At 40.7% G+C, this 72,089-nt stretch overlaps 1 pseudogene; it reads left to right on the plus strand.

The window, feature by feature from the left end:
- The first annotated feature begins 17,887 nt into the window (after positions 1-17,887).
- On the plus strand, positions 17,888-37,137 carry LOC114208099 (ribosome biogenesis protein NSA2 homolog pseudogene; annotated as a pseudogene).
- The last annotated feature ends 34,952 nt before the right edge of the window (positions 37,138-72,089 follow it).

Raw genomic sequence — 72,089 nt, forward strand, 5'->3', positions numbered from 1 at the left:
CCAGTGATGAATAATTATTTCTTTTGATGGTGTTCCATAGACTTTCTTCATTCTTTTTCATTATTTTCAGTTGATCTGTCTGCTAGTTTATGGATACTTTTTTTCTGCTTCATGCAGTCTGTCATTGAAGCTCTCTATTGAATTTTTCAGTTAGGTCATTGTATTCTTCAGCTCGGAAATTTCTGTTTGGTTCTTTTTTATGTTTTCTGTCTCTGTTGAACTTCTAATTTTGTTCTTGAAATTTTTTTCTGATATTATTAAATTATTCATTTTATTATTAATTACTATTTAAAATAATTATTAATTATTAAATTATATATCTGTGCTCTTTTATAGCTCTCTGCCCACATTTAGAACAATTATCTTGAATTTTTTGTAGGGTAATTTCTGGATCTTCGTTTCTTTGGGGATCTGGAGATATACTGTAATTCCATTGATGGAGTCATGTTTCCCTGATTCTTCATGATTCTTATAATCTTGCACATATTTGCACATTTGAAAAAGCAACCACCTCTTTCAAACTTTAATGGAATTCCAAACTTTAAAGGGAACCTGTCACCCATGTGTGGGGGCATGCTGAATCATAGGCCTAGTGGTACAGGATGCCAAGTGTGTGGTTATGTGGTGGTACTAGGTTCTGGGGGACATGATGTCTCTTTGGCTCAGGCCAGTGGACTTCACAGCATTGACAACTGTGTGGTCCTTCACTAGCACTGCAGGGGGTTGGCAGGAGCTGTAAGGGCTGTTGGGGTCCTCAGTAACACCTCCAGGTCTGGTAGCTAGGGACCAGGGTAAGCAGCAGTGGTGGCCAGGGCCAGGGGTGTGCACACACTTGGCTGGAGGGGCCAGCTGCAGGAATCTATGTAGTGGCAGGGGCCAGTTGCAGACACACATAGTGATGGAAACCAAAGCAGGTGGCAAGGGCCAAGCTCAACTATGGTTGACCAAGACTTATTGGTAGCTGCAGAGGCCCTGGTGCTCCCATGCTCTCTTGTGGCTATATACTCTCCCCCTGGGTGTGCATACTGTAGCAGAGGTTGATGATGGGGGAGCTGGTCTGGGGGCATGCAAATGCACAATGGGAGGGACCAGTGACAGGTGGGCACAGTGATACTGGCTAGTGACAAAAGGCAAAACTGATCTGGGCCCACAGGCAGCTGTGAGGGCCCTAGATGTTGGTGTGCTCACCTGTGGCTGTATGTACACTTTCCTCTGGGGCATGTGTGCTGTCATGGAGGTGGGTGACAGGCCAGTGGGCAGAGGTGCACAGCTGGAGGGGCTGTGAGCATGAGCATAAGCATAAGCATGGCAGTGAGGGTCTGTGGGGGGAAATCTCAGGTGGCATCTTCCACTCATACAGCTATAGAGGACTTAGATGACTGCTGGTGTGGTTCCTGGGGTCTGGTGAGGAAGGGGGGCGGAGCAAGGAGGGACTCAGGTGGCTGGTTTTAACAAACATGAATACCTATGGGGCAGAAAGCTGGCAAAATCTGCAGGGGGTCTGTGGTGGTTGTGCTGGCCATTGGCTTTGTTGGTGGCAAAATGTGCTGAGTTTATCTGCAGAGCAAGTCTCTCTGAACGGCAATTATTCTCACTGTGCATTTGTTAATAATAGCCTCTGATTTTCTTCCTTCTTCCTAACCAGCTCTCTTTGTCTCAGCTTTACCAGTCTGGCTGGGATGAAAACAAAGTGGAGCCTTTGCACAGTGCCCTGAGAGACTGGAGAAGCTGGTTCCTCACTTCGGTATTGCTTTCCTGGTGAGAAGAAGTCCTTCTAGCTGGGAAGTTAGTTCTTGATGCTGAACAATGGTAGCTTGTGGGATGGGATGATGAAGACAGAATGAAGCTGTCTTCTTTCTCTTTTAAAGATTTTTTTGTTTCACTGTGTTGCTTAAACTTCTTAAGTGGCCTCTGGAGGTCTCCCAGAGATGTTAATATTTTTTTAATGGATAGGTAGCTGTCCAGTTGTTGATCCTTATGGGAGAGCAGGGAAGCTGGGTTCTTCAACACTGACATTTTTCTACCACCATATTCTTTGTCTTAATGCAAGTGTGTGTGTGTGTGTGTGTGTGTGTGTTTCTGTGTTTCCTCTCTTCTTCTATGAGTTTATTTCTTTATGTATTAGCCAATATCAGTACCTTATTGGTAGTAGTTTTTATACCTTATTGGCATATGTTCAATAGAGCAAATCTTCCACCTTGTCTCTTTTTAAAAGTAGAGTCTTGAGTCCTAGCTATTCTTGACCATTTCATTTTTGTAAAAATATTAGAATCAAATTGTTTTAGTCCACATATATGTGTGTGCATACACACACACACAAGGAGTTAAGATTTTTAACTGAGTTTTATGAACGATGACTATGATCTCTTGCCATTTATTTAGATCTTTATTAATTATTAATTTATCTCACTAATGTCTTATAGTTTTCTAGAATCTAAATTCTCCCAGTAAATATTTTAAAAAAACTATAATGGCCTACAGACACATCTCCCCAAGCCTTGTTGCGATGAGAGCAACCTTATGCTAAGTTTAGTGGATTGAAGAGATACAAACAAGCCTGGGTTCTTGTGCTGTCTATAATCCATGGTATTGTCTCTGGATTGCTTACTTCTGAATATTTCAGTATTAGAACAAACCTAGAACTTACATTTTTAGAGATATGTTCCTAGATGCTATATGTTTAAGCTATTTCAAGTATAACATATTATTATTTTCTTTGCTGCTGATATACAGATATACAGTTGATTTGATGTATTTACGGTATCCAGAAATTTTTTCTGAGCTCATTTTTTAGTTCTAGTAATTTAACTATAGGTTCTTTTGAAATTCCTACATAGAAAATGATATCATCTATGAAAAATTACAGACTTGTTTTTTTCTAAATATACACTCCAAAATAAATTTAATCTCTTTTTAAAATAGTTATGGCTAGAGTTTTATCTTAAGAGCATTAAGAGTTTTATTTTGTTTTAAATAGAACTCAATACTGTATTCATAACTAGGACAGGCACAAAGACAGAAGATTCTGCTTTACTGAATCAAAGAGAATTAAAAGTGGAGGAAGTTCAGTACCTGGGACAGCTCACTGGAACTGCAGCTTGTTTGGCAGTGTGGAAAACCCCTTTTATCCTAAGAATGTGAGATTTATGTAGCTATATCTAATTATAACACTATTATTGGAGAACTCTTGCCATTTTTTTGCCATCTTTTTCCTATGGAAAAAAGCTATGGAATCAACTTCATAATTTCAGATTTTTCTTTGAAACAGGGGTCAATTTTGTAGACTGAAGGTCAGAGGCAAGGAAGTTAAACAAAAGGAAGATGTTGGTAAATATCAACGAGCATCTTGGAGAGTAGAGAAACTGCAGAATTTTATCCACTTGACTTTGTCCAAACACAGCATTCAGATTGGCATTTTTAATCAGAGACTATTCTAGATGTTACTAGCTGTTTTGTTTAACCCCTGAGTATATGTGATCTTAGCATGTCATTCAGACTTCAATAGCAACCTTGTTAAAAAGTTGTTTTCTTTCTTCCTCCCTTCCTTTCATTCCTTTCTTTTTTCTTCTATAGTTACTTTCCATTCTCTGAGGGCATGTGAGAAAAATACTGATGAAGCAGAGGAAGATGAACTTTTCATGGATTTGGACAAGAACTGCCCTAATGATGACGTTATGTTTCAATCACACTAAAGGAAACCAAAGTAAGCAAGAATAGAGTTTTACATTAACTAGTGTTTTAAAAGATTAAATATCTTTTGGGAACTATTTAAATAGTTTCTTCTTGTAAAATAAGTTGGCTAATCATAATTATCATAATTAACAAGAGAGAAATCTAAGTTCTCCCAGGAAATATTTAAAAAAAACTATAATGGCCTACATACACATCTCCCCAAGCCATGTTGCAATGAGAACAACCTTATGCTAAGTTTAGTGGATTGAAGAGATACAAACAAGCCTGGGTCCTTGTGCTGTCTATAATCCATTGTATTGTCTCTGGATTGCTTACTTCTGAATATTTCAGTATTAGGAGAAATAAACCTAGAACTTTTTTTAAGGCACTTTAGAAGGTTTCTTAAACTCACAACTGAATATTTTCCTCTAAGAACTTAGGGTAGTGTTCAAGAAAATGGCAGCAGAGTAGGAGTATCCTATGCTCATCTCACCCCACGAACACAACTAGCTATCAAATCATCCTAAATACCCCCCAGAAATTGACCTGAAGACTGACAGAACAAACTCCACAACTAAAGGGAGAGAAGAGGCTACATCAAAGAAAGCAGGAAGTGTGAAGATGTATTTTAGGGGAGAAATGGACTGTGGGTGCTGTGGAGGGGAGGAACCATGGTCACAGAGAAGGGCAAGAGTGAGAGGAACACCCAGGGGAATGCACAAAGGAGAATGTTTCCCCAAAGCTATTGGCTTGGTTATGAGAGGGGCTGCATTTTGTGAGTTCTTGCAACCAACTAGGCTTAAAGCCTAGAGTTTTAAAGGTCAGTGAGCTTGGCTGGTATAGAGCCTAGAGACTTCTCTTCTCTTAAAAAGAAGGCAGGCAAACAACCCAAGGGTAGACAGACTGGAAACCCATGATCTGAAGACCACTTGGGGCACATAGTGGGAGATTATTCTCTGTCTTGAAGCTGGTCCCTGAGAGACAGCATTCACAGAGAGCTTCTCTGGGAACAAAGGAACTAGCTGGCACCATTTCCCTCTCCCACCCCTCAGCATAAACAGAGCCACCTGAGGGAAGCAACACAGCACTGACACTGGCTGCCTAACTTGCTTACGCTAAGCTCTATCCCCATGCACTCTGATGGGACTGCCCTTCTCAGTCAAGCTTGCCTCAGTCCTGGAGTGGTGGTCTCCTCCCTAAGAAGACCAGCACAAACCCCTGCCCACACCACATCTCCCAACCAGAGAGTTCTTGCAGGGCCTTGGTTCTGGTGGAAGGGGTATCAGGTCTCATTTCACAAGCAGACCAAAGCACACCTAGTTAAAACTCACCACATTCAGGCCAGGGACCAAACACAGATGACGAAAGGACAGAGCAAATAAAATACAGAGTGCATGCAGCACACACTGGAGACAGTCCCTGAGGCACCAGGCCCTCAACACTACATGATCTGTTTGTCAAAAAGCCATTGCTTTCAGGACCAGGAAACATAATGTTTCTAACCCAGAGAAGAAGACAGAAACTTAGGCAAAATGCAAAGATGGAGGAATTTATCCCAAATGAAAAAACAAGACAAGGCCATAGCCAGAGATCTAAGTGAAACAGATATAAGTAACATTCCTGATGGAAAATTTAAAACAACAATCATAAGGATACTTACTGGGCTTGAGAAAAAAAATGGAAGGCTTTAGTGAGACCCTTACCACAGAGATAAGAGTTGAAAAAGAATCAATCAGAGATGAAGAATGCAATAAACAAGATTGGAAACACATTTAATGCAATGAAAAAAACAGTCTGGAAGAAGCAAAGGAATGAATTAGTGATATAGAAGACAAAACAATGGAAAATAATAAATCTGAACAAAAGAGAGAAAGCAGATTATGCAACATGAGCATAGATTTAGGGAACTCAGTGCCTCATTCAAATGTAAAAACCTTCATATTATAGGAGTCTCAGAAGAAGAAGAGAGAGAAAGGGCGGAAGAAAATTTATATGAAGAAATAATAGCTGAAAACTTCCCTAAACTGGGGAGGGAAACAGACATCCAGACAAGGAAGCACAGAGAACTCCCATCAAAATCAATAAAAGCAGGCCAACACCAAGACATATCATAGTAGAATTTGGAAAATACAGTCATAGAGAAAAAAATCTTAAAAGCAGCAAGACAAAAGAAGCCCTTAACTTACAATGGAAGACCTATAAGGCTAGCTGCAGTTCTCTCAACAGAAACTTGTCAGGCAAGAAGGGAGTGGCAAGATGTGTTCAAAGTGCTGAATGGGAAAAATCTGTAGCCAAGAATACTCTCTCCAGAAAGGCTACCATTCAGAATAGAAGGGGAGACAAAGAGTTTCCCTACAAACAAAAACTAAAGCAGCTTATGACCGCTAAGCCAGCCCTGCAAGAAATATTAAAGGGGACTCTGTGAGTGGAAAGGAAAGACCAAAAGTGACAAAGACAAGAAAGGATCAGAGAAAATCTCCATGAACAATAAAAACATGTAATAAAGTGACAATGAATACATATCTATCGATCATTACTTTGAATGTAAATGGAATAAAATGCTCCAATCAAAAGACATAGGACATTAGACTGGATAAAAAAAACAAGACCCATCTATACGCTGCCTACAAGAGACTCATGAAAGTGAGGAGATGGAGAAACATTAGTATGCAAATGGATGTCAAAAGAAAGCCAGAGTAGCAATACTTCTATCAGACAAATTATATTTTAAACCAAAGAGTGTAACAAGAGATGAAGAAAGGAATTATATCATAATAAGAAGGGACCATTTAACAAGAATGCCTAACAATTATAAATATTTATGCACCCAATATGGGAGCATCCAAATATATAAAACAATTAATAACAAATATATAGTAACTCTTGGTAATAATACAATGATAGTAAAGGACTTTAACACCCCACTCACACGGATGGGCAAATCATCTGAACAGAAAAACAACAAGGAAACAATGGCTTTGGATGACCCTGTGGACCAGATGGACTAACAGATATATTCAGAACATTCTATCATAAAGCAGCAAAATACACATTCTTTTTAAGTGCACATGAGACATTCTCCAGAATAGATCACATACTAGATCAGGGATCAACAAATACAAAAAGACTGAGATCACACCATGCATATTTTCTAACCACAGCACTATGAAACTTGAAGTGAACCACAAGGAAACATTTGGAAAGACCACAAATACCTGGAGGTTACACAGCATTCTACTAAACAATGAATGGGTCAACCAGGAAATTAAAAATTACATGAAAACGAATGAAAATGAAAACACAACAGTCCAAAGCCTTTGGGATTCAGCAAAAGTGATCCTACCAAGAGCATTTTTCACAGAGCTAGAACAAACAATTCTAAAATTTGCATGGAACCACAAACGATCTTGAATAGCCAAAGTAACCTTGAAAAAGAAAAGCAAAGCTGGAGGCATCAGAATTCCAGACTTCAAGTTACATTACAAAGTTGTAGTGATCAAGACAGTATGGTACTGGCACAAAAACAAACATAGATCAGTAGAACAGAATAGAAAACTCAGAAATGAACCCACCACTGTATGGCCAATTAACCTTTGACAAAGCAGGTAATGGGAAAACGACAGTCTCTTCAACAAATGGTGTTGGGAAACTGGACAGCAACATGCAAAAGAATGAAACCGGACCACTTTCTTACACCATACACAAAAATTCAAAATGGATGGAAGACCTCAGTGTGAGACAGGAAACCATCAAAATCCTAAAGGAAAAGACAGGCAGTAACCTCTTTGATATGGGCTATAGCAGCTTCTTTCTAGATATGTTTCCTGAAGCAAGGGAAACAATAACAAAATAAACTACTGAGACTTCATCAAAATAAAAAAGCTCTGCACAGTGAAGGAAATAATCAACAAAACTAAAAGGCATCCTATAGAATGGGAGAATATATTTGCAAATGGCATAGCTGATAAAGGGTTAGTATCCAAAATCTATAAAGAACTTATACAACTCAATACCCAAAAAACAAATAATCCAGTTAAGAAATGGGCAGAAGGAATGAATAGACATTTTTCCAAAGAAGACATCCAGATGGCCAGCAGACACATGAAAAGATGCTCAACACCATTCGTCACGAGGGAAATATAAATAAAAACTATAATGAAATAACACTTCACACCTGTCAGAATGGCTAAAATCAACAACACAAGAAACAAGTGTTGGTGAGGATGTGGAGAAAGGAGAACCTTCTTACGCTGTTGTTGGGAATGCAAACTGGTGCAGCCACTGTGGAAAACAGGATGGAGTTTCCTCAAAAAGTTAAAAATAGAACTACCCTATGACCCAGCAATTGCACTAGGTATTTACACAAAGAATAAAAAATACTTAATCAAAGGGATACATGCACCCCGATGTTTATAGCAGCATTATCTACAATGGTCAAATTATGGAAACAGCCCAAGTGTCTCTTGCCTGATGAATGAATAAGGAAGATGTAGTGTGTATATATAGATAGATATACACACACAAAAGAATATTATTCAGCCAACAAAAAGAGTGAAATCTTGCCATTTGCAATGATATGGATGGAGCTAGAGAGTATTATGCTAAGCAAAATAAGTCAGAGAAAGACAAATACCATATGATTTCACTCATGTGAAATTTAAGAGACAAAACAACTGTGCAAAGGGCAAAAAGAGAGAGAGAAAAATGAAGAAGCTGACTATTCAGTCAAAAGAACAAACTGATGGTTACCAGAGGGGAAGTGTGCATGGGGATGCATTAAATAGGTGATGGGGATTAAGGAGGGCACTTGTTGTGATGAGCACCGGGTGATGTATGGAAGTGTTGAATCACTGTATTGTACACCTGAAATTAATATTACACTGTATGTTAACTAAGTGGAATTTAAATAAAAAGTTTTTTTAAAAGGATTGTAGTCAGTATTGCATAACTGTGTTCATTAAGTATTTATTTATTTATGTACTTTCTATATGCTGGGCACTGTGTAACACCTGTGGATACAAAGAAGGTTGTTCTGAGTTTCTGAAGTGCACCTGCCTTATCTCTTTAACCTTTCAGAGGCTGTGATGGAAGAGATATTCCTTTGTCTTATCAGTCTTTGTGTGGTTGCAGAGAAAAACAGTACGATGAGTTTGGGGACTTTAAGAGATGTTACTTATTCTGGTCACAGGTATTCTTTAGTGTAATAACCAGGAATTGACATAACATAGTGGTGAGGGGTATGGACTCTGGACCCATAGTAGGAGGTGCAAATTCTGGCTTTACCACATATGAATTGAAAGACCTTGAGTTAGTAAGTTGACCTGCTAAACCTCAGTTTATTCATCTATAAAATGAGAGTAACTATAGTACCTACCTCATGGATCTATTGTGTGGATTAAATGATCTAATATATACAAAGCACTCAACAGTGTCTCCCTGCGAGCTAAGTGCTCAAAATATGAGGCATTACTACTATTATTATTGTTACTTAGAAACATAAATAAAAATGTAGTTGTTGTCTACATGCATTAGAGAAGGGATGGATCATGGATTGTTCTAGAAAATGGAACAGTTGGGGTGGGTCAGGGAAAACTTCATGGAACACCTGTACTTCAGCAGCACCAATCTAATATTGGGCCAATTTGACCAAGAGCATCAGGGATCTAAACAAAAACCTGTTTACCCCCATTGCATGCTAGCCATCAACTAAGCTATTGGCTGTAGTGAGGGGTGCACATCCCAGACAGCTGGAGACCAACCCTGAGACTCATGATGTAGTGTCCTCATTGCCATCCAGCATCAGTATCAGAGGGATCAGTCAGCAGGCTTTCTGCCACGTGTCTACGTTTTGTACTTCCTGAGGGTGTCCATTCAAAATGTGAGTAACACACTGTCTCTTCAAAGAAGGAAAGCCTTAACTGGAACTGCTCCATCATTCACAGTCCCTCGGGAACCCATAGTTCTATGATTTTAAGAATCTGCCCATAAAAGATTACATTTAATAACTCCAGTAGTGTGTTGGAGAGGAGTTGATTCCTAAATCTTAATTACATATACATAATCATTGGGCCACATTTTCTCATTAAAAGCAGATTAAGTCAAAACAAAGCTACATTCCCTTGGTGTTTAACACTCTTGACTTTTAATGAAGTCCCTCAGGCTTTCAGGTCAATTTAAACAAAGAGAAAAACATGAAACTTTTGAACAATGATTCATGGAACTCATTGTAATTAATTATCTAATTCCAACCCCATCCAGTTTACCAGTGTGTTCTGAGATAATCAGTTGTTAAAAGCTGTCAATCCTGCTCTCTTCTTAGATTAAGGTATTCCAGGTTGTGGGGTAGAAATGTCTGAAAAGATCCCCCCCACAATCTGTGCTCTTTGTACCGATCTTCCCTCGCTGTTCCATAAGCGTGGCATAGGAAGGTTCTGGATGATTACGGACGTTATCTCCTTAGGGTAGAGGTAGGTAGTTGTGGAGTTTCTTTGGCAGCTCAGCCTGTCAGAGCTCTGAGATGCCTTCTCAGCAAGTCTTTAGATCTTTCTCATTGGTTGCAAGACAGCTGCAGTAACTCCACACATTAAAAAAAAAAAAAAAAAATCCCTTGAGCAACTATATACAAAAGGAGGAATGGAGAGGGAAGGTCTGGCCACATCACTTATCAGGGAGGAAAATCTTCCTAGAATTCTTCCAGGAACCCCCTCCTCCCACTGTCCCAGCCACAAGTAAGTCTATCCCACATACACAACTTTGGCACATGACTCATCTATGTAATTTTAACTTTTATCATTTTATGAAAACTTCCTAAGTTCTTGACCTCCTTTTTCCTTTGGCCACTGCATTCCTGACCACATCTTATTCTTCATCATGCTCCATCTCTGAAATGATGAATGATAATTAAGGTCTAATGAATGCCTAGTGCTCTCCCTCTTACTATCGTCACACCTACAGGCTGATCACTACATCCGATCACTGTGCCTTTGTCCTCAAGGTTTAACAGAGCCTTGCAATTTTTACTTTTGCTCCTTTCCAGCTGAGACACCTGCTGTGTCACTATGAACACTCTCTCTGGAGCATCTTCAACCGTCTTGTCTCATAGTCTTCCTGTGACATCTTCCCAACGTGGATTAGTCTGACCATCTGGCCCTTCTACTCCCATTTGGACTGATGGAGAACATAACACAAACATGCAGATTGGTGCCACTTCAAAAATATGGTGTCAGTTCTTCACTGCACTGCTTGGCAATTCTCTTAACCACCAGAAGTCAGCTTTTACTCATATTTCAGTGGCTATTCAAAATATTTACTTCTCTCCTTAGCCCCCAAACATCATAACTATTTCCTATCTCTTGGCAGATAAGTTTGCTTCCATTTTACAGAAAAATTGGGAACATCTTGTGTACTGAATAACAGTAATTATTCAAACACAAAATTAATAAGATAATGTATCCAAGAGAGTCTTCAGTTGGTTATAGGGAAATTTTTGACACTTTTCTAAAAGAAGGTAATATATATTATATTTCTATCTGATCTCTATAGTTGTTGGCAATTTACCATGAAATGCATGAAGAATGAGAAAGATTGCTAAATAAATAGATGAATAGACATGTGATAAAGCAAATATTATTACTGATAGAATCTAGGTGGTAGGGGTGCCTGGGTGGCTTAGTCAGTTAAGCGTCTGCCTTCGGCTCAGGTCATGATCCCAGGATCCTGGGATTGAGCCCCGAGTCAGGCTCCCTGCTCAGCGGGAAACCTGCTTCTTCCTCTCCCTCTGCTGCTCCCCCTGCTTGTGCTCTCTCTCTCTCTTTGTCAAATAATAAATAAATAGAATTTTTAAAAAAGAATCTATGTGGTAGATACACAGATGTTCACTGTAGAAATTATTTCAACTTTTCTGTACATTTGAAAATTTTCCTTATAAAATGTTGGAACCAATTTGTATCTTCAGAAATCAGAAATACCCATTTGAATATTATCCAGGGGCTACCGATTATTGAACAGCATGCAAAAGCAGATTTTAGGTTACATTTTATAGGGCATATAGCACTCATTTCTGAAGTAGGCTGTCACAAAAATATCTCCTTTGGCACATGCACAATGGAAGACCCACTTTTATTTGTTGGTTAGTTACTAGTTAGTTTTCTAACAAGAAAGGGAACAGAATGGTTGCAAATTTAAAATGTTAACACAAGTCCCCATACTGGACAAAGTAGTGGGTTCAATATTATTTTTAAGGTTTTTGGCCCTCAACTTCTATTTAAAAATTTTTTCCTAGGGCGCCTGGGTGGCTCAGTCGGTTGAGCGTCCAAATCTTGATTTTGGCTCAGGTCATGATCTCAGGGTGGTGAGATCGAGCCCTACATTGGGCTCCACGCTGGGCACAGAGAGTCTGCTTCAGATTCTCTCTCTTTCCCTCTGCCCTTCCCTCCACTCACATGCTCTCTTTCTCTCTCTCTTTCCATAAAATAAAATAATAAATACATAAATAAATAATAAATTTTTCCTAAATGGCTTTACTGTTTGGAATTCCACTTTATTTTATATCTTCATCAATAGTTCTTCCCTTCCTCTTATCTTTTCGTAATTTCCTTCATGAGGAGTGCTAATTAGATAGCTTATTTTCTCAAAGTTATGCCCAGGAGTTCAATTTGTTAGCCCTGGATGAAAGAGATCAGGTTTAAGGAAAACCAACTGAGAAATAAAAGGAAGAAAATGGGATTTTAACAAATGGGCAGGGGGGCAAATACTATTCTATCTTCACCAGTAGGGTCAGGTATGGAAACAATGAGAGAGCAAAGAGGTTTCTGGGAGAGGGTGGAAGAAGGGACAAGTTTGGAGAAGGTGAAGACAGACAAATAACACTTTACCAGATGGGTCTAGAACGGTAGCTAAGCCACCCTAAATTATTTGGGGAATAAGAGCACATATAAATAGTTGAACTTCATGTCTGGTTTTGCTCTTGAGAATCTGATTCTATGAGACATTGTGCTCCAGCTGTGAGATGGGCCCGGCATTAGGAGTTGTGGGTCATGCTTAGACAAAAAGGGACCAAGAATAGTCAGGAGGCTGCCCAGGCAACAGCAACCTGTCATTTCTCTCCCACAGGTGAACTTTTTGTGGAATGGAATAATTAGCCATTAGATCAAACTCCTTAATCTGTATCCTTGAGTTTTCTCCTCTCTCATCAAGCTGTGTACTTAAGAAAACCTAAGTTTTAATATGGTGAGAAAAGCAGAAATGGCTTAACTTTTCTTGAACAACAGGTCTAGGTATTTGCAGGATATTCGGGCCCCCTTTTGACTCTAACAAAGGCTCCAGGCAGTACAGCGCAGTGGTTAGGAGCCCAGGGCTGAGAGCCAGACCAGCTGGATTCAAATTCTGGCTCTACCACCTATTGGCTGGGTGACTGTAGCAAGTTACTTAACCTCTCTATGCCTCAGTTTGCTCTGCAAAATGGCAATGATAGTAGGACTGACCACATTAAGGAGCTCTGAGATTTAAAAGCACTCAGTTCAACAGCTGGCCGGCATATAAAAGTTATCTGCTGTTGTCTTTCTCCCCAGAAAATGTACTTTGCATCCCTGAATCCCATCACTGTTCCTCTAGGGAAGAACTGGTCCAGAGTGAGCAGCCTGAGGAACTTTTTATTCCTATTATCTGAATTCTTCTCTTCCTTCTAACCCAGAAAGACAGCAAGCATGGTGGTTAGGGGACCAGACACTGGAGACCCATTACCTGGGTTAAAAGCCTCACTTCATCCTCTGGGTGACCAACCGTAGGAAAATTACTTAACCTTCAATGCTTCAGTTTCCTTACCTGTGAAATGAGAATGGCAATGATAATGAGGATATTGCATAAGGATGTAGCAAATGTTACAGGAGATCATCCCTGTAAAGCCCTTAAAAGGCTACTGGGCATATTGTAAGTGTTTATTTTTTATTTATTTATTTTTTAAGATTTTGTTTATTTGTTTGACAGAGAGATCAGGAGGAAGGGCAGAAGGAGAGGGAGAGAGAATCTCAAGCAGACACCCCGCTGAGCAGGGCCCGATCCCATGACCCATGAGATCATGACCTGAGCAAAAATCAAGAGTTGGACGCTCAACTGACTGAGCCACCCAGGCACTCCTATTGTAATTATTCATTAAATATTAGTCCTGAGAACATGAACGATGTATCTGCCAAGTGCAAAGCACTGCTAGACACTGGTCATTATTAAAAGATTCCTATACCCAAGGAGCTTAACAGTTTCTTTTTTTTTTTTTTTTTGAAAGATTTTATTTATTTTAGAGAGAGAGAGCACAAGTGGGGAGGAGAAGGAGAAGCAGGCTCCCCTCCGAGCAGGGAGCCTAACGCGGGGCTGGATCCCAGGACCCTGGGATCATGACCTGGGCCAAAGGCAGACACTTAACCAACCGAGCCACCCAGGCACCCCAGGAGCTTAACAGTTTCTAAGTTAATATTTGTCAACCCTTGATTCATCTTGTGGAAGCCACTGATTTCAGTCTCATTTGGAGACGACCCTCAGGGACGTCCAGCTCAGATAACACTTTGTTGCAATGTCTGCTTCAGAGAGATAACCCAGCCTTGACTTTTTCCCTTGGTGGGATCCAGGAATCCTGCTGTTGCCTCAGGCGTTCCCAGCCTCTAGCTCTAATTACTTCTGTGCATCCAGGCTCTCGGCCTCCACTGATCTCCTAGTTTGAGTTATGATGAGTAATGAAAGCAGGATAGCAGGAGAATTAAGAGATGGTCTAGGTTTGAACTCCAGCTCTGCTGCTTCTACCTGACAATTTATTTAACCTCTCTGAGCCTGTGTCCTCATCTGTAACATGGGAGTAAAACCCCACCTACCTTATAAGGTGTTGTGAGTATTAAATGTGTAAACACAGGACAGTAGCCTAAAAAAATTGCCTGGACAGAGCAAGTAAGCACTATGGAAGACTTTGCTCTTAATGGTTTTTATTCACTATAAAGAGGGTCAACATAGCATGGAATCTACCTGATCAACCTGGAGTGGAATTCCTCCCGCAAGTGTGGCTAATGATCATGTTCTTCCAATCCACCAATAGCTTTCTTCGACACTGTCTTGGCAAACAGGAGAAACCTAAGGGCCAAGAGAAATAAGGGGAGGTAGAAAAAAAAACATATTAACACCATTAGTTAGGGACATTTCACTGTCCCACTGTGGCACCACAGGGATTAGGGAGACTACTTCTTTATAGAAAGCCCGCCATTGTTTATAGAACAGTAGAGCTGTGTGACCAGGTGCCCACTTTTTCCTCGCTATCCCCCTGCGTGCTTCTTCTGTCTTGCCTGTCTGCAGGAAGCCAGTGGAAAGAGGGCCCTTTTCTGAAGGCTTTCAAGAGAAGCCAGCTCAGTTTTGGGGCTCAAGTCACCGATGCTCTGGGAATGAGGCTGCCAACGAGACATGATCATTTCCACAGATTCACCACTAGAGGGCAGAGCGCCACCACAGGATATCTAAGGTCAGCAACCAATAAGCCCCCGCCAAGCGGGAGTGGGAGAATCCTCCAGAATGCCTGGTTGCAGCTCTTCCCAATTTGGTTTTCCTGCAGCTGGCCCAGGATCTTGGAGATCACTCTATGATTACAGACATTGCACCTGCACAGGCCTCTTGGGCCAGGGACTCACTCCTGGGCCCTCTGGGTAATGAGGATGAAGGGAATGGAAGGCAAATCAAAATGAGGGGCTGGTTGGCTCCTCTCTGTTGCTGCTGCAGTCTCACAACATACACTTCTGAGTCTTGGCTCTAGTTGGCAGATTTCGTTGCAGTACATGTGAGCAGTCCCTGATTAGCCGGGATAAAGTGGCATAATTCCTAAAACAACAGCCCCCATGTCCCTGATCCTCCCCACTTGACATTTTAGGTCACGTTGATCATGAAAACAAAGGTCGGGATGGGGTTTGGGGTGGAAGGCGACAGAAGTCTTTGTACCCCAGCCCCTCTGTAGGGATTTAATAGATGGGGTTACCCATGGCCGCACAGAAAAGTCCAGGGTGGTCCCACACGGGATATAACTTTCTGTTTCCCCATCACCTCTGGCATAGCGGTGTAAAACAAACATCACCCCGGGCAGGCGCAGGGCAGCGTGTCTTGGGACAAGACGCAGGGAGCGGGGTTCCAGCCTCAGCTTCCCCTTGCCTCGCTGCTTTCTTCTGGGGGGAATTACTAAGCTGCTCTGGGTTTTCCTTTCTCACATTTGACAATGACAATTCCTCCTGCAGGGCAGTATTGCTGGGGAGAGGAGTGTTTTTTGTTTTGTTTTGTTTTGTTTTGTTTTGTTTTGTTTAATCTGGCATTTTCCTGTCCCATTTCTAAATAATGGGCTCAAGCCCAAGGAAGTATGAGTGAAGAATGAAGAATCTTAATTGGCTGAATAAAGGTTATCTGCCAAGGTCACGGCAAGAGTGTGAAATGTCAGATTAGACTGATTTTGTGCTTTTGTCTCCCAGGCCTGTGCACGCAGACGCGCGCGCGCACGCGCGCACACACACACACACACACACACATTTCCTGTCTCTGGAGTATAGTTCCTTCTGACACAGGAAATGTGGCACATCTGGAATATTGTTGACTGTTCTGCAAATGCCTCATATTCAATATATTATTCACCTGCTAAGCAGCTCCTCTTGTGATAATCACCTTTCGCAATGTCTCATGGCAAAATCTCCAGCAGATAGTCTGGGGAGCAGTGTTTTAGCCATTTTAGCAGTGTTTGCGTGCCCACTTCGCCTCCAACATGCTTCTGGGTCATTTTTTTCCAACACAGTCTTGGACAAATCACTCACCCTCACTGATTGCCATGGAATTTACAGTATTTTATATTGGAAGTCAGAAGAAAGTTCTGTTCTGCTCCCTTGCTTCTCTTGGTGCTCCCTTCTCTCTCCTTCCCGCACACCCCCCCCATGGTAGGATTCTACACTCCAGCCATTCCCAACTACTTGCCTTCCTTGATGCAGCTTTTTTTTTTTTTTTTTTTTAAGAGAGAAAGGGAGAGAGAATCTTAAGCAGACTCCACGCCCAGCCTGGAGCATTTCAATCTCACGACCCTGAGATCGTGACCTGAGCCAAAATCAAGAAGCTTAAGCAACTGAACCACCAAGCACCCCTGAGACCGCCATTCTTTTGTGTCCTAGATACATGCAATGGCAACTACTTTGAATTCCTTTTCTTAAAACATCTACTTTCCCTCTTACCCCTATTGACCCTTCAAGTGTCACCTTGGACATCATCTTCTCCAGGAAGAACCCCTGCTTTCTGCACACCACCACCTCACCTGGGTCAGACGTCCTTGTTCTATGCACCCATGGCACCTGCACGGCCTCCACCATACACCGCCCTTGTGCAACCAATTTGCCTTCCCTCTGGACCATCAGCTTATCTTTGCCCAGCCAACACCAAGCACAGTGCTCTGGTCTTCATCACACTGTCTCTCCTGCTGGGTTCAGTCTTTAGTATAGATTTACATGCTCCTCACCCAGACCCCGCTTTGGATGTTAAGTAGAAAGTCATGGCTATGCTCTTAGATACTCTTGCCACCATGGCAGAACTATATTCCCGAGAAACCGATGCTTTTAGTCTTCATTCCAAAGGCTGGAGGGATTTGTAAATGGTTTCTGTCCAGCACTGGGAACTTCCCATGGAAAGGAAGACCACACCCACCTCCTGAAGTTGACAATGTGCAAGGAGCTTCCATGTACCTTCTAATACTCTAAGCTAGTCACAGATAGGATTGTCTTCTTTGATAGATTAGGAAGCTGAGGTCCTGAGAGGGACTGACTTGGGGTTCCAGAGGCCAGAGAAAACAGTGCTTTCTAATTCTTCCGTCCACATTGCCCCCCCACCCCAAACCCCATCGGCCCTCTGGACAACGGTGACAGCACTGTGCTGTAGATGCCCCGGGGAGAGTCACAAAGGCAGGCTACTGAGGCAGACGGCTCTGCAAGGGCCTGCCCTCTGTGGTTTCAGGAAAGAACACCATGTACTCTTCCTCTCTCCATCTCAGCAATGCATCAATCCCACATTTGGAAAAATCAATGTTGGCAAGGACAGGAGAAATTTGCCCAGACACATTTGTCATTTGAGGTGCCTTCAAACATACCCACACAGCAGTAGCCCTCAGCCTCTTGCACCCCCAACATAACCACCTCCTGGACCAGAGTACCTGCTATGGGCAGGGCTGCTTATGGGGAGTCTGGACGCTGGAACGTCAGGGTCAGAGGATTGTGAAGTGGGGGCAACTTCCCACTGCACAGGTGACGAGATTGAGGCCAGGAGGTGAGCGATCTGCTCGAGGTTACACAGCTGGGAGGTGACAGGGCCTGGATAAGAATTCAGGTCTCCAGATGGCATTCATATGCCCTCAAACCTGAATCGCATAATGTGCGATGATAAGTGCCAGGAGGCCTTGCTCCCTTCCCCACAGACAGAGGGTCAACCTGCCCCTGCCTCCTGCTGCCCAGCATGCCTCTATCAGGAATCATGCCTCATAGAGGAAGCAGAGAGTAGTGGTTAAGAACACAGGATTGGGGTCAGATGGACTTGAGATTGTGACCTATTCCTACAAGAAGATTATTTAACTTTACCTGTCTCATAGTTTCCATAGCTGTAAAAATCATGTCATATGCCAGGACTGTTTTAATTACATGTATTAACCTCCAAAATCATTACAAGAGTCCCATGAGATTGGTTCTGTTGCCTATGGTATTTTACACACAGAGAGATTCAGAAACTTGCCCAAAGTCAGACACCTGGGAAGCAGAGGCTTCAGCAAGGGCTTTGAACTGGGGAGTGCCTGCTGTAACTGCTGTATTCATGCGTCTTCTCCTGCACACCCACCCCAATAAACTGGCAAGTGCAGCACCTGCCTGCAGATGACCACGGAACTCGGTCACGGTCACGTCTACTCAGCTGCAAGCCAGATGGTTGATCAGTATGTCCCATCATTGGCCAATAGGCACAGAAAGGGAAAACCATTAGTCAACTTGGCTTCTTTGGGGTGGCACAGACTATGTTGCTGGGTTCCTCTATAAATGCACATTGCTGAGACATTCTTTTCTCACCAGAGCCTGGTTTGCTTTGGGCTGGCTCATTTCTGAGGCCAAGGGATACGGTAGCATTTGGGCATATCCAGGAAAGGCCTGACAAGCAGATGGCTTTGGACCCCATGGTGACTTGGTTCCACAGTGAGGATACTCTAGATACTCTCAAACAACTCTCCACTCAGCATATTAATTATTCATTTTGTCCTTAAATACTCTTCTGTGACAAAATGCTAAGTGACACATTAAATATTCATCATGATGCACCTAGCGCAGGGCCAAGGGTAGAATTAAGCGGAACAAATGTGATTTCTGATTACATCTCTTTAATTCTAGACACTGAACACCCCCAGGCAGCTAGGACTCCATCCCATTCTGAAAGCAAGCCAGGAAAGTAGATTCCACAACATCCCTTTATGTGCTGCCAAACTGTCTTTAGAATCTTGGCAAGAAGTTCTTTCCTTTTTATTTCTTTTTTTTAAAACTTTTAAAAACTGAGGTATAACATATGCACGTATGTGTGCACCCACATAACCACCACCCAGATCAAGATATAGAACATTTCTAGCAGCCCAGAAGCTTCCCTCATACTTCTTCCCAGTCAATACCACCCCCCCAACACACACAAGAATTCACTATTTCGGTAAGAAATTATTTTTATATTTAAGTCTACTTTAGACCCTTCCTTCTGTCCTTTCTGTTCGCTTCCTCCCATTTTTAATTTGAAGGCAAAAACCAAGTGGCTATCTGTTGCCCACTGATTTGACGTCTTCTGGAGAGGAAGCATAGACAACAGGAAGTTCTTGGGGCAGTCCAGGGAGATGACGCTGGCCTGGTTTAGAGCACAAGGAGGGAATCTGGGAGAGAGGACACACTTGTGGGATGTATTTTGGAAATAGAGGTGATGGGATTGGATGTGACAGGGAAAGGGTAGACTCAGTTGACTTGAGTTTCTTGTTGGAGGGTGCTACCATTTGTTGAAGTAGGGAAAATGACAAAGGAGCAGATTTGGGGCCAGGACGAGATCAAGAGCTCTGTTTTGACTTGTTAACTTGAGATACCTGCTATGTAGTGCCAAACCATCTAGAGCTTGGGGAAGATGTCAGGACTGGAGAGAGAGATGTATTTGGGAGCCATCAGCCCATAGATAGAATTCAAATCCTGAGGATGTCATGGAATTAGGGTAAACAGAGCAGAGGACGGGACCCAAGACAGAGCCCTGTAATTGTTCTTGCTGATGCCAATACTTGCCTTCAGTGAGCTCTAATTAACATTAGAGAGCATTGTCTAATATATAATTCAGTCCAAAGACTTAACAGATTTGCTTTCAAACTGGAAAAAATATTTTTAAGGGTTTTGCAGCCTTTCATGTTGATACAAGGGGATTCTGATGATGAATTTTGGTCAGATCAGTCATCCTTTTAGGGTCCCAGTGGTCCTTGGCCCAGCGAACACAAACTTCTAGATGGTCTCACAGGGGCTTTTCATTATTTCAAAAAGCTTGATTGAAATTGTATGTTTACCTACCATAAAGATTTATAAGCTAACCGCAACTTCAGATGTTTCTGCTTTGACTAGAATTGTATCAACTGGCAACACTGGGTATTTTGAGACAATCAGAAGTTTTGTTAGACAGTAACACATCTCCAGTTTTGTTCTCTTTTTTAACTGAGCAAATGCACAAGTGTCTAATCAATGCACTTTTGAAGGAAGACCATGATTTCAAAGACTTGGTTTATTAATCTGTAAAAATGTGAATAATGATAGTTTCTATCTCTTTGGGTTATTCTATAAAATTAAATGAGATTATGTACTTGAAGGGCACATTGTAAGTGCTCAGTACAAAGAAGTGGTGGTTGTTGTTATTGTGAATATCCTTGATATAACACAGACTCCAAAGGCGACAAATAATAAAAGCTGTCCTCTGCGTGAAAAATGTGGGGGCCACACTAACATTCTGTTCTCTGACACATCCTTTCATGCCCGTCAGAATAATCCATTGCATAGAGTTACGGGCACTTGTCACTAGTGTACATATTTCTGTTCATGTCTGATGGCATGGCCGCATCTCTACTCAAAGAATCTTCCTTCAGGAAAACTGGCCAATTAGCACGACCACATCTCAGCTTGGCCCCCAACTGTAGGAACAAATCGGTAGCCATAATAAGGAAAAGGATAATCCAATCTCTCCCCAGCTGGCTCAGATGGTTAGTCAGAGACAGTGCTAAGCTAAAGTCATCTGGCCTTTGGAAGTAATTTCAGCTGATTGGTTATTTTGTTTGCCGACACTGTCGCTTTCGATACTCAGAAATAACAACACTAATAATAATACAAGATGGGGCTTTTCTACTTCTGTTGTCAGGGCCATGCATCAAACCCTGCACAGATGGAAACATCACCCACAAAGTCTGAGAAATGGTGTGGTAGGATTTAATTATGCAGCAGCAAGAAGGGAGGTGGGTGTGTCCAGCCCCAAGGTGACAGGAATGGCATTTTAACAAGGATATCTGCTTAATGCTTTAAAGTGTTTGAGGCACTTTCACATAGATCATCCCATTTGATCTTCAGAATGGCCTTGCCAGGTTGGTAGTATTACACTCATTTCAGAGATAAGGATTCTGATTCTCAGAGAAATTAAGAAACTTGTCCAGATGCTGGAGGCATGTCTCAAACTTCTGTTCCTGTCCTCTACAGAAGTTCTCCCCAAAGACCCAGTGGCCTATGGATCTGCCTGGCTCCATCAGAAATGGGTCTGCATAGTCTGTTTCTATCCTGATCAGAACAGTGCTTCCATAATCAAAACAGGGGCATGGCCTTCAACAGCCCCTTGTAATCATTGAAGCCATGCTTTCAATGTTTTTAAGGACTTGTATGAATGAAAACGTTTAGTCAGACACCTGGTTATGTTACTCTAACTGAAGTTAGCTACCTGGATACCTTTAAAAAATATACTTATATAGCCATCTCTATTTTTGTTCTGTTCCAAATATTTTGGTGTTTAGAACTAGAATAATTCTGTCTCATTTTTATTTTGGCAAAAATGTAAGTGGAAAATTATGTCTGTTCGCAGAGTTGGATTTGAACTATTGAATGGCTGTGTGAGCTGCAGCAATTCACCCAACTCCTTAGACCACCATGGCCCAACAAAATCCTTGGAAATGTTCTAGATCTGCACTGTCCACTATGGTAGTCAATAGTCATGAGTCTATTGACAAATTGAAATGTGACTCATACAACTCAGAAGCTGACTTTTTAGTCTTAATTTAAATCGAAATAGCCACATGTGTCTAGTAGCTATCATATAAGATATCAGATAAAGCATATCAGATAAAGCAAATTCTAGGCTTATAGCCTCTCCTCTAAAATGGCAGTATCTGTGCTAAAATCAATGCCATGAAGATTCCTACCACAACCCTAGCATAGTGTCACATATGAGGCACTTAATTTTTATACTTCTGGAATAGATATTTGTAGAATGAAAGAATAGCCAAATGAGCAAATACATGACTGAATCTTCAGGGAACATCATAAATGGAATTACTTTAGGATGCATTCCTGGAAAATCTGGAGTTCTGAGGGATGAGGAGAAACACTGGCATTGGCCGCAGCTGGGTGGGAATTCTTGGCAGCTGTTCATACGGGAGCAGAAGCAGGTACAATCCAGGTCACATTTGCCTTTCAACTTCCTCCATACCTGGAAAAGCAGCTTCCTCCTTGGGAGTATTTTCATAGCCTAAGTCGCCCGGTGAGACAGAGTCTCTGTGCTGGAACTACGGGCTTGGAAGAATGTCAGGAAAGAGGGGACGATTGTCAGGAAACCCCAGGGACAGCTGCCAAGACTTCCCTTCCAACCCATAGGAAAGACTTCCTTCAGACACAGCTTAAAATAGCCCCTGCCCCCAAAAGTGCTGGTGAAAATAAGTGGGTGAGTCCCAAGGATCCATCTTGGCTTTGATGCTCCCCTCCCCATTTCTGTTCTGAGGAGTTTCTCCTTGCTCTCAGGCTCACTTCCTCTTCTCAACGTGGATTATAGTGACTGCCCTCGAAGTTTCCAGCGGGTTGCATGTTCCGTGTTGCTGGAAGACCCAGACTCATGTCTGGAACATGACTGTGACGTGGGGTGAGAGCAAGGGTATTGCGTGGCACCCCACCTCCTCTGTGAAAGGCGCTGCACCTGCTGCTCTCACCAAGCTCCGCTCTGAGGCAGCGCTTGCCCCCTTGGCCAGGATCTCTCTCTCTCTCTCTTCCTTTTGGCTAACTACAAGTTTCTCTGATTTATAAACTTTTTGCTTTAATTTGGGGGGAGACTTTTTTATTGTGGCAAAATATACACAAGACTTCCCATTTTAATAATTTTTAAGTATATAATTCAGTGGTGTTAAGTACAACATTCACATTATTGTGCAACCATCATCACTGTCCATCTCAAAAACTTTCTTTTACCATTCCAAACCAAAACCCTATCATTAGACAGCTCCCCATGCCTTCTCCCTCCAGCCCCTGTAATGACCATTCGGCTTTCTGTCTCTGTGAATTTAACTACCCTGGGTACCTCCTGTAACCAGAGTCATACAGTATGTCCTTTGGTGACTGTACACACATACCACATTCTGTTTATCCACAGTTGTGTTGTTTCCACTGGGGGGCTACTGTGAATACTGCTCTTGCAAACTTGGGTGTACAAAGTATCTGTTTGCGACCCTGCTTTCAGTTCTTTGGGGTCTATGCTTGGGAGTGGAATTGCTGGACCATATGGTACTACTATGTTTAACCTTTTGAGGAGGTGCTTTTATTTTTAAACCATCTTAAATTCTCTTTCTTTCTTTTACCTTTTAGCTCTTGAATATTATTCCTAATCAGCAAGTCTCATCTGTGTGTGTTTTGAGCTTTTCATATCCTGAGTTTTTAGCTTCTCATTTGAAATCTTAATCTCTCATTTCTTTTTACTTTTGAAGAATCTCAGCCTCTAGGCTTTTATCTTTTATTTTGAACCTTGTCTATCTCATCCAGTCTAACATGTGTTTCTTTAATCTCTAAGCTTCTTCTTTAGTTTAGTTGAGTTTAAAACCATCTCCATGTAGTCCTTTTTATTTCTATCATTTAATCGGTTTTACCTAGGGATTCATATGGCTGACTTCATAGATCTGTGCTGTATCTGTCACAACTTGATCTTATTTCTTATAGCTGTACATGCTCTCTTCTAGGATGCAGCCCAAGGGGTGTTGGGAAGGGCACGGGGGAGGCAAGTGCAATTGAGGTCTGTCATGGGTCAGTTTCCCCAGGAAATAGACTTTGAGGCAGAGATTTGCAGTCAGGAGGTTTATGGGGGAGGACAGTTAGGAACAGTATTTGTTAAGAAGTGAAGGAAGCAGGACAGGGGGGAGAGAGAGAGAAGTTGAACTGGGAGGCAGTTGAGTCTGGAGACTGGACCTTCATTCACTAGAAACCTGCATGCACCCAGAGGGGTAATCTTGGATGGGAAGTTTCTTCTGTCGAGGGAAACACTGGGGGGCGGGGTGAGGGGAGGGGGGGCTTGGTATGTGCTGTCAACAGGTGACAGTCCCAGGGGTGGAGGGCGGATCTGAGTGTACACTACAGCATCCATGCAGGTTCTCAAGAGAAAACAAATCATATCCTAGGAGGTAGGACCCCTATAATCCAGTCTAGAGCTGGTCAGCCAATTTGTCAGTGTATTAAAATTATCTGGAGAGAAAACTTGAGAAGCCTCTTCCCACCAAGTGTGGGTCACTTGAGAAAGCAAACCTGATCACTCTAACAGGTTTACAGCACCCCTCCAAAGTGGAGAACCATAGGCTTAGGCCAAAATGACAATACACCAACTCCTTATAAATGGCTTTTATAAGGGTTGTGTTGAATCCATTTATAGGACCTCTAAAAAATGTGTTTTCTTCCCTTAACTAGTCCTATGTAGGAATGGATTCAGTTCAGTAGGACATAAAGATTATATAATTTGGGGGATCTCTTTCAGAAAAATAATTTTAAAAAATGATTATTATAAAATTAACAGGCCTTTCCCAGGGTCTTGGAAGGGTCTCATGTAGGTGAGGGGCCCCAGAGCTAAGTTTCGTAGCTTCATTGTAAATCTCCTCTGGTCTTAGGTGATTACTGCACAGGCTGACTGAGGGGCCACCGCATAGTTTCAGGGAGTGACACTTCCCAGCTGTGGAATTACCATCTCACTTTAGGGGGCTCCTGAGGATTTTTTTCCTTGGCTGAGTCCCCAGTAAGTCTTACCTCAGGGCAGGTGACCTCATCTGGACACCCTGAAGATACCCCATTTCCAGGAACTGGTTGGACCCACTCTACCTTAGACCAAAGGAATGGGGCCAGGCAGAGGTAGGCCATGATAACTTACTGGAAGGAAGTGGTAAATCATATAATAATAAAATTCATAATGATCATAACAGATAACAGTTATTAAACATTTAGCATGTACCACCAGCCCTGGTTCTAAGCACTTTATATGAATAATCACATTTAATCCTCATAAGCACATTAGTTGACATAGGATATTTCTATTGCCATTTTACAGATGACAGAATTGAAGTTTAGAGAGTTTCAGTAACATGCCCAAAGACACAGCTAGGAGGCAGTGCAGTCAGGATGCCAACCCCAGCTCTGACTCCTGAGTATTAGTCCTGTAGATCCCCCATCCCCTGTACTATGCTATTCTATGAGAAAGCTAGGGGTAGTGGTGGTAGCCTGTGTGTGCGTGTCTGTCTGTCTGTCTGTCTGCCTGTCTGTCTGTGTCTGTCTTGTTCCTTATTAACTAAAGTCCTTATTTGCAACATGGCCAGTTGAGGTCCTATGGGAAGCACTCTGGTATAATAGGTTTTCTGAGGGTTTTAAAGTCCTTTTCTGGAGGATTTTAAATGCGCAAGCAGAGTAAAGCAATCAGAACCACTCAAAGGATACTTAAGAGGGCAGATGCTATATTTTTATATACTTTATATACTTAAAAGGGCAGATGCTATATGCTATTTTTAGTGTATGGACCCCTCTGTGGATCCAGAATATAGTCTAAATCATGTTTTTTTTATTAATATATCATGTATTATTTGTTTCAGGGGTACAGGTCTGTGATTCATCAGTCTTACCCAATTCACAGCGCTCACCATAGCACATACCCTCCCCAATGTCCATCACCCAGCCACCCCATCCCTCCCACTCCCCTCCACTCCAGCAACCCTCAGGTTGTTTCCTGACATTGAGTCTCTTATGGTTTGTCTCCCTCTCTGGTTTTGTCTTATTTCATTTTTCCCTCCTTTCCCCTATCATCCTCTGTCTTATTTCTCAAATTCCTCATATCAGTGAGATCATATGATACTTGTTTTTCTCTGATTGACTTATTTTGCTTAGCATAATACCCTCTTGTTCCATGTACATCATTGCAAATGGCAAGATTTCATTTTTTGATGGCTGCATAATATTCCATTGTATATATATACCACATCTTCTTTATCCATTCATCTGTTGATGGGCATCTAGGCTCTTTCCATAGTTTGGCTATTTGTGGACATTGCTATAAAGCATACTTTAAAAGGTCAGCCCTTTGGGGGCACCTAGATGCCTCAGTCAGTTGATTTTGGCTCAGGTCATGATCTCAGGGTCATGATCTCAGGGTTGTAGGATCGAGCCCCATGTCAGGCTCCATGCTCAGCAGGATGTCTGATCAAGATTCTCTCTCTCTCCCTCTGCCTCTGCTCCTCTTCAATCCCCCCCTCTAAAATAAATAAATAAATCTTTAAAAAAAATAAAAGGTCAACCCTTTGTTCCCCACAAACTAACATGCCTATAGGCACTTTTCATTTAGAATACCCTTTTTCTATGGGTGTGGGCCATTTATTTTTGTGACTGTCAAGAAAAAGTGTGTGGGGGTGATTTTGATAGCCGTTATAATGGATGGGCCATCCTTATCTCAGTCAAGCTTTGCTCTGCAACATGGTGAACGGAATTCCTTTCATCTGGCCTTGATTCATTTCCCTGAGAGGATGAAGACACTCTGTCTTCCTGTCCACACTGCCCTGTCTCTTCAAACAGTCTTCTCTTGCTGATAATATGTATTTTTTTTCCTCCAGGCTCAAATAACATCTCTAGAGACCTAAACACCAGGATTGGCAGGGCCTCCAGTGAGCCCTTGTTTCAAGATTTTAGAGAATGCAAGGATTCCTCTAGACAGTTCTTTCAGAGATAGATTTATTAATCTAAATTAAAAAAAAAATCCTTGCCAAACTGACTTTCCTTGAGAAATGGTGGTACTAAATGGTAGCTCACGGAATACATCTCAGGGGAACTTATATTTCTATCTCTAGTGTATATTCTATGTTGTGATTAGCCCTTTTTTGCTGTGGCCTGAGTAAAAAGTATACATGTTACCCCTCACTTACCTTTGCATAGCTTCCCTGGAGCCCATCTGTGCTTATGATTATGCTGGGGAGGTCAGGGGACTGGCATAAATGCACTAGGTTTTTCCTATCTCCATTTCAGCTATTACTACCAAAGAATCTTTTAAACCTTGGATGCCTCAGAGGAAAGGTTTCTCCTCTCATCTGCTCTGAATGGATTGCGATTACCTTAAAATGATTTTATTCACACTCTGTTCTAGCAAATATAGGACTTACCCTCCTGGTGCCTTGCTTGACAGGGAAAAAAACATGTAAAGCAGAAATCAGAAAAGGCCACCCAGGAATTTTTCAAATGAATTTATGTTAGACTTCTCATTGCCTAAAAAAACTCAAAGCCATAGAAGAGCATCTAAGTGGGCCTCCATGAACAGGAATTGGTTATGAGAAAAGTTACATGATCTTGACATTGACCCCTGGTTATTGATGCTTGTGCAAAACAAGCCTTTCACTGCTCTAAGAGTTGGAGGAGTTAGATGTGATTTTGATGGATCTAATAGCATCATCCAAGTGGAGTGAGATAAACAGGGATGTGTTTGGACTTTAAAAAAAAATTGCATGCCAGTGATTTGATAACACTGGTGTGATTACTCACACATCCTTATTACAAAAAAGAGAATGTAAAGATAATGCTTTCTTCTGTTAAAATGGCAAAAAGATACTCAACATCACTAGTTCCTGGGAAATTCAAATCAAAATGATATCACCTTATACTCATTAGGATGACTGTTATTAAAATGAAAGAAAGGGAAGGACAAGAAGGAGGGAGGGAGGGAGGGAGAATAACCAGTGTTGGGGAGGATTTGAAGAAACCGGAGCCCTGTGCCATGTTGGTGGGAATGTAAAATGGTGCAGACATTATAGAAAACAGTATGATGGTTCTTCAAGAAACTAAAGTTAGAATTACCATATGATCTAGAGATTCCACTTCTCAGTGTATATCCAGAAAAATTGAAAGCAGTTTCTCAAAGAGTTACTGTACACCATGTTCTTAACAGCATTATTCACAATAAGTTAAAACTTGGAAGCAACCCACGTGTCCATCAAAGGATGAACGGATAAACAAAATGTGGTCTATACAGATGAGGGAACCTTATTCAGCCTTAAGGAAGGGAATTCTGATACATGCTACAATATTGATGAACCTTGAGGACATTATGTGAAGTACAATAAGCCAGTCTCAAAAGGACAAACACTGTGCTTGACACCATTTGTCTGTGGTACCAGGTGATCAAATTCTGAGACAAAAAGTAGAATGGTGGTTGCCAGGGGCTGGGAGGTTATTTCTTAATGGGTACAGATTTCAGGTTCGAAAGATAAAAAGAGTTCTGGAAATGGATAGCGGTGATGTTTGCACAACAGCATGAATGTACTTAATACTACTGCAGTGAACACTTAGAAATGGTGAAGGAGGCACATTTTATGTTATGCAGATTTTACCACAATTAAAACATTTTAAATGGCATTAATATCATGAGTTAGGCATACCCTTCCTAGATGATTATCTCTAACATCTAATTACAGACTAAAAGAAGGTCACCTGTGTTACAGCAAAAGTCACTAGTTTTGGCAGCAATCCTCTAGCATTTAACTGCAACTACTTAACAACCACACGCAGCAAGCTAGTTCTTCAGTTCCCGAGGCACGTAGGTTTTGCAGGAGTTCCCCCTTATCTGTGGTTAAGCAGATGATCCTCCTGCCTGTGGTCAGGTCAGTGGTAGCCTAACTGCGTCACAGCACCTACGTCACTCTGCTCACTTCATCTCATCATGCAGGCATTTTATCATCTCACATTATCACGGACAAAAAGAAGGATGAGTATGGGAGAGAGACCACATTCATGTGACTTCTATCACAGTATATTGTGAGAATTGTTCTATTTTATTATTAATTTGGTTGTTAATCTTTTACTGTGCCTAATTCATAAATTATACTTTATCATAGGTTTGTATGTATAAGACAAAGCATAGTATATGTAAGGTTCAGTACCACCTGCAGTTTCAGGCACCTTCTGGGGGTCTTGGAATCTATGCCCCATGGATAAGGTGGGACCACTGTAATCAGTTTATCTTGAAGGATGCTTCAAGAAGAGTTCACTGAGCGAAGTTAAAGGTTCTCTGAATGTCCTATTGAGAATGATTAAGGCTAGGGTTGGAGTTACACCTGCTTTATTTTTTTTCCTCTCTGTTAAATTATCATTGGCCATGCTCAATGGCACTGAGTCCTTGATCATTCAGTTGGTGGCTCATTTGGACCCCAGCTTGCTTCTTTTTAGCATGGGGGTATTGTGACCATCTCCACAGATGTTCCCTTGGCTCATCTTCTAGATAACTTAGAGCAACTTTCTCTTCAGACACATAGCTAAGAAGGTTACTTGCTTTCATGACAAGATGCCAATCTTGCCTCCATATGGTTTATTGTCTAACTGGGCCAAAAAATGCTTCTCAGAGAAGGTGACATTTAAGCTGAATCTTTAAGGAAAGAGCAGAAGTTTGTCAAGCAAACCAGGAATAGGGGGCACTTCAGTCAAAGGAAGAAATTGACATGAGACATTGAATTTTGAAAGTGCTTGGAACCTTTAAAAAGAGCAAGTGGGGGCGCCTGGTTATCTGATTCTTGATTTCAGCTCAGGTCATGGTCTTAGGGTTATGGGATCGAGCCCCACATCAGGCTCCGTGCTGGTGGTGGAGCCTGCCTGGGGTTCTCTCTCTGCCCTTTCCCCACCCCCCTAAGAAAAGAGCAAGTGATCTACTATGGCTAAACCCCAAAGAGGTCTGTTTAACCAGTTCAAGTTCAGCCTGTTTAGAAATTCTTGAGCCCACCATTCCTAAGATCCTCACTCTGCTTCATTCCTTTGCTATCTCTTACATCCCTCTCTTAGTCCTGCAGAGAGAGAGGCAGAGACAGGAACAAAGAGAAGACAAAGAGAGAGAGAAGCAGGGGAGAAGAAAGAGAGATGGAAAGGCTATATATGCAGATCTATGATGGCTGGAAATTTCCTAGGGAGAATTGGCATGGTCTTCAAGTGGTATCTAAAGAAAGGGAGCCATATTCCACCAGGATTGTCCATAGACATGGACAAGAATAAATGTAGAGAGACTTTTGCTTTATTTAAATTTTGGATGGCCCCCAAAGGTCACCTGTCCACTGACTCCTTACTAAAGCATTAAGCCACCCAATGACTGGGTGAAGTATAACTCAGGGGGCTTGGCTTAGGGAAGTATGTAGGAACAGCTGTGGCATGACTTGCTCAATGCTGAAATGCTCCCCTTCCCAAAAATATCTCTCCCAGCCTGCCAGCAAATATAGCATTTTTTCATGTTAGGTCATTTATTTTCCACCATTACCAAGTGGTATAAGTATAATTCTCTCCATTTCACTGCAGAGGTTTAGACCCAGAAAGGTAAGTGTTGCTAGCTAGTATATTACTTAAGGGTAGGATTAACTACCAATAACAAATATCTGAAAAATAGAAGCTTAAATGAGATAGAAGTCCAAAGGCAGGTAATTCAGGGCTGACCCTGACCAATAGACCCAGGATTTTTTAGGCTCTCTGCCCCAGCATTCCTGGTATGTGGACCTCATCTCTGTGGTGCAAGATGGCTGCTGGAGCTCCAGATATCACACCTGTGCTCTAAGGAGCAGGATGGAGGAAAGGGGAAGAAACCGCAACTATTCCAATATACAAAACCTCCAGAAACTCCACACAACATTTTCACCTAGCTATCATTGGCTAAAAGTCACATGATCAAACAGTCTTAGATTATAATGTGTTGGGTGTTATATGCAAGTAATGAATCGTTGAACACTCCATCAAAAACTAATGATGTACTATATATTGGCTAACTGAACATAATAAAAAAAAGATAATAATGTGTCCATCAAAAATCAGGTTCTGTTATTTCTAGATACAAGGAGAGTGGATATCCAGAAGATAACTAGCAATCTCTGCCACAACTGAAAAGAGACTAAACAGATACAGATCAGTTTAATTCCAAATCCCATCTATTTGCCCTCACTCTACTATTCTGCACTTTAGGATGAAGGAATGGCCAAAGCCCAAAGGTGTGAGAATTCAGGGCAGTTCAGAAGAGTGAGAAGCTCCGTGTAGCAGGCACATCGGTTTGTGGCTAGATAGTGTAGCTGACATTAGAAAGGTAGGAAGGCATTATGAAGAACCTTGAATACCAAGAACCCTGGATACTCTATCCAAAAGTCAGTGGGAATCATTGCAGGTTTTTGAGGAGGGGAGGAACCTCTGCTTCTCAACTGGTTGCTCAGGATCGTGAGGCTATGCTAGAGAGTCTAGTGTTCCTGGGGGCTTGCCTCTAATATTTGGCCTGTCTGTAGTATCAGACTAGTTGTTTAACCTCTTTGTGCCTCATTGTCCTCCTCTGTACAAAAGTTAAAAGTAAGAAAGTGCTGAAAACAGTACCTGGCATAGGGTATGCTCTGTAAAACTGTCTTTTTTTTTTTTTTTATGCTGCTTTTGAATTCCATGAAGCCCAACAGCAGGTGAAGCAGAAGGCATTCCCTTGGGGCTGACAGATGCCAGAAGAGAGTCAGGTTGGGGCTTCCTCAACAGCCCCATGTGGTTTTACAGGGTCTGGTCATGGTAAGGGGGCCTCCTTTGTGAAGCTAGAAGAAGATAGGGATTTTGGTGATTTGGGAACAGCCCTCCACTCCAGCTTCTTCATCCTCCCAGATATTTCTCGCTCCTTCCTGGTTTCAGGCTCTAGGCTCAATGTCTCCAGGCTCAAGATCCAATCTGTCTTCTCTGAAAGCCAGGTCCAGACTGAGTTGAGACAGTACCACATGCATGCCCCTGTTCTATGTCTAGTTCCAGGAGAGGGGAAGCTAATCTTGCAGCTGGAGTCCTGCAGCGGGAAGGAAATTGGTTTGCCTACCTGGTCCCTTATACCTAGTCCTCAGGGTCGGAGAGTTTCCATGGCATTTTCCAGGAGCCTCAGAAATCCCAACTTCAAGGAAGTAGAGCCTGACCTGTCAAATTTAAAAGAAAAATATCTTCCCAGGGGCCTTGGAAATAATTCATATAACTTTGAAAATAAAATTAATTTTCAATAGAATAGCCCTTTCCCCCAGATAATACTTCAATTAGTTTGAAGAGGGTAGTGCCAAGATGTAAAACTGGGTGCTGGAAAGGATTTCTTACTCCAGCAAGCTTGTCACTCTGTATTTCATGAAAGCAGCAGCAGAAGGGTACTGTGAGGTTATTATCGTCATCACCTTTTTTTAGGTGAGGATACAACCACTTGGAGGTTGGTGGAGCTGGGTTAGACTCAGGGCCAGGACCTCTGATTTCAGAGACCTTGTAATTCCCCCTCACCAGCATGTGGCGCTGTTGGCCATTACCTCCTCTGGTAACTCTTTGAGGGCTAGGATACTAAGTTCCTTTCTTTTTTCTCCTCCCTATTTGATTATTCTCCACAATCTTTACTGTCTCCTCTTCATCTGTCTATCCTTCAGAGGCTGCCAAATCACAATGAGCTTTTAAAGATGTATGTCTCAAATCTGTACTCACCTCTCTTTTTTATTTCATTTCATTTTGTTTTATTTTTTATTATGAAGACAATTTTAAATTTATTTAAATTTTTGTATTAAGATTTAATTTAGGCAGATTAAAATTTAACCTGTTTAATGTACAGCTCTGTCCTTTCTACTTTAGATTTTTAAAAATCAAACACACAATTTTAAAAGGCAAATAGGGTTAACATGTTTGTAACTGGATAGAGCAGTCCCCTTCTCACATCAGCCTGCCCCCGCGCTGGTCCTGGCCCCAGGAGGCAGAACTGCTGCATAAGGCTGTGCAGGTTGTGCAAAAGTCAACTTTGGGGATACACTTAAACACTCTGTGTTGTGAAATGCACAACCACCATATATGGTAGCCTAGTCTAGTTGTAACCAGTCAATTCTTCTAGCCATTTCTACTAGTATTTACTTTTATGAATCTAAATAAGATTGCACTGCTTTTTCTTGATTCTCCAATATCAGTTATAATGTATTGATGTCCTCTGATAATGCATGACTACTTAGCTCTCTCAAACTCCTTCAACCCCTCTATATGACCTCTCCACTTTTATCTTTTTATCTGTACAGTTATATCACAATTTCATTTTGATCAGTATTCAATATCTACCTTATTGGAACCACATGAAAGCTGTTTACTGCTGTGTCAAGTAGTCATATTATATTGGCTATTATAATGGCTGCTTCCTTGTTCAACTTTGTTTTTTCACATGGTTAATAGTTGTCTTCTTTTTTTTCCCACTTCCTTGTTCAACTTTAGTTTCTCACATGGTTAATGGCTGCTTTCTTTTTTTTCCATTTTCTTAGTATTTTATGTATTGATGACTGGCTTAATCTCCCCATTTCCTCCAACAACTTCTTAAATGCAGTTTGCTATCATTTATATCTCTCCTCTGCATCCCTCCAACAGAGTTGTCTCCTGGAGTCTGAAGTCTTCCTGTTCTATGAACTGTGTGTGTGTGTGTGTGTATGTTTAAGATTTTATTTATTTATTTGACAGAGACACAGCGAGAGAGGGAACACAAGCAGGGGCAGTGGGAGAGGGAGAAGCAGGCTTCCCGCCGAGCAGGGAGCCCGATGCGGGGCTCGATCCCAGGACCCTGGGATCATGACCTGAGCCGAAGGCAGACGCTTAATGACTGAGCCGCCCAGGCGCCCCTGTTCTATGAACTGTTTACTGTCCAGGTCAGCTACACACTTCTTATTCTGAGACTTCCCTTTACCACTAACCTGGGCATTCCCTTCACTCCTTTCCTTTCTTGGACCTCATGGTTCCTCTTGTTTGGTAGAACATATTGCCTAGCAGTTTCTTTAGACATGATACAGTGGAGTTAGGTTTGTTGAGATTTTTGTAATTATAAAAAAATCTTTGTCCTATCATCATACATTATGATAGTTTGACTAACAGTATATTCCTAGAATACAGGAAATAATTTTTCTTCATAATACTGAATGTAGTTCTCCCTTCTCTTCTAGCTTCCAGGGTAGCTAGCTGTTAATTACTAAACTTTTTGTATGTAACCTCTTTGTTTGTTTGTTTGTTTGTTTGTTTTTGGTCTGGAACATTTTTCTATTAATTCTTTATCCTTGGTGTACTGAAATTTCATGAGGATGTGTCTTGGTGCAGCCTTTTAAAAGGTTTGTTTTGGCAGGAACACTTTTTGGACTTTTAATCTAGATACCTTGGTACTTGGGTTTTCCAAAATATCATCAAATTATTTCTTTGTTTTATCTATTTTCTCTGTTCCATATTTCTATGACCTCAACTGGTTTGCTATCAGAGGAAAATCTTCCAATTTCCTTATCTTTTCCATATAATTATTCATATCTTTGTCTGTATTCTACTTACAGTGGGATTTCTCCAACTTAATCTTCCAATTCTTCTTTTGAATTTTTAATTTTAGTTATATTGCTAATTTCCAAAAGCTTTTTCTTATTCTCTTATTGTACCTTTATTATAGCATCCTTGTTTCTCTGAGGATGCTAATTATTGCTTTCTTTAAAATTAGTTTTCTTCTCTTAGTTTTTTCTTTTCTGTTTTTTATGTTGTAGGCCTTTCTCAAAAATCTAGACCATTTTCCTTCTGTTCATTTTTTTAGAAGACTTATTTATTTATTTGAGAGAAAGAGAGCAGGGGGAGGGGCTGAGGAAGAGGAAGAATCTCAAGTAGACTTCCCTCTGGGCACAGAGACCGATGTGGGTCTCACTCTTATGACCCTGAGATCATGACCTGAGCTGAAATCAAGTGTCAGATGCTTAACAGACTGAGCCACCCAGGAACCCTTACCTTCTGTTCATTTTTTTAAAGATTATATTTATTTACTTGAGAGAGAGTAAGAGAAAGAGAGAGAGCACAGAGGGAGAGGAAGAAGAAGACTCCCCACTGAGCAGAGATCCTGATAGGGCTCAATCCCAGAACCCTGGGATTATGACCTGAGCTGAAGGCAAATGCTTAACCAACTGAGGCACCTAGGCACCCCACTTCTATTCGGTTTTAAGACTAAAATGATTGGAAGACTGATTGGAAGTCTTCCGTGATTGGGCAAGCTTGATGACTACTGGAGTTCAACCTATGGACAGGATGTTTTTTCAGTGGGGAAATTACGTGTGTGTGTGTGTGTGTGTGTGTGTGTGTGTGTGTGTGTGTGTGTTTCTCTACCCCCTCTGCCAGGGCCATTGAGATTCTCCAGAGGACAATCCATTCTCCTCTCCTGAGGGTGTAAGTGTGGCAGCTGGTATTCTGGGGGTAGGGGAAGGGGACTGAGTGCCTCACTATTCAGGATGTAGCCTTTCATGTATTTCCTGCCTTTTCAGTTGGCCACCTCCCCCAAGCCCTCTGCCAAGCCTGCTGTCTCTGAACTCAAAGACCCTGGGTTCAATTGCTCTCAAGAATAAATCTCTTCTCTCCCACCAAAGTGAGAAAGGGGTAGTCACCTGGCTGGGCAGGGTTGGGTCCTAGAGCTTGAACTGATCCTTTTACAGATGTTCTGTGTATTAGCTTGTTCAATTATAGCACATGTCCACCTTTTTTGCACCTGATACCTGTGGGCTTTTCATCTCTTCTGAGTTCTTCAGAGTGAATAGGATTGCTTCTCACTAATATACCCATCCACAGACACTTAAGTTTATTTGTTTTAAGCTTTCTCCGCTCTGCTAAATCAATTCCCAACATCCCATATAGTTTTTGTCTTATTTATATGTTGTGGCTTGGGATTATGTATGTTTTCCTAGTTTTACCAGTGATGGAATGCATATTTTATTCTAGTCCTTCTTAGTGCTTCAGTGATATTTTTAAAGAAAGTAAGCAGAAATGTCAATTTGAAACCAGAAGATCCTGCCCTTTCCTGTTGCAGGTTGCATGGAGTCAGCTCCTGGGTCTCTGACACCTGAAAATTGAGAGCTTCTTCACGTCCCATCCTACACCTGGCGGCTGTCACCGTGCCACAAAATGAATATATTGAATTACACCATAAATGCTATGGATATTGTTTTGATTACCATGAGAAAAAGGTAAAGAAAGAAGGTCAGAGAGGTTCATGAATGTTCAAGGAAGGCAAAAAAGATGGTCAAAAAGCTAAGCTCTGCCATAAACAGCACCATGCTGAGAAAAGACAAATGAAAAAGATTATCAAGGTGCATGAAGAGAGGGGCACCTGGGTGGCTCAATCATTAAGTGTCTGCCTTCAGCTCAGGTCATGATCCCAGGGTCCTGGGATCAAGTCCTGAGTCCTGCATCGGGCTCCCTGCTCAGCTGGAAAGCCTGCTTCTCCCTCTCCTTCTGCCTGCTGCTCTGCCTACTTGTGCTCTCTCTCTGTCAAATAAATAGATAAAATCTTAAAAAAAAATGCATGAAGAGAGAAACCCCAAACAAAAGAATGATGAAAAGACTCCACAAGGAGTAGTGCCTGCATATCTGCTGTAGAGAGAGGGACAGTCCACGCTAAAGTGCTTTCCAATATGATTGACAAAAATAAAAATAGATAGAGGGAAAATGGGAAGTCCCTCCGCCAAGAGCTCATGCCCAGGGAGAAACAGAAGTGTTCAAAGTTATTTGAACAGGAAAGAGAAAGAAGAAAGCGTGGAAGAGGGTGGTTACTAAGTAGGCTACACTGGAAATGGCTTAACTCAAAAACCACCTAAATATGAAAGATTCATTAGGCCAATGGACTTACTTTTCGAAAAGGCCCACAACACATCCTGCACTGGAAGCCACCTTTGCCTGCCAATACTTAGTGTCAAGAAGAATCTCTCATTCCCACTATGTACAACTTTGGGTGTTATTACTAAAGGTCTGGCCATTGAGGTGAATGTGAGTGAGCTGCGTGTTGTTAACACAAGGAGGCAAGGTCACTAGGGGAAAATATGCCCAGGTCACCAACAGTCCTGAAAATGATGGATGCATAAATGCAGTCTTACTGCTTTGACAACAGTTTCACACAAGTAACTCCTTAGGATTATTGAAGACAGTACACCCAGTACACCAATCAGGAAAACCGCCATTACTGTGATGCTTCTGAACACTACCAAGCAGTTTTACGTGTCTGCAATCATTGAGAGAACTATTTATTCTATTGTAAAAAAAAATTGAAATAGACAAATTTTACAAAAAACAAAAAAACAGAAGATCCTCATCCTTCCTTACCCCTTCCACTTCCACTGCTTAATTCACATCTTCATTGATTCTCACCTGTACCTTTTAAATATCCTCTAGCTGCTTTCCTGGCCTCCAATTTCTTTCCCCTCTAATTCATCCTTCACAGATAATCTGATCTGGTTGCATCCCTCCCCAACTCAAAAACGGTTGGCTACTCACAACAAAAAGAACTGAGTCCTTCCCAGTTTGGTTTCAACCATCCTTCCCAGTCTTTCATTTACCATTAGACTCATAAACTCTGTGTTCCAACAAGCACCTATTGTAAAAGTTACTATATGCCAGGTCCATACTAGGCATTTGTGGATACAAAGATGAAAATACAGTTCGTGCGCCTGGGTGGCTCAGATGGTTAAGCATCTGCCTTTGGCTCAGGTAACGATCCCAGAGTCCTGGGATCGAGTCCCACATCGGGCTCCCTGCTCCTTGGGAGCCTGCTTCTCCCTCTGCCTCTCTCTCTCTCTCTCTCTGTCTCTCATGAATAAATAAATATCTTTAAAAAAAAGAAAATACAATTCATGCTCTCAGAAACCTCAGAGGCACAGACAGGTAAAAGCTGTTTCTCATCCCCATATCTGTCTTTTAAAATTCTGTCCATTCAAAGTCAACTTCAAGCAACAAGCCTCCTTTATCTTCATTTTGGAATTAATCTCTTTCACCTCCAGGCTCCCCTGAGCATTTTCCCTGTATTGCTATTAGAATACTGAATCCAGATTGCCTTGAATATGCCTGTAGATATGTCTGTCTCCCTCAGCTGATGTAGGACTCCTTAGTAGTAGGGACAACAGAGATCTCTGTTACATCAGGAAAGTGTTTTGCATAAAGCAGGAACTCAATAAAAATGTATTGAAAACATCAAGTTTTCCTGTCACTGAATTCAAGGAAGAAATGCTCAGTTGGTGTGTATATAAGGGGCACTGAACTGCTTTATTTATTCTTTTGACATTCAAACATTTATTAACCTGCTGTGGACCAGGCCCTGTGCCCTACACTGTGGTGATGAAAAAGGAACAGTTGTGTCCTGAAGTGGCTCACAGTCCAGCAAGGAGACAGTAGTGCAAACAATTGCAAAAGCCTGAGGCAGGGGCTCTAATACAGGTGGGGCAGGGCAGAAAGAACTTAGAGCCCTGCCTGGGAAGGGGGCAGGCACCAGAAAGGAGGTGACATCCAGCCAAGATGTGAAGGATGGAGAGCAGTTCCCTACATAGAAAAGGAATAAAAAGGAAATCCTAACGGATGTTATTTTCACTTTTGGCTATAGTGAAGAGTTGGGGGGAACCATAGTTTTTGTTCAAACAGATTCATCCTTTGAATATTCAAATGCTTGTGAAGGACCTACTGTGGGCCAGGTCCCATGCTAGGCAGATATTTTTAATATAAATTATCTAAAAAGTGGGTGAAAAAAAGGAGAAGCACATTTTAATTTAAAGGGTTTTATAAAAAACTGCAATAATGTAGTCCAGATAAGTGTTCTGATGATTTCTTAATTCAGAGAAAAAGCTTAGAAGAATGCATGGAGATAATGTATCCATTACTCAGTTTCTTTCAAATATCTGCTGTCCCCCACAAGCGTTTGGCAAGAGCTGCTTTGCAATCAATTCCTGGTTGAATTCTCTGATGAGGGTCGGAAATGCCATTTTTCTGAGTTGTTGATTAAAGAGGGATTCGCATGCTGTATATACCAGATGTGCAGGAGGTGGTGTGCTGAAATGATTAAGAGCCTGATTTATATTCTCTCTCAGAGGCAGAGGCAGTAAACTTCTCATAGTGGCTGAGGAAGGAAGTGTGTGTGTGTAATACCGACTTCATGCCAGGCACCATGCTAGACACATTATCTTCTTAAATTTTCACTTTAATCCTTTTGAGATAGATGTGTTATGGAGATGTCTAGTGACACAGGAAGTATGTATTTTCTTTTATCTGTTATTACTGTGATTATTTATTTTACAATTTTAGCAGGGCAACTGCCAGCCAGTTCTCAGTATAAGTAGACACAGTCACCTTGGGGCATATCTTTCTGTCTATGAAATGGTTACTTGAATAGTCTGTCTTGCTTGTATAAAATGTAAGGACAAGTAAGCACTCCATGCCCCAAGGAAGGTTATGTAACAACACCAGTTTTGTGATTGACTCTGCTTTTCCCTCCTAATCTCTCTGAATCTGTGGAGCTTGTTGGTAGAAAGGGACTGTGAATATCCAGGAAGCTAAGGGGTAAAGACCCTTCTTTTTGAGTTTCAACATTCTTAGAACTTCTTTGAATGAATTTTCCCCTGACTTAAATGTTAACTTCACAAGAGCAGGGTTGACCTCTGTGTCTACAGGACCTAGATGGTGGCTAGCACTAGTGGGTGCTCAATAAATATTGTTGAGTGATTCTTATCCCTCAATTCTTTATTCCATACCCTTGCTCCCAAATTTTCCAGACTAAAATTGTTTTGAGGGAGAGGTAGAGGGAGGGGCAGAGGGACAGAGAGAATCTTAAGTAGGCTCCATGCCCAGTACAAAGCTCGACACAGGGCTCAATCCCATGACCCTGAGATCATGACCAAAATCAAAAGTTGGATGCTTAACTGAATGAGCCACCCAGGCACCCCCAGACTAAACTTCTACTCTTCCTTTTTTATTAACTCTGTTCACGCATATTCCTGAAATTATTAACCAAAAATTTCAGCAGCTTCTACAATTTCTTTATACATTCACACTCAATTAAAAACAACAAAATCGTGTCCTCAAATAGAAGAGAATGTTTGTCTTATTTGTTATAACCAGAGAATGTGCAACCAGATAATCTAACATCTATGCCAAGTTGTTTAAGTAAGCTAAAAAGAGGTGGTAGGTAATAAGAGGGTATATTAGGCAGTTCCTACTTCTGAATTTAGTAGTAATTTTTCTTCACAGGAATCAAATAAATTTATTGTTTTGAAATGGCATTTTGTTTATAAAAAGTTTTAAACCTAAGCCTTCAAATGGCTTTAGTTGAATTCCATTCAAAGTGTTTTTAAATTACTTTGCCATCATTATTTTGATGTTTTTAGAACTCTTTATAAAACCACAAGATGATGGAATTAGAAAAATTTGATTTTAGCCTGTCAATAATCTGTTTGCTATGATTTGAGAGGAAGTCAATGTCTTTTCAATTCAATTCAACAAACACATAATGAAAACCAACTGTGTGCCAGGCTAAATGACATAAAAAAAAGATAGAAAAATGTAAAACAAAGTCCCTGCCTCTAAGCTTATAGTCTAGTGGGGAGAGACAAATGACTTAGGCAATTGTTCTAGTGCAGAGAGAAGAGATGGAACCAGATCTAAGGACTGCTCTTTTATAGGTTGGAGGCAGTGTCTATTCACTGAAACAGGAGAGAAGACAGAGCACACATTTACAAATATAGATAGTTTCTATTCTTTTTTTTAATATAGTTTCTGTTCTGAATTGATGAGAGGTTCATTCCATCTTAATCTTCTTTATTCACTTAATCCCTCTATTACTATTATGTGTAGGATCAGATTCAGGGCTATACTATCTAGGTTTAGATGGAGAAATGCTGGCCTTCAATCTTGCCTAGAATATCTATCTGAAGAATTGAGATGAATGATGATGGGCAGACAATTAAACATCCAATTATGCTGCTTCCTTGATTAAAGATGTAAATGAAGTTTCTTCCAATTTATTCTATACACTATCATAAATATTTTTAAATTGCTATAATAAGAGGTCTTAGCTGGAAAAAAATGCTCTTAGCTGTATTTCATCTTTTGGTCAGGCAGCTGTCTTTGGAAAAGAGACCAAGGAAGAGCAAACTTCAGACCAGATATTCTAGAAATCACTACTATTCTGACAGGCACCTCTCCTGTTATGTCAATCAGAGATGTCTGAAAAATATCAAATTCAGGAAAGTTTTCACATTTTCCCTGACAGTGTCATTTTTTAAATATGTTCCAGCTATGCTATGCTAAGCACCTTCCCTACATTATCCCAGTTAATCTCACAACAATGCTTTAAAGAAGGTTTTACTTTCTTACCTCATTTTAAATGAAAAAAAATTGAGTCATAAAGCCACCAGAGTGTGAGGCCCATGTGGTGGATGTCATTTTTGTTTGTTTGTTTGTTTTATTCCTTGATTTGTCCCCAATGCCTAGAACAGAGCGTGGAATTACACAGATGTTCATAAATACTTGTTGAATGAATGAAAGGATGGATGACTAAATGGTAAAGAATTTTCTCAAAGTCACATAGATAGCAAAGGGTAGAGTCAGGACTTCAACTCAGGTCTGTTTCATTGCAAATACTCTGTTTCTATCTCTTATACCCTATTATGCCCACATGGCTTGAAACTGCCTTTTCAATCCAGACAGGTGAAAGATCAGAGTAGCCAACATTTCCAGAGGCACCAACTGGCAGGCTGACCCAGTTAGTCTGGCCAAGACGCTAGATTAGGAGTGGAGGGAGCAGTCCCAGTTTTAAGGGGACCCAGAAGCAGGGATAGTGATGGCTAATTCACTCTTAGATTCCATCAAAGTTGGAGTCTTTAAAGATGTTGTGAAGGTTAAATAATATCCTATATGTCATGGGTTTGGTCTGTATTTGAGACATAGTAAGCACTTAATACATAGTTGCAAGAACTAAGGAGATGACTATAAATTTTGTAGAACATACTGGGTGCTACTATGATTTTGAAAGCAAGTGATGGTAGAGCTTTAGACTAAAACCAGTACCTGACATGGTTGACTCACACAATAAACAATCATTTGAAAGACTGAATGTGCTTCCTATTTGCCTTCCTATTTTAATATAACAAGGATATTGGGAAATATATTTTTTAAAATTCTATTCTAAGCACTTTACAAATCCAAACTCACCCCTTGGGAAAACCTTTGAGATATAGAGATTGTCATCACAGATGATTCCATAGATTTGATTTCAGTCTGCTAGGAATTGATTTGAGAGGTAACGGCAGCACAGAAATGCTAAGAAACTTGCCAAGATCCCACAGCTGGTTGGTGCAGAGTTAGGATGGAAACCCAGACAGTCTGGCATCCAGTCCATGCTCTTAGCCAGTATGCTCCAGCAAAGGGAGAAGTGTGGTCAGGCCTCATTCCTTCGCTGCCTGCGACCCAGAACTGGCTTTCTCTATGACTTTAGGGTACAGACTGTATAACAAATAGACAACAGAGTACAGATTTGTAATGCTCCTGATGGAGCCAAGATGGGCTCATGGGCCCACCTTAAGCCTTTTTGCACACCTGGAGTAACAATGCCTGTACCACCTACTACTCAGAGTAGTTAAGAGCAGTATAGGACACCGATATATACAGAAGTCTATAGTAAACTTTATTTTATTATTTATTTATTTCAAGTATAATTATCATATAGTATTATATTAGCTTCAGGTGTGCAATATAAAGATTCAGTAATCCTATATATTTCTCAGTGCTCAACAAGATAAGTGTTTTATCTCTTTTGCCCAAGCCCCATCCACTTCCCCTTTGGCAACCATCAGTTTGTTCTCTGTATTTAAGAGGCTGTCTTTTGTTTGTCTCTTTTCTTTGTTTTGTTTCTTAAATTCCACATATGACTGAAATCATATGGTATTTGTCTTTCTCTGACTGACTTATTTCACTTAGCATGATACCCTCTAGATCCATCCATGTTGTTGCAAATGGCAAGATTTCATTCTTTTTTATGGCTGAGTAATATTCCATTGTGTGTGTGTATACACTTTATATATATAAACTTTAAAGTTCCATGCACAAGTAGAAAACTGTTTTTCATTATCCTTCTTTAAAATTTTTCTCTTAGCGGTTTTAGATTACTCAACCTGAGTATAAACTCTGTAAGGGCAGGGTCTGAATTCAGGTTTCCTTTTAGGTCTCTCTCAGGGGCAAGCACAGGGCTCTGCACTCACAGGAGAGCCTCATAAATGTTCATCAGCCATCCTCACATGGCTCTTTAGGAAGAATACCTGGAGCATCAGCGTTTTGTTTTGTTTTTTTTTGTTGTTGTATTTATTTCATTTTATTTTATTTTATTATTAACATATAATGTATTATTTGTTTCATGGGTACATGTCTGTGATTCATCAGTCTTACACAATTCACAGTGCTCACCATAGCACATACCCTCCCCGATGTCCATCCCAGCCACCCCATCCTCCACTCCCACCCCCCGCCCGTCCAGCAACCCTCAGTCTGTTTCCTGAGATTAAGAGTCTCTTATGGTTGGTCTCTTTCTCTGGTTTCATCTTGTTTCATTTTTTTCCTCTTTTCCCCTATGATCCTCTGCCTTGTTTCTCAAATTCCACACATCAGTGAGATCATATGATACTTGTCTTTCTCTGATTGACTTATTTTGCTTAGCATAATACCCTCTAGTTCCATCCATGTCATTGCAAATGGTAAGATTTCATTTGTTGATGGCTGCATAATATTCCATTGTATATATATACCACATCTTCTTTATCCATTCATCTGTCGATGGACATCTGGGCTCTTTCCATAGTTCGGCTATTGTGGATAGTGTTACTATAAACATTGGGGTGCAGGTGCCCCTTCGGATCACTACATTTGTATCTTTGGGGTAAATACCCAGTAGTGCAATTGCTAGGTTGTACAGTAGCTCTATTTTCAACTTTTTGAGGAACCTCCATACTGTTTTCCAGAGTGGCTGCACCAGCTTGTATTCCCACCTACAGTGTAGAAGGGTTCCCCTTTCTCTGCATCCTCACCAACATCTGTCGTTTCCTGACTTGTTAATTTTAGCCATTCTGACTGGTGTGAGGTGGTATCTCATTGTGGTTTTGATTTGTATTTCCTTGATGCCGAGTGATGTTGAGCATTTTTTCATGTGTCAGCCGTTTGGATGTCTTCTTTGCAGAAATGTCTGTTCATGTCTTCTGCCCATTTCTCAATTGGATTATTTGTTCTTTGGGTGTTGAGTTTGATAAGTTCTTTATAGATTTTGGATACTAGCCCTTTATCTGATATGTCATTTGCAAATATCTTCTCCCATTCTGTCAGTTGTCTTTTGGTTTTGTTGACTCTTTCTTTGGCTGTGCAAAAGTTTTTATCTTAATGAAGTCCCAATAGTTCATTTTTGCCTTTGTTTCCCTTGCCTTTTGGCAATGTGTCTAGGAAGAAGTTGCTTCAACCGAGGTCAAAGAGGTTGCTGCCTGTGTTCTCTTCAAGGATTTTGATGGATTCCTGTCTCACATTTAGGTCTTTCATCCATTCTGAGTTTATTTTTGTATGGTGTAAGGAGGAGCATCAGCAGTTTTGATTAATGTCCCTCCCATCTGTTTGATTTGATTATATTTAAATGAAACCCCAAGACTCTACTCTCTAATAAGGTGGGAAAGAATTAGTTGCTGTCCATCAGCTTCCTAGAAGCATGTTCATGGGACAGGGTCTGGATATTATCTTAGTTCCTTGTTGAGGCCTTTAGAGTTTATGTCTTTGGGAGATAAATGACTAATTAAAGCAAACAAATAAATACAAAAAACCAACCAGTCCCTTCACTGAAGTGCAGTCAGCTTTTGCTATCTTTCTTTTCCTTATTGAAATGGTGACAAAGGATGTTTAGGATCATCAGCAAACATATCTTATTTCAAGGAATCCTCCATCATCCTGCTGACATCTTCCAATTCCTTGAAAAACACATAAGTAGCTCCCAATATCAAAACCTCAAAATAAATGAAGCAAAAGTTGAGAGAATTAAAGGAAGAAAGGGACAAATCCTCAATCCTAGTTGGATATTTTAAAACTCATCACACAGTAATTGATAGAATCAAGTAGACAAAATAAGTAAAGATATAAGAGGCTTGATCACTATCAACAGAGCCTAATTGACATTTATAGAATGTTATACTATATCCAAAACCACATAATACACATCATTTTGAAGTGCACATAGAATATTTATTAATATAGACCATATTTATTGAAAATAAATTTCAAAGGATCAAAATTATACAGAGTATGTTTTTTATCCATGGCTAAATTTAATTCTAGAAAAGCTCCAAATATTTAGAAATTAAGCAATAATAACCAAAGGTCAATGAAGTAATCACAAGGGAAATAAGAAAATATTTCTAACTGAATGACGATAATTTCACAACATATTAAAAGCTGTGGGATGTAAGCAAAGCTGTGTATATAGGGGAATTTATTGTTTTAAATTCTTTATTAGAAAAAGAAGAAAGTCCTAAAAATCAGTGATCTAAGCTTACTTCCACCTTAATAAGCTGGAAAAAGAAGAACAAATTAAATCCAAAATAAGTAGAAGAAAATAAATAATAAAAGTCAGAACAGAAATCAATAAATTTTTTAAAAGGACAAACAGCAAATAAAATCAACAGAATCAGATATTGATTATTTGAAGAGATTAACAAAATTGATAAAATCCACCTACACTGATTGTGAAGGTTATAAAATATGGTTGAAATTGTATACCCTTTCCATCAAGAGCTGTAATCTGTATTCCCTTCCCTTCATCTGAGTTGGCCTTGGTGACTTTGCTTGTAACCAGTAGAAGTTGATAGAAGTAGCACTGCTGGGAGAGGAGCAAGATGGCGGAGGAGTAGGCGACCTAAATTTCATCTGGTCCCAGGAATTCAGCTAGATAGGTATTAAACCATTCTGAACACCTACGAACTCAACAGGAGATCAAGGAAAAGAATAGCAGCAATGCTCTGAACAGAAAAGCAACCACTTTCTGGAAGATAGGACGTGTGGAGAAGTGAATCCTAGGTGATATATGGGAAGAGAGGTGGCGGGGGAGGGGGCCCCTGTCAGCCGCTACCGGCAAGTGATAGAGCAGCAGAGCACAAAATCGGAACTTTTGGAAGTCTGCTCCACTGAGGGATGTTGCTCCAGTGGCTAAGCAGGGGGTGAAACACTTGCTGGGACAGTGTGGTCTCAGGACCCTCAGGGTCACAGAAAGACCAGGGGTGCCTGAGTGTGGCGGAGTTCCCAGGTATTGGAGCCAGGAAGCCAGCTGCAGAGACAGAGCCGAGGAGTGGGCTTACAGCTTGGGGTTGCCATAAACTGGGATCCGTGGCACAGTCAGGCCACTACTCCTCCAGCAGGGACCCAACAAGTGGCAGATCCAGAGAGACTCTCCTTCCTCCCCCGGGAGAGGCGGCGCGGGAACACACCACAGGAATCTGCTGGGTTTGGAGACTCCAGGTGGAGTCGTGTGCCAGAGATAGAAACGCTCGGTCACAGGCCACAGAGTGTGGCCAGAGACCAGGGAGATGGGAGTGATTGACTGCTTTACTCTGGGGGTGCACTGAGGAGTGGGGCCCCGAGTTCTCAGCTCCTCTGGAGCAGAGATTGGAAGGCCGCCATTTTGATTCTAGTCCTCCAAAGCTGTATGGAAAGCTTGCAGGGAACAAGAGCTACCAAGAGCAAACCCGAGCAGATTCCTTAGCCCGGCCCTGGCAAGGGCAAGGCAACTCCGCCTCTGGCAAAGACATTTGAGAATCACTGCAACAGTCCCCTCCCCCAGAATATCAGCAAGAACAGCCCGCCAAGAACAAGTGTACCAATCAATGAGAACGGCAGAACTCCAGCGCTAGGGGAATACAGCATATAGAAGTCATGGCTTTTTTCCCCATGATTCTTTAGTCTTTCAAAGTTAGTTTTTTTAATTTTCTTTTTTTCTTTTTCTATTTTCTTTTTGAATTTTTCTTTTTCCCTTTTTCAACCAACATCTTATCAATCTCTTTTTTAAAAATCTTTTTTATTTTTCATTTTTAGAGTCATATTCTATCCCTTCATTGTAGTTAACTTTATTTTTGGTATATATAGAAGTTGTTCTCTCTTTAAAATTTTGGGATACACTTTCTTCTAACAAACTATACCCTAAATCTCTAGTGTATGGCTTTGTTCTAGTCTCCTGCTTGATTACATTCGCTCCCTGGTTTTTTTTTTTTTAATTTCTCTTCTTTCTTTTTTCAACCAACTTCTTATCTTAACAATTCCTTTTATAAAATCTTTTATAATTTTCATCTTTACAGTCATATTCAATCCCTTCATTGTATTTACCCTTATTTTTGTGCATATGTTTTTCTTTCTTTAAAACCTTGGAAGGCAGTTTCTTCTAACAGACCAAAATATGCCCAGAATCTAGTGTGTGGCACTGATCTATTCACCAGCCTGATCATATATGAACATATTCTTTTTTTCTCTTTTTCTTTTTTCTTTCTTTTTCTTTTCCCCCGGTTTCAGGTCTCTTCTGATTTGTTTAGTGTATACTTTTCTGGGGTCATTGTTACCCTGTTAGCATTTTGTTCTCTCATTCATCTATTCTCCTCTGGACAAAATGACAAGATGGAAAAAATCACCTCAACAAAAAGAACAAGAGGCAGTACTGACTGCCAGGGACCTAACCAATATGGACATTACTAAGATGTCGGAACTAGAGTTCAGAATGACGATTATAAAGATACTAGCTGGACTTGAAAAAAGCATGGAAGATACTAGAGAAACCCTTTCTGGAGAAATAAAAGAACTAAAATCTAACCAAGTCAAAATCCAAAAGGGTATTAATGAGGTGCAATCAAAAAAGGATGTTCTAACTGCTAGGATAAATGAGACAGAAGAGAGAATTAGTGATATAGAAGACCAAATGATGGAAAATAAAGAAGCTGAGAAAAAGAGAGATAAACAACTACTAGATCAGGAGGGCAGAATTCGAGATATAAGTGATGCCATAAGACAAAACAATATTAGAATAATTGGGATCCCTGAAGAAGAAGAAAGAGAGAGAGGGGCAGAAGGTGTATTGGAGCAAATTATAGCAGAGAACTTCCCTAATTTGGGGAAGGAAACGGGCATCGAAATCCAGGAGGCACAGAGAACCCCCTCTCAAAAGCAATAAAAATAGGTCAACACCCTGACATCTAATAGTAAAACTTACAAATCTCAGAGACAAAGGGAAAATCCTGAAAGCGGCTCAGCACAAGAGGTCTGTAACCTACAATGGTAGAAACATTAGATTGGCAGCAGACCTAGCCACAGAGACCTGGCAGGCCAGAACAAGAAAAATGCACAGCCAAGAATACTATATCCAGCTAGGCCATCATTAAAAATAGAAGGAGGATAAAAAGCTTCCAGGACAAACAAAAACTAAAAGAATTTGCGAAAATGAAACCAGCCTTAAAAGAAATATTGAAAGGGGTCCTCTAAGCAAAGAGAAAGCCTAAAAGGAACATACACCAGAAAGGAACAGAAACAATATACAGTAACAGTCACCTTACGGACAATACAGTGGCACTAAATTCATATATTTCAATAGTTACCCTGAATATAAATGGGCTCAATGCCCCAATCAAAAGACACAGGGTGTTAGATGGGATTAAAAAAACAAGACCCATTGATATGCTGTCTGCAAGAGACTCATTTTAGACCCAAAGACATCTCCAGATTGAAAGTGAGGGGGTGGAAAACCATTTACCATGCTAATGGACATCAAAAGAAAGCTGGGGTGGCAATCCTTATATCAGACAAATTAGATTTTAAACCAAAGACTATAATAAGAGATGAGGAAGGACACTATATCCTACTTAAAGGGTCTATCCAACAAGAAGATCTAATCATTATAAATATCTATGCCCCTAACATGGGAGCAGCCAATTTTATAAACCAATTAATAACAAAAGCAAAGAAACACATCAACAACACCACAATAATGGTGGGGGACTTTAACAGCCCTTCACTGAAATGGACAGATCATCTAAGCAAAAGATCAACAAGGAAATAAACACTTTAAATGACACACTGAACCAAATGGACTTCACAGATATATTCAGAACTTTCCATCCCAAAACAACAGAATACACATTCTTCTCTAGTGCCCATGGAACATTCTCCAGAATAGATCACATCCTAGGTCACAAATCAGGTCTCAGCCAGTACCAAAAGATTGGAATCATTCCCTGCATATTTTCAGACCACAGTGCTTTGAAACTAGAACTCAATCACAAGGGGAAAGTCGGAAAGAACTCAAATACATGGAGGCTAAAGAGCATCCTACTAAAGAACAAATGGGTCAGCTAGGAAATTAAAGAAGAATTTAAAAAATTCATGGAAACAAATGAAAATGAAAACACAACTGTTCAAAATCTTTGGGATGCAGCAAAGGCAGACCTAAGAGGAAAGTATAGAGCAACACAAGCCTTTCTCAAGAAACAAAAAAGGTCTCAAATACACAACCTAACCCTACACCGAAAGGAGCTGGAGAAAGAACAGCAAATAAAGCCTAAACCCAGCAGGAGAAGAGAAATAATAAAAATCAGAGCAGAAATCAATGAAATAGAAACCAAAAGAACAGTAGAACTGATCAACGAAACTAAGAGCTGGTTCTTTGAAAGAATTAATAAGATTGATAAACCCCTGGCCAGACTTATCAAAAAGAAAAGAGAAATGACCCAAATAAATAAAATCATGAATGAAAGAGGAGAGATCACAACCCAACACCAAAGAAATACAAACAATTATAAGAACATATTATGAGCATCTATATGCCAGCAAATTAGATAACCTGGAAGACATGGATGCATTCCTAGAGACTTATAAACTACCAAAACTGAACCAGGAAGAAATAGAAAACCTGAACAGACCTATAACCGCTAAGGAAATTGAAGCACTAATCAAAAATCTCCCAACAAACAAGAGCTCAAGGCCACATGTCTTCCCAGGGGAATTCTACCACACATTTAAAGAAGAATTAATACCTATTCTTCTGAAACTGTTCCAAAAAATAGAAATGGAAGGAAAACTTCCAAACTCACTTTATGAGGCCAGCATTACCTTGATCCCAAAATCAGTAAAAGATCCAATCAAAAAAGAGAATTACAGACCAATATCCTTGATGAAAGGATGCAAAAATTCTCACCAAAATACTAGCCAATAGGATCCAACAGTGCATTAAAAGGGTTACTCACCACTACTAAGTGATTGGATTTATCCCTGGGCTGCAAGTTTGGTTCAACATCTGCAAATCAATCAATGTGCTACAACACATTAATAAAAGAAAGAACAAGAACCATATGATCCTCTCAATAGATGCAGAATAGCATTTGACAAAGTACAGCATCCTTTCCTGATTAAAACTCTTCAGAGTATAGAGATAGAGGATGCATACCTCAATATCATAAAAGCCATCTATGAAAAATCCACAGTGAATATCATTCTCAATGGGGAAAAACTGAGAGCTTCCCCCTAAGGTCAGGAACATGGCAGGGATGTCCACTATCACCACTGCTATTCAACATAGTATTAGAAGTCCCAGCCACAGCAATCAGACAACAAAAAGAAATAAAAGGCATCCAAATTGGCAAAGAAGAAGTCAAACTCTCACTCTTTGCAGATGATATGATACTGTATGTGGAAAACCCAAAAGACTCCCCCCAAAACTGCTAGAATTCATATAGGAATTCAGTAAAGTGGCAAGATATAAAATCAATGCACAGAAATCAGTGGCATTCCTATACACCAACAAGACAGAAGAAAGAGAAATTAAGGAGTCAATCCCATTTACAACTGCACCCCAAAGCATAAGATACTTAGAAATAAATCTAACCAAAGAGGCAAAGAATCTGTACTCAGAAAACTATAAAATACTCATGAAAGAAATTGAGGAGGACACAAAGAAATGGAAAAACGTTCCATGCTCATGGATTGGAAGAACAAACATTGTGAAGATGTCAATGCTACCTAGAGAAATCTACACATTTAATGCAATCCCTATCAAAATACCATCCACTTTTTTCAAAGAAATGGAACAAATAATCCTAAAATTTCTATGGAACCAGAAGAGACCCCGAATAGCCAGAGGAATGTTGAAAAAGAAAAGCAAAGCTGATGGCATCACAATTCCAGACTTCCAGCTCTATTACAAAGCTGTCATCATCAAGACAGTATGGTACTGGCACAAAAACAGACATATAGATCAAAGGAGCAGAATAGAGAGCCCAGAAATGGATCCTCAACTCTATGGTCAACTCATCTTCGACAAAGCAGGAAAGAAGGTCCAATGGAAAAAGAGACAGTCTCTTCAACAAATGGTGTTGGGAAAATTGGACAGCCACATGCAGAAGAATGAAACTGGACCATTTCCTTACACCACACACAAAAATAGACTCAAAATGGATGAAAGACCTAAATGTGAGACAGAAGTCCATCAAAATCCTAAAGGAGAACACAGGCAGCAACCTCTTTGACCTCAGCCGCAGCAAGTTCTTCCTAGAAACATCACGAAAGGCAAGGGAAGCAAGGGTGAAAATGAACTATTGCAACTTTATCAAGATAAAAAGCTTTTGCACAGCGAAGGAAACAGTCAACAAAACCAAAAGACAACCAAAAGAATGGGAGAAGATATTTGCAAATGACATATCAGATAAAGGGTTAGTATCCAAGATCTATAAAGAACTTATCAAACTCAACACCCAAAGAACAAATGATCCAATCAAGAAATGGGCAGACATTTCTGCAAAGAAGACATCCAAATGGCCAACAGACACATGAAAAAGTGCTCAACATCGCTCGGCATCAAGGAAATAGAAATCAAAACCAGAATGAGATACCACCTCACACCAGTCAGAATGGCTAAAATTAATGAGTCAGGAAATGACAGATGTTGGCAAGGATGTGGAGAAAGGGGAACCGTCCTACATGTAGGTGGGAATGCAAGCTGTTGCAGCCACTCTGGAAAACAGTATGGAGGTTCCTCAAAAAGTTGAAAATAGAGCTACCATACAACCCAGCAATTGCACTACTGGGTATTTACCCCAAAGTTACAAATGCAGTGATCCGAAGGGGCACCTCCACCCCAATGTTTATAGTAGCAATGTCCACAATAACAAAACTATGGAAAGAGCCAAGATGTCCATCAACAGATGAATGGATAAAGAAGATGTGGTATATATATACAATGGAATATTATGCAGCCATCAAAAGGAATGATATCTTGCCATTTGCAATGACGTGGTTGGAACTGGAGGGTATTATGCTGAGTGAAATAAGTCAATCAGAGAAAGACATGTATCATATGATCTCACTGATATGAGGAATTCTTAATCTCAGGAAACATACTGAGGATTGCTGGAGTGGTGGGGGGTGGTAGGGTTGGGGTGGCTGGATAATAGACATTGGGGAAGTTATGTGCTATGGTGAGCACTGTGAATTGTGTAAGACTGATGAATCACAGACCTGTACCTCTGAAACAAATAATACATTATATGTTAAAAAAAAAAAAAAGAAAAAGAAGAAGATGGGATGGAAAAATGAAGGGGGGGATTCGGAGGGGGAGACGAACCATGAGAGACTATGGACTCTGAGAAACACACTGAGGGTTCTATATGGGAGGGGGTGGGGAGATGGTTTAGCTTGGTAATGGGTATTAAAGAGGGCACATACTGAATGGAGCACTGGGTGTTAAATGCAAACAATGAATCATGGAACACTATATCAAAAATTAATAATGTAATGTATGGTGATTAACATAACATAATAAAATAAAATTAAAAAAAAAGAAGTAGTACTGCTTTACTTCCAAGGTACATCATAAAAATGTCAAACAACTTACACCTGGTTTTCTTGGGGTGATCGTTCTGAAGGAAGATTACTATGCTGTAGGGACCACATGGAGGCACTTCATCAACAGTCCCACCCCAGATTCCAGCCAATAGCCAGCACCAACTTCCAGCCTGTGAGGAAGCCATCTTGGGGTCCAATGGAGTCTTAGTTACTGAAGACCCAGTTGACAACTCAATTCAACTGCATTGAAGACTCCAAGCAAGAACTGTTCAGCTGAGGTCTTCTCGAATTTCTGAACCATAAAATCATTAGTAAATTAAATTAATGTAGGGACCAGTTGTTATGCAGCAATAGTAACCCACATACTGATTAAAAACCAAAAAGAGAAAATATAAATTTCCAATATCAGGAATGAAGAAGACAACACTAAAGGTATTACACACATTAAAAGGAAAATACATTATGGAAAACTCCATGCCAATATATTTGGCAATTTAGATTGACTACATTTCTTTGATGACACAAATTACCAAAACTGATACAAGACAGAAAATCTAAAGCCATATATCCAAATGATAATGAAAAGAAATTAAATTCAAGTCTTCCCATAAAGGAAACCCCAATTCCAGACAGTTCAACAATAAATTCAATCAAATATTTAAGGAAGAAATAATACTAATATTTACATAAACTCAGAAAATATAGAAGCTAAATAGGTACACTTTCTAACTCACCTTAAGAGGCCAGCACAATCTTGATATCAAAGGCAAAGATATTATTAAAAAATAAACTTCAGACCATTAGACCTTCATCAACCTAGATGCAAATATTACTTTTTTTCTAAATGCAAATATTATTAACAAAATGTTAGCAAATAATATTGAGGAATCTATGAAAAGGTCACACTACCTAAGTGAGTTTATCCCAGAAACACAAAGTTCGTTAAACATTGAAAGGTAAATTAAGTTCAATATATAAAAACCAATTGGTATAGTAGCCATTCATGTATCAACTGATATAGATACCATTTATAATAGTATCAGAAAGATAAACTATCTAGGATTAAGTCTAATGAAAAATGTGCAAGATGCATTCACTGAAAACTACAAAACATTGCCAAGAGAAACTGAAAAAAACTTAGTGAGTGGAGATATATGCCATATCCATGATTGCAGGACTCAATATTAACACAGACTTTTTTTCCAAATTAATCTATAGATGAAATGAAATACCAATCAAAATGTCACAGACTCTTTTTTTTCCCCAGACTTTTTAAAAGAATGTTTTGGCTGATTCTAAGAGTTTTATGGAAATATGAAGGATCTAGAATGGTTAAAAGAACCTTTAAAAAGTTAAGAAAAGTTGGAAGACTTATGCTACTTGATTTCAAGAACTACAGTAAGAATGTGGTAAGCAAGTTGTGTGATGGCTGGAATAAGGATAGGCAAATAGACCCAAAGGAACAGAATACAGAGTCCAAAAATAGTTCCATGCAAATGAAGGCATTTGACTTTTGACCAAAGCCCAACGTTGATTCTATGGGGAAGAAAATTCTTTTCAGCAAGTAGTACTGGAAAAATGATGTCTACCTGGAATAAAACAAACCTGACTCTCTGTTTCACACTTTACACAAACAAAATTTGGGATGGATCATAGACCTAAATACAAAATCTAGAACCATAAAACTTCAAGAAGAAAGCAGAGGAGAATACCTTTGTATTCTTCTATACCTTGAGGAAAGCATAGATTATTGTGGACCCAAAAATCACTAGGAATATAAGAAAAAAATATTTCATAAATATTAAAAAATCAATGTACTTCATAAATATTAAAATTTCTGCTCATCAAAAATCACTACTAAGAAAACGAATAGGAAAATGACTGGGAAAAAATATTTGAAATCCATATGTGTGACAAAGGACTTATATCCAAAATATATAAAGAATTCCTACAAATCAAGAATAAAGGATAACAATTTGGTTTAAACAAGCAATAGATTTGAACAGATGCTTCACAGAAGGAGATATATAAGTGTCCAATAAGCACATGAAAAAGTGCTCAACATCATGAGTCATCAGAGAAACATAAATTAAAACCACAGTGAGGTACCATTTCACATCTACTAGAATGGCTAAAAATCATAAAGATTGATAACACCAACTCAAGAGGTGAAGACATGAAACAGCTAGAATTGCCATGCAGTGCTCATGAGAGAAGCTAAAATGTTACAACCACTTTGGATAACTGGCTGTCCTTATAAATTTAAACATGAATCTACCTGTGACCCAAATATTACACTCCTAGATATTTATCCCCAAGAAACAGAAAAACAAAAAATGCCCTCAAACGGCTTCTACAAGAATGTTGAGAGGAATCATACTTATAAGAGCCAAAAATTATAAGCAGCCATAATGTGACAGGGGAATGGATAAGCAAATTGAATTATCTTCATCCAGTGGACTACTATTTAACAGTAAAGAGGAATGTACTACCGGCATATGCGGTACTACTGGCATGGCAGTTCTCAACGATATGCTGAGTGAAAGAAGTGAAGCACAAAAGAGTACATACTTCCTGATTATACTGTATGATTTCATTTATGAAGTTCAAGAACAGGCACAACTCATCTGTGGGTATGATGATCAGAACCTGCCTCTGGTGGTTGGGGAGATAGGGGATTGAATATAAACGGGCACGTGGAAAGTCTCTGGAGTAAGGGAAACATGTATCTGGTTTGGTAAATACATAGGTATGCATAAACTGTTGTCAGAACTCATCAAACTGAACACTTAAGGTCTGTGCCTTGTGTTAGATGTAAATGGTACCACAACTGAAGATGTGCACATGCGTGTAGACACACAAGAGCGCGCGTGTGCGCGCGCGCACATACACACGCACATACGCATTTTGTATCCCAGAATTCCCCAACATTTGGTGCGGGGGGAGAGGATTCAGTCTAACACTCCAGCTAAATGAAAACAAGAGAATTCTTTGTGAAACAGAACCAGAACACCCTGATCCCCACTCCCCCACCGCCCTCACTCCTGGCTCACGGGTGTGTCTGGCTGTGGTGGGTGAGTGGGCAGGTCTGGGGACAGACACCACAGATCAGACAGGGCCGGGCTAGCAGAGCTGTCTTCTCTCCTCCAAGGTCTGTTAAGGCTCCCCTCATTGTCTAGGCCGGGTGCACTGTTTTGGTCTGGGCTCGCACACTGATGTTTTCCTCTTCTCTATCAACTCCCGGATTAATGCTGCAGCTAAATAAAAGCCTTCCTTCTTTTCTCCCATCACCCCATCACAGTGTTTTTCTATTTAATTTCATGAGAAAATTCATTCCATTTCACTATATCTTGACAGACAAAATACCTTTTTAAATGCCCTCTGCATCTATTCTTCCCTGTTTCTCATTTCATGTTCACAAATGTTTTTTAAGACTATTCTATGCCTGTGTTTCTCAAATTGAAATGCATATGAGTCAACTATGGATCTTTTTAAAATTCCAGATCTGAGTCAGTAGATCTGGGTGGGGCCTGAGTGTCTGCAATGGGGGGGGTATTTTATTTTTTAATTTTTAAATTTTTCTTTAAATTCAAATTAATTAACATATAGTGTATTGTTGGTTTCAGGGATAGAATTTAATGATTCATCAGTTGCATATAACACCCAGTGCTCGTTCCATCAAGTGCCCTCCTTAATGCCCATCACCCAGCTACCCCATCCCTCCACCCACCTCCCCTCCAGCATTTGATTTCATTCATATGTGGAATTTAAAAGAGTCTTCATTTTTAAGAAATTCCCAGGTGGTGCAGATGTGTTGGTCTGAGGATCCCACTTTAAGTAGAAGGCTGTCTGTAATATGCTAGCAGTGCAATGAATCCTGTTCTCTTCTATTTGCAAGGAGGGTAAGTTAATGCAGAGTGTGGTGTCAGAGAAAGATGAGGGAGAAAAAGCAATTCTGATTCTCCTTAGCTCTCATTTCCTGCATCTCAAAGCCTGCCCTTCATGCTTCTTGCTACATGTAACAAATGGCTCTGTTTTCCTAAGAGCTATACACACCCGCCCCCAGTGACAGCTGTCTTCTTCTAAAGATGTATCAAAGAAGGAGGGGTGGCAGGGTACTCATTATAATCATGATTTGCTCTGTCCCACATTGCAGATGGAAAAACTGAGGCATGAAGAGGTGAATTGTATGAACTATAAACTAGAACAACATAAAGCACTACCATTCACAACTAAGATCTGATGACATTAGAACTACGTATGTTAGCCAGGATTTTCTTAGTGGCTTATGTATGGAAATTGAAACAACTCCTTCCATACGGTTCTTAGAGTAAATCTTAGATAACTCCAGCATTCTAGGAACGCTGTGGCTGCCATAGCAAGTCATATCTTTCCACCTCATATCTTCCAGTCTCTGACTGATACTTACTGTTTTCATTCACAAACATTTACTGAGCACCTACTAGTCCAGGCTTTGCATTGTTATTAAAAATACCAATAAGAACAAGCTCATTCCTTATCCCGAAGGAGAGACAGACCACAAATTTTTTTAAAAATGTGATAAAGAAAGAATAGTTATCAAGCAGCTACAACCTGCCAGAGAAATTGCAGCCTTTTTCCACTGGCTTTGATAGAGGTGGGCATGGTGTGCTTAATTCTGCCAGGGGGAACAGAGAGCCTAGAGCAGTTCCATTTGCACTCAGCCTCGAGAAGAGAGTGGGAGTTCAGAGGTGGAGAAGGCACAGAAGGACATTCTGGGCAGGGGGAGGACAGCAGGAGCATCAGTGTGAGTGATGTGGTGTGCTCAGGCCTCTGGGTGGTCCTGGGTATCAGGAGTGTGAACCGAGTGGGAAACAGGAGCAGTCCCTTCTGTGTGCAGTCTTTGCAGTGTCTTCACGTGCATTATGTTCATTGATCTGAGCAGCCTGCTCCTCCATCCTAGCCAGAGCACTAATTACCTGTCAGCTGGAGTGAGGGAGGCTTAGGACGCACCTAGGAAGGGCTAGAGAGAATGTTAATCAAAGCCATTCTGAGAAAGTGATTAAAATTTCCCATGTGTTCTACAAGGCTCTGCTTCTCTGGAATTTTCAGCGCAATTATTATCTCATTCTTTGGGAGCGAGCGGCTCTCCAGAGAGGCTTCTTGAGCCGCTCTGACATTTCAGAAACAGAGCCTGTGCTCCTGGCTGGCTGAGATGGTCTGACAGTTTCTTCTGCATCTTCAACACAGTCCTGGCAGAGCCTGGCCAGACCCTTTGTTTTGGACCTGAGGCTCCCACCCATCCCCGCCCTCGCCCTCGCCCAGGCGGGAGCCCTCAAACACCTCTGAGCTGGCGCACACCCACGCTCTGAGGCCTCTGGTATGCCTGAGGAATGCAAAGTTCTCAAGAACAGCTGTTTAAAGGCAACGTGCTCAAATGTCTATGTGTGTTTCATGCCCCCAAAGAGCTTGTTAAAGGTACAGGTGGTCTCCTCTTCCCACCCTGGAGATTCAGATTCAGAGACTCTGAAGCCAACCCTGAAAATCTACTTTTTAAAAGCAAATGTTCCCAGTGACCAGAATAGAAACCGAAGTTTGAGAATATTGGTGTGAGAGGTTGGAAATCTTTATAATTAGAGCCTCTAGACTCCCTCTGTCCACCTAAATGGGTTTCCCCTCACACAGACCTGGGCTCAGTCTCTGACGTGAGAAAAAAGGTAAGGTTCTAAACGTTATCAAGTTCCCAGCCCACAACAGGCCTCAAAAGTGGAAGAGAGAATGATCTTTGTTATTCTTCCTGAAGCTTTATTGCCAGGTGGAACCCTAGAGTCTAGGCTGTGACACACCCTTGTCCCATCAATTTTGTGACCTACTAAGTGACCCAGGAGATACCGAGAGCCTCTGTTCCACCCCTTGCGAATTCTGGGAACACTGCAGCCACAAGAGGATAGTCTGAGCCTTCCCATAGGACACAATGCCTCCAAGGGCTGTCCTCTGTTCACCTACAGCAGTCTCTGTGCATCGCCTGCTTGAGCCAAGGAATCCTTGAAAGCCATTTCCAGCCTGGCTAATGATGCTGTGCTTCAAACAGTGCCACCAAGATGAAAAGCAGCTCACAAATGGGGAGCCCTCCTTATTTCCGCCACCACAGCCAGCAAGAAGCTCCTGCCAAGCAGGATCAAACTCCTTGGGAACATGTTGAAACACTGTTGGAAACAAGGGTCTCTGTCACACTTCTGTCACACCTCACCTCGGTGAGAGGGGAAAGCTGTCTTGGAACGGATGTTCGTTGGTCTCAGAGACACACAAAATTGATGTCTCCGGTAGTACTGCTATTTTCACTGCAGACTTAAAGCTATATCCTCTGGTTTCTACTGTAGAAAGGAAAGGGTTGGAGGAACCATCCTGGCTTTTTCTAAAAATAATTGGAGCAGGTTGAAGATGTCTGCCAAAGCTCCCTCCCACTCTTACCCACCTGAGCCTGAGCTGAGCACTGCCTAATTACCTAAATAATTTCCTTGGCTCCTGTGTTGGGGTCCAGGTGCCCTTTTTGTCCCCTGGAAGCTGAGCCATCTGTCAGACACCTCTCTCCGGCCTCCCCTGGGTTCCCTTTCACGTACACAACACTATTAGCTTGGGGACTGACAGTTCTTCTCTGATATTTGTTTTGCCTCTGACAGGTTTTTCAGCTAAGTAACAAGGAGGGGGATTCCCCCACTCAAAGCCAGATCTAGCTTTCCATGGTTCACTCCTCCAATCTGTTAGGAAAATGATCCTGGATGCACTTAGAACGGTAAAAGACAGTGTTTTATTAGCTGTTGAATAAAGGTCAGGTCCCCCCTGTCATCCACAAAGCAAAGGATTACTTGCTTATTTCTCCAAGTAGCACTGGTTTGTCACTGGGAGTGACAAACACATCTAGAAAAGGAAATTCATACTGTGGATCAGACCAAAGGCAGGGAAAAAGAAACGTGTCTTCTGGAAACAAACCAAAAAAGCAAGTTGAATAAAATGACCATCTTTAATCCTCTAGTTATTCTTCCCCCTTTACCACCTTATGCACCCAATTTGAGTTTTCCTGGGATTTAAGTAGGATCTCATGAGAGAAATGAGATAGAGCATACAGAGATGAGAGCAGGGATAGGGAGTGAGGTGGAAGGGTGTGCACTCACCTTAAATCAGCCTGTCAAATAAACCATGTAGGGAGTCCATGCCCAGGTTCATTCATTCAATGAATCAGTGACAGGCAGAATGCAATTGCAAAATACAGGAAGAGCCAGAAATCTGGGAGCATCCTTGAGGCCTCCCTCTGTCACCTTCCACATTCAACCCATCATCAATCTTGCAGAGTCTGACTCCTAACTATCCGTCAGACCCACCCATTTCTCTTCATACCCATGGCTACTGCTGTAGTTCAGCACCATCATCTCTTGCCTGAATGACTGTCTCACAGCCTCCTAATTAGGCTCCCTGCCCCTTACAATATACTCTTCATCGCATCTGGAGAGACCTTTTATAAGTGCAAATTTCACGCCATTCTTTAGATAGAACCCTTCGAGAATGTATTTTCCCCCACTCTTCCCCAGGCCTGGCCTTTATCTCCAAAGTCCAAGATCCTTCACAGTCTAGCTCTTATTTCTCCAGCCTCAGCTCTTATGACTTCTTGCCTCAAATCCTGGGTTCCAGCAAACTACGCTTCTTCTTTTTTTTTTTTTTTTTTGCAAAATAGACCATATGCTCTCTCACTTTTGGGTCATCATGTGTGCTGTTTTCTCTGCTTGAAACAATCCTATGCTCCTAAGCTCCCTTACTGCCTGAACTTTAGGTCTCAACTAAAATATCATTTCCTCTAGGAAGCCGGCATTCAAGGCAGCTGGGCAGTCTCTCCTTTGTGCTCCCATAGCACTTTATGGATCTCTGCTTCTATTCTGTAAGCTCCAGGAGAGTAGAGGCCATGGCTATTGGGGTCGTCATTGTATCCCTGGCTCTGGAGAAGAGAACAAAATAGACTTGATAAAGATTTTTTTAATAAATAAATGTCTGTATCTCTTAAATTTTCTTACTTAATGCTGGAGAGACTGCAAGTATACTTCTGTCTTATAATCATAAAATTTTTCCTCTTACTCCATGGGATTCAGAATAAACTAGCATTTTTTTCCTCTCTTTTCCTTCTTTTCTCCAAAGCCTGCCTGTCAAGGGAATCTCCCTTATTGCATTTTGGTGGAAAATTTTTGTTAGTGCTTTCTCTATAACAGTTTACCCCTTGAGCTACACCCAGTCCAATTCAATCTCTTGAAATCAATGTATAATATCTCAAAACCTTAGCATTCTTGTCTGCGCCACTTATTTGGCAATCAATCAGGTGCTGCCTTGTAGCTCTTCTATTCCTATTTTAAATTGTTCATATTATTACTCAACATTTCAGAGCTTTATAGCATGTCCCTCAACAGTTCTGTAAGTCCCTTTAGGACTTAATCATTTTTGGGTCCTCTTACAGCTTCCCTACAAGAAATCAAGTGCACCTAACAGGGAAAAATATCATTAAATATTGAACAAATAAATGACTGTTAGGTACTCAATACAGATTAGATCTGTTTATTTTCTGGCCAGTATTGAAAGCCAGCAATTGACTTGAATTTAAGAATGACCAAGGCAGATAACTAATACTTAAAAATTATAAAATGGCCTGGCTTTAAGGGAGGAGGCAGGACTTATCTAGAATAAATTAAGCCTGCCAGATAGAATAAATGCACACAAGATAATTCTGCTCTTTCTGTTAGCACCCATGAGAGGAAGAGTATTTCTGCAACTGAAAGGGAATGATTCCTATCAGGAGACATCTTCCAAAACTCCACTGACCCTATAAGGGCTGCTGAGTGAAGCAGCTAAGATTCTGAGGCTTTTGTCTTAATTTGCCTTGTCCTTCTATCAAGCAATGGAAAGAACTCTGGTTGGAAGTTAAGAGACTTCATACTTCTTTTCAAGATCAGCTATAACTTACATTGCTTTGCCGACCAAGACATTTAATGTCTCTGAGCCTCAGTGTTACATATTTATAGGAATTATGATGCTTCAGCTGTCTATCTTGTATGCATATTGTGATGATCAACTGGAGTTGGATGTAATGACACTTTAGAAGAGTTTATTTATTTTTTTAAGATTTTATTTTATTTATTTGAGAGAGAGAGAGCACAAGAGGTGGTAGGGTCAGAAAGAGGAGCAGACTCCCTGCTGAGCAGGGAGCCCGATGCAGGACTCTATCCCGGGACTCCGGGATCATGACCTGAGCTGAAGGCAGTCGATTAACCAACTGAGCCACCCAGGCACCCCTTTAGAAGAGTTTAAAGAAAAACACAAATGTGAAATATTAACATTATTGTCTCAGACCCATTGGCTAGCTTTCTTGGGCTTTGGCTTCTCACCCCACCCACAGCCCTCAATTAGGCAATAAAGCAGTGATGGGGTTGAGTGTTTGGCAAAGTTTTAATTGGATTTAAGATTGTAAATTATTTCTTACTGAGGGGACAGTGTAGAGAAAAATGGAATCTTCCCTAGTCAATAGTCCTCTCTAGATCTTTTCTGCAGATAATCAAGTGTTAACTGTTCGTTTTTATTTCCAAAGAATTGACTGGTCATCTGCCAGTGCCAGTAATGAACTAGGTATTGAGATAAGATGAATTAACCCTAATAGGATTCATTATGTGATAGGAAAGATCCATAAACATGTCAACCTGATTCCTCTGAATGTAAATCACAGTCAAAACATAATGGCAGGGCGCAAGGAAGAGAAAACACAGCATGGCTTTAGAGTCAGGCCTGAGTTTTGTAGTTTCAGTATATGTAAGAAGAGCCAATATTGAGATATGCATATACTTTGTCAGAAGCATAAAGGAACCTAGAGGAGCTAAAGGCTGACTTTCCAAGCCACTCCCAACACCCATGTTAACTAGGCACATATCTGTGGCATTTTACTATTGGCCACACCATCCCATTCCCAATAAAAGTGGTGTGGAGAACCATGTGTCACCCTCTCCTCACCTTCGTACCTCCCCCCACCCACCAGCATGTCTTAGGGATAGCCAACACCTCAAGGGCAAGGCCCCCAATTTATGGGTTTTGTTTTAGCACCAAGGACAGAGGCACACCGCACAGGAAGTTCACCACGACTTGGGGACTGAATTTAAGATTGCACTTGTCAGTTTAACTTAAAATTTGTTGTATTGGTGTTTTTCATCACTAAGCTGAACAGTCCCATACCCAAAGCACTGAATAACGTTGATATTGTGTAGCCTATTGACCTGAACCCTGAAATGTAGGAACTATGTGCGTAGAGACCATTGCCAATGTTAGGACTGACATTCTTGCTCTCCTACAGCCTAACTGCCTGGCCCTATGCTCACTGTTTAAAATCCATCTGCCTGCCTCAAAAATTGCCTTTCCATGCCATGGTTTATTATTTCTGTTCTACTTTACAAATCACATTTCCAGGGGCTAATCCAGATGAATCCTATCAACACAGTAGAATTTAATTTGTCTCTTAGGCCAAAGAAGAGATGAGATACCTGGATTATAGGTGGACCGACTAGGTGAGGATTAATCAGTAAAGTCAAAGAGCAAGAAGAGAGAGGACACAGGCTCGGTGACCATTCTTCATGAGAGGTTTTTTTAATAGACCATGAGCTTCTTGAGGACAGGAACTAAATCTTTTTACCACTCTGTTTCGAGTACCTGGCACATGGTAATCATTTATTAAGTGACTGCAAAATAAATGAATAGTTGTAATATGTATCTCAGAGCCCCATATAATTTTTTTTAATTTTATTTTATTATGTGATGTTAGTCACCATACATCATTAGTTTTTGATGTAGTGATCCATGATTCATTGTTTTCATATAACACCCAGTGTTCCATGCTGTATGTATATAGTTTTGATTTCACTTGAGAAAGATGTGACCCTACCTTCAAGGAGCTCTAATAAGGTAAACAGAATCATAGGTATGCAAGTATAAAACAAGATATAAAATACAGACCTATGTGCAGGCTTTATGGAGGAGTATCAACACACAACCTAGAATGGGTGTACAAGGCAAGGGAGAATTCAAATAAATGGGAAAAGCAATGACTTGGAAACCAGGTAAAATTCCCATCCATGCGACCTGGAAAAAGTTAATGAACTTCTGGTCTCCACTTCATTATATATAAATGGTGGCTCACAGAAAGCAAACCATTCCTCATTCACTGTATTCCCAGAAGAATCAGAGAACTTCATTTCCTCCAAACTAATACAACTGGAAAGTTTTCTCTGGTTCTTGGCCTATTTCTGCCCTAGGTCACTGGGACTTGACCAGACAGAGAAGAGTCTGTGGCTTGGTTTCCTCATCCTGTCTCAGAACTGCTGTTTTGATATCAGGGGCCTCGTTTCTTGACCTTGTTCCCTGATATGATCTAAGAGCCGAGAGATTTATATTCTGGTTCTGGCTTTGCCAGTGCTTTCTGTGTGTCCTTGGACAAAGCAGTCTTCACTCCATCTTTCCTGTTTATCTGCCATTACTCCCTATGTGCTCTGAGAACCACACAAACCATCCAGGTATTCTCTAATCATGTCTCATGTTTTCTTGCCTTTATGTTTTGCTCGTGTGGGTCCTCACCACTAGGTAAAGTTTCCCCATCCCAAGTTCCACCTATGGGAACCCAAAGCATTCTTCCAAGCTCATTGAATAAAGCTTTGAACTTTCCTTGCTCTCACAATGGCCCTCAACTCTCTACTTTTCTCTGCTCCCCATACACAATGATTCTCAACCCTGACAGCCCATTAAAACCACATGGGGTGGTTATAAAAGCACCAATGTCTGGACCACACCCAAAAGCAAATAAACCTGTATGTCTGGTGGTAGAGTCAGTACAGTACTAAAGCTTCCTAGGTGATTCTGATATGCAACCAGGGGTGAAGACATTACTGACCTACTACAGCTCTGTTTTCTCCTGTGGTATTTTGTTTTTGTTTTTGTTTTTTTATTATGTTATGTTATGTTAATCACCATACATTACATCATTAGTTTTTGATGTAGTGTTCCATGATTCATTGTTTGCGTATAACACCCAGTGCTCGATGCAGTACGTGCCCTCTTTAATACCCATCACCAGGCTAACCTATCTCCCCACCCACCTCCCCTCTAGAACCCTCAGTTTGTTTCTCAGAGTCCATCGTCTCTCATGGTTTGTCTCCCCCTCCGATTTCCCCTCCTTCATTCTTCCCTTCCTGCTATCTTCTTCTTCTTCTTTTTTTAACATATAATGTATTATTTGTTTCAGAGGTACAGGTCTGTGATTCAACAGTCTTACACAATTCACAGTGCTTACCATAGCACATACCTTCCCCAATGTCTATCACCCAGTCACCTCATCCCTCCCACCCCCCACCACTCCAGCAACTCTCAGTTTGTTTCCTGAGATTAAGAATTCCTCACATTAGTGAGATCATATGATACATGTCTTTCTCTGATTGACTTATTTCACTCAGCATAATACCCTCCAGTTCCAACCACGTCATTGCAAATGGCAAGATTTCATTCCTTTTGATGGCTGCATAATATTCCATTGTATATATGGACCACATCTTCTTTATCCATTCATCTGTCGATGGACATCTTGGCTCTTTCCATAGTTTGGCTATTGTTCTCCTATGGTATTTGATACCAAATCATAAGTTATTTGGTGGCAGAGACTGTCCCCTCATTTTCTGATTTTTGAACAATACCTTACCCAGACTAAGTGCTCAATAACTGTTGAATTGAATTGTACTAGGTTGAACTGATCACCACTGAAATCAAAACGATTAAGCACTGGACCCAGATGTGCAATTAACCAGCTCTAGACATGGGCAAATCACTTTCTCTGGTATGTTTTCTGACACCACCAGGCTATTCTCCAATTCTCAGCAGACACTGACTGGGTGTCCCATAAATTGAACTCAGCTCTGACACTGTCTACTTGGAGATGGTGTCAGATCCCACAGGTTTAGGACTCAGTCCCACAACACTGCCCCCACTTCAGAAGAACCAAGCTCAAGTCCAGGCTGTCACCTGTGCTTCTGACCAACTGGCTGTAAATCAGAGGTTCCTGTGACCTCCTCCTTGGGTTCAGTTAATTTGCTGTAGAGGCTCACAGGACCCAGAGAAACACTTAGGTTTACTGGTTTCTCATAAAGGATATTATCAAGGACAAGGATAAACAGCCAGATGAAGAGGTACATAGGGCAAGGCCTGGAAGAATCTCAAGTGCAGGAGCTTCTGTCCCTGTGAAACTAGAGTAGAGCACCCTCCTGACATGTTTATCAACCTGGAAGTTCCTCAAAACCTGTTGTTCAGGAGTATGTATAGAGTTTTAATCTGCAACCTCCACCCCTTTCCCTGCCTGGAGGTCAGTGGGTAAGGAGGCAAGTTTCAATCCTCTGATCATGTGTTCTCTCTTGTGACCAGCCCCATTCTGAGCCCATGTAGGGACCCATCCTAAGTCACCTCATTTGCATAAACTCAAGTGTGATTGACAGGGGCTTGTTATGAATAACAAAAGATATTCCCATTACTTAGGAAATTACAAGGGTTTTAGGAGCTCTGTGCCAGGAACTAGGACAAAACCAAATACATTTTTTATGCCATTTGCCTTCTTCTGTCCTCACGGCAAGAAGTCTTGGCCCTCTCCCCCCCCACCCCTCCATCTGCCCTCCTTTCTTTTCTTACTTTTTTCAAGATAATACATGTCTATGGTGTGATTGGTTTAAGTCACTAAGTTTGGAGTAATTTTTTTACACAGTATTAGAGACTAATAGATCTTTTTCTTAAAGTCTGTGGTCATAATTGGTATTACACTTACTAGTTTGTCAGATAAGTAGCAAGTATTACAAATCTCTTTAAAGGCAGTGATTTCCTCTTTTTAAATTGAGGTATAATTGACATATACATTATATTAGTTTCAGGTGTACAATATAATGATTCAATATTTGTATGTATTGCTAAATGATCATCACAATAAGACTACTTAATATCTGTCACCATAAATAGTCACAAAAAATTTTTTCTTGTGATTAGAACTTTTAAGATTTATTCTCTTAGCAACTTCCTTTTTTAAGATTTATTTATTTATTTTAGAGAAAGAAAGAAAGTGTGCATGAGCAGGGGGAGGAGCAGAGGGCGAGAATCTCAAGCAGACTTCCCACTGACTGGGGAGCCCAACATGGATCTCGATCTCACAACCCTGAGAACATTACCTGAGGCAAAATCAAGAGTTGGACACTTAATCAACTGAGCCACCCAGGCACTCCTCTCTTAGCAACTCTCAAATGTGTAAAACAATATTATTTTTTAATTTTTTTTAATTTTTTATTGTTATGTTAATCACCATACATTACATCATTAGTTTTTGATGTAGTGTTCCATGATTTATTGTTTGTGCATAACACCCAGTGCTCCATGCAGAATGTGCCCTCTTTAATACCCATCACCAGGCTAACCCATCCCCCCACCCTCCTCCCCTCTAGAACCCTCAGTTTGTTTTTCAGAGTCCATCGTCTCTCATGGTTCGTCTCCCCCTCTGACTTACTCGCCTTCATTCTTCCCCTCCTGCTATCTTCTTCTTTTCCTTTTTTCTTAACATATGTTGCATTATTTGTTTCAGAAGTACAAATCTATGATTCAACAATCTTGCACAATTCACAGCACTCACCATGGCACATACCCTACCCACTATCACCCAGCCACCCCATCCCTCCCACCCCCCACCACTCCAGCAACACTCAGTTTGTTTCCTGAGATTAAGAATTCCTCATATCAGTGAGGTCATATGATACATATCTTTCTCTGATTGACTTATTTCACTCAGCATAACACCCTCCAGTTCCATCCACGTCGTTACAAATGGCAAGATCTCATTCCTTTTGATGGCTGCATAATATTCCATTGTGTATAGATACCACCTCTTCTTTATCCATTCATCTGTCAATGGACATCTTGGTTCTTTCCACAGTTTGGCTATTGTGGACATTGCTGCTATAAACATTGGGGTGCATGTACCCCTTTGGATCCCTACATTTGTATCTTTGTGGTAAATACCCAGTAGTGCAATTGCTGGATCGAACGGTAGCTCTATTTTCAACTGTTTGAGGAACCTCCATACTGTTTTCCAGAGGGGTTGCACCAGCTTGCATTCCCACCAACAGTGTAGGAGGGTTCTCCTTTCTCCACATCCCCGCCAACATCTGTCGTTTCCTGACTTGTTAATTTTAGCCATTCTGACGGGTGTGAGGTGGTATCTCATGGAGGTTTTGATTTGGATTTCCCTGATACCAAGCGATGTTGAGCACTTTTTCATGTGTCTGTTGGCCATTTGGATGTCTTCTTTGGAAAAATGTCTGTTCATGTCTTCTGCCCATTTCTTGATTGGATTATTTATTCTTTGGGTGTTGAGTTTCATAAGTTCTTCATAGATTTTGGATACTAGCCTTTTATCTGATATGTTATTGGCAAATATTTTCTCCCATTCTGTCGGTTGTCTTTTGGTTTTGTGGACTGTTTCTTTTGCTGTGCAAAAGCTTTTTATCTTGATGAAATCCCAATAGTTCATTTTTGCCCTTGCTTCCCTTGCCTTTGGCAATGTCTCTAGGAAGAAGTTGAGCGGCTGAGGTCAGAGAGGTTTCTGCCTGTGTTCTCCTTTAGGATTTTGATGGACTCCTGTCTCACGTTTAGGTCTTTCAACCATTTGGAGTCTATTTTTGTGTGTGGTGTAAGGAAATGGTCCAGTTTCATTCTTCTGCATGTGGCTGTCCGATTTTCCCAACACCATTTGTTGAAGAGACTGTCTTTTTTCCATTAGACATTCTTTCCTGCTTTGTCGAAGATGAGTTGACCATAGAGTTGAGGGTCCATTTCTGGGCTCTCTATTCTGTTCCACTGATCGATGTGTCTGTTTTTGTGCCTGTACCATACTGTCTTGATGATGACAGCTTTGTAATAGAGCTGGAAGTCCGGAATTTTGATGCCGCCAGCTTTGCTTTTCTTTTTCAACATTCCTCTGGCTATTCGGGGTCTCTTCTGGTTCCATACAAATTTTAGGATTATTTGTTCCATTTCTTTGAAAAAAGTGGATGGTATTTTGATGGGGATTGCATTGAATGTGTAGATTGCTCTAGGTAGCATTGACATCTTCACAATGTTGGTTCTTCCAATCCATGAGCATGGAACGTTTTTCCATTTCTTTGTGTCTTCCTCAATTTCTTTCATGAGTATTTTATAGTTTTCTGAGTACAGATCCTTTGCCTCTTTTGTTAGATTTATTCCTAGGTATCTTATGGTTTTGGGTGCAATTGTAAACGGGATCGACTCCTTGATTTGTCTCTCTTCTGTCTTGTTGTTGGTGTATAAGAATGCCACTGATTTCTGTGCATTGATTTTATATCCTGCTACTTTACTGAATTCCTGTATGAGTTTTAGGAGTTTTGGGGTGGAGTCTTTTGGGTTTTCCACATAGAGTATCATATCATCTGCAAAGAGTGAGAGTTTGACTTCCTCTTTGCCAATTTGGGTGACTTTGATTTCTTTTTGTTGTCTGATTGCTGTGGCTAGGACTTCTAATGCTATGTTGAATAGCAGTGGTGATAGTGGACATCCTGCAGCGTTCCTGACCTTAGGGGAAAAGCTCTCAGCTTTTCCCCATTGAGAATGATATTGGCTGTAGGTTTTTCATAGATGGCTTTTATGATATTGAGGTATGTACCGTCTATCCCTATACTGTGAAGAGTTTTGATCAAGAAAGGATGCTGTACTTTGTCAAATGCTATTCTGCATCTATTGAGAGGATCATATGATTCTTGTTCTTTCTTTTGTTAATGTATTGTATCACGTTGATTGATTTGCGGATGTTGAACCAGGCTTGCAGCCCAGGGATAAATCCCACTTGGTCGTGGTGAATAATCCTTTTAATGTACTGTTGGATCCTATTGGCTAGTATTTTGGTGAGAATTTTTGCATCCATGTTCATCAAGGATATTGGTCTGTAATTCTCCTTTTTGATGGGGTCTTTGTCTGGTTTTGGGATCAAGGTAATGGTGGCCTCATAAAATGAGTTTGGAAGTTCTCCTTCCATTTCTATTTTTTGGAACAGTTTCAGAAGAATAGATATTAATTCTTCTTTAAATGTCTGATAGAATTCCCCTCGGAAGCCATCTGGCCCTGGACTTTTGTTTGTTGGGAGATTTTTGATGACTGCTTCAATTTCCTTAGTGGTTATAGGTCTGTTCACGTTTTCTATTTCTTCCTGGTTCAATTTTGGTAGTTGATAACATCTCTAGGGATGCACCCATTTCTTCCAGGTTATCTAATTTGCTGGCATATAGTTGCTCATAATATGTTCTTATAACTGTTTGTATTTCTTTGGTGTTGGGTTGTGATCTCTCCTCTTTCATTCATAATTTTGTTGATTTGGGTCATTTCTCTTTTCTTTTTGATAAGTCTGGCCAAGGGTTTATCAATCTTGTTAATTCTTTCAAAGAACCAGCTCCTAGTTTCGTTGATCTGTTCTAGTGTTCTTTTGGTTTCTATTTCATTGATTTCTGCTCTGATCTTTATTATTTCTCTTCTCCTGCTGGGTTTAGGCTTTATTTGCTGTTGTTTCTCCAGCTCCTTTCGGTGTAGGGTTAGGTTGTGTATTTGAGAACTTTCTTGTTTCTTGAGAAAAGCTTGTATCGCTATATACTTTCCTCTCAGGACCGCCTTTGCTGTATTCCAAAGATTTTGAACAGTTGTGTTTTCATTTTCATTGGTTTCCATGAATTTTTTTAATTCTTCTTTAATTTCCTGGTTGACCCATTCATTCCTTAGTAAGATGTTCTTTAGCCTCCATGTATTTGAGTTCTTTCTGACTTTCCTCTTGTGATTGAGTTCTAGTTTCAAAGCATTGTGGTCTGAAAATATGCAGGGAATAATCCCAATCTTTTGGTACCGGTTGAGACCTGATTTGTGACCTAGGATGTGATCAATTCTGGAGAATGTTCCATGGGCACTAGAGAAGAATGTGTATTCCGTTGCTTTGGGTTGGAATGTTCTGAATATGTCTGTGAAGTCCATTTGGTCCAGTGTGTCATTTAAAGTCTTTATTTCCTTGTTGATCTTTTGCTTATATGATCTGTCCATTTCAGTCAGGGGGGTGTTAAAGTCCCCCACTATTATTGTATTGTTGCCAATGTGTTTCTTCACTTTGGTTATCAATTGCCTTATAAAATTGGCTGCTCCCATGTTAGGGGCATAGATATGTACAATTGTAGATCTTCTTGTTGATTAGACCCTTTAAGTGGGATATAGTGTCCTTCTTCATCTCTTATTACAGTCTTTGTCTTAAAATCTAATTTGTCTGATATAAGGATTGCCACCCCAGCTTTCTTTTGGTGTCCATTAGCATGGTAAATGGTTTTCCACCCCCTCACTTTCAATGTGGGGGTGTCTTTGGGTCTAAAATGAGTCTCTTGCAGACAGCATATTGATGGGTCTTGTTTTTTAATCCAATCTGATAGCCTGTGTCTTTTGATTGGGGCATTGAGCCCATTTACATTCAGGGTAACTATTGAAAGGTATGAATTTAGTGCCATTGTATTACCTGTAGGTGACTGTTACTGTATATTGTCTGTGTTCCTTTCTGATCTATGCTGCTTTTAGGCTCTTTCTTTGCTTAGAGGACCCCTTTCAATATTTCTTGGAGGGCTGGTTTCATGTTTGCAAATTCCTTTAGTTTTTGTTTGTCCTGGAAGCTTTTTATCTCTCCTTCAATTTTCAATGAGAGCCTAGCTGGATATAGTATTTTTGGCTGCATATTTTTCTCGTTTAGTGCTCTGAAGATCTCATGCCAGTCCTTTCTGGCCTGCCAGGTCTCTGTGGATAGGTCTGTTGCCAATCTAATATTTCTACCATTGTAGGTTACATATCTCTTCTCCTGAGCTGCTTTCAGGATTTTCTCTTTGTCTCTGAGACTCGTAAGTTTTACTATTAGATGTCGGGGTGTTAACCTATTTTTATTGATTTTGAGAGGGGTTCTCTGTGCCTCCTGGATTTTGATGCCGGTTTCCTTCCCCACATTAGGGAAGTTCTCTGCTATTATTTGCTCCAATATACCTTCTGGCCCTCTCTCTCTTTCTTCTTCTTCTGGGATCCCAATTATTCTAATGT

The sequence above is a fragment of the Eumetopias jubatus genome, unplaced genomic scaffold (genome assembly GCF_037043125.1).
Source record: "Eumetopias jubatus isolate StellerSeaLion01/CBP00866 unplaced genomic scaffold, mEumJub1_p1.0 scaffold_4, whole genome shotgun sequence".
Taxonomy (NCBI): Eukaryota; Metazoa; Chordata; class Mammalia; order Carnivora; family Otariidae; genus Eumetopias; species Eumetopias jubatus.